Source organism: Rhipicephalus sanguineus, chromosome 4 (genome assembly GCF_013339695.2).
Source record: "Rhipicephalus sanguineus isolate Rsan-2018 chromosome 4, BIME_Rsan_1.4, whole genome shotgun sequence".
NCBI classification, from domain to species: Eukaryota; Metazoa; Arthropoda; class Arachnida; order Ixodida; family Ixodidae; genus Rhipicephalus; species Rhipicephalus sanguineus.
This window is the reverse complement of record NC_051179.1, coordinates 38,465,011-38,537,099: the sequence shown is the minus strand read 5'-3', so window position 1 is coordinate 38,537,099 and position 72,089 is coordinate 38,465,011. Positions and strand designations below refer to the sequence as shown.

The following is a 72,089-nucleotide window of genomic DNA, read 5'->3' as shown; positions in this document are numbered from 1 at the left end:
CAGACTCACTCAGACTCGCTCAGACTCGCTCAGACTCGAATCAAGCCGCGAGTCTGAGTCTGAGTGAGTCCGGGTGAGTAATAGATTGGTGAGCTTGAGTCCGAGTGAGTCCAGTTGAGACAGATTATGGTGAGTCTGATTCCGAGTGAGTCCGGTTGAGGAAAATTTTAGTGAGTCTGAGTAAGCCCATAAGCACAATATATATTTTTGAGCGAGTCTGAGTAAGCTCCACACTTTTGCCGACCATAGGTCCTTTCCACTGAACTTCAGCATTACAATCAGCCTTACGCTAGCTCACGCTTATACTCCTGTCTATTCATACATACTTCAACGCGCTAGTATTCATACGCCAGCTCAATATTTATGGATCAGAACCATCAGTTAAGGAGGGGGAGTGGGGGAGGTGTCTTGATCTCCCCCCTATGACTCTTTCATGGGAAGTTATTGATAAAAATATCTCGTGCGAGTAATCTCTTTCAATAAAAGTGTCCCTACTGGATTGCAGCCACTGATAAATCGTGTTTGAATGTAAGATATCAAAAGCCGCCAAGTAGAGCAGTGATTATACGAGATATTGGTGCACCACGGACCATGGTGCACCAATATCTCGCATAATCGACAATGCTTTGTCGACCATGGAGAGTATGGACACCATGAGTTAAGTTTGGGTCGATGGAGGTGATCCCGATGGTTCGGATGATCGTGGCGACACGTTGAAGGACTGGACAGGCCCGGTTGTTCAGATACTGGCAAACTTGAGTTTATTTACACATTTTTACACTGTATGACAAAACAAAGGCCGGGGCGGCCACTGAACAGCTCTCGCGACAACAACTGGGCTGGGCCCGCAACAAGCGTTCAAGCCCTTAAGAGAATATCTCTAAGTCCTTCGTCCCTGGATCAGAGTCGGCGCCAAGCACGACCTCTGTCCCCTCCGCAATCTCTCCGTCGAGCACCAAGCTCTCCCCCTCCTCTCCTATTTCTTCCTTTAAAGGGCCAGTAAACAACCCCGATGTCAAAAAATTGTAATGAAAAGAAATATGCGCACTTTTGCTACGTGAACATGCTGCCGCAAGAATTTTGCGAGTACGTGCTATAATAAGAAAGTTACAGGGGTTAGAACATCCGTTTTAGCTGGTTTCAAATTTTCGCGCGGCCTCACCACCCTTCTCCGCCACATGGAGGAAAAGGGGTAGCCCGTCGTCGTGACTCCGCCCACTTCGGCAACGTGACACGACGTCAACAATTGACGTCATGGGCGAGCTCGATCAGTCGCAATGCACTTCCGCTTGCTGCGGCTCCTTGTTGTTTATTGTTTATATTGTCGCACGTGCTCCGTAACTTGACGGGCAGTTTTCGGCTCTTCACTATTTTTAAACCTTTGTGACAGTTCACAATGCAGAAGGAATGCGTGCTTGCTTTCCGAGGCATCGAAGGGGCGCGAGAGAAAATCCTGGAAAACCCCGCTTGCCGCGCCAGCAAGCGCGACCCGTCCAAGCTACCGGAGATTACCCTCTCCCCGCTCGATTTGCAGCCGGCAACTGAACAACGCTTCAGCGTCTCTTCCTCTACATAACCACAAACAACAACATGTCGAAGGCGAAGTGCGTGCAGGTGCTATGCAGTGCGAGGAATATACGCGCGACAACTGCGTGGCCGAAACCGCATCACCGCAGGGCCAAAAAACAAGGCGCAGTTTCGTAGCGGTGGGTGGGAACAGGAACTGACGTTAACTTGACAATTCTTTGTTGAGACCTGGCTTAGACCAATCGACGAGCTCAGTGCTACGTCAACTCGGCGATCGCCGAGTTGACGTCACTGCGCGTACGAGGAGGATTGGTCAGGCGTAGGAAAGAAGCGCGGGAATTGTTTTTCGAAATGAAGGGTCTGCGCGGCGCGCAGCGCTGTAATATTCGGAAAACGTGATCGCCGCGGTCTACTGTACGGATTAGCGAGCTTGTTTGGCGGGTGTAAAAAAAAAGTCGCAGCCTGTTTACGGGCCCTTTAAATCCCCCCTGTCTCGTCTGAGACCGCCTTACGGGACCAACCCTTTTTTGATACTCCACCAATGAAGCAGAGAACTTTGTTTCTCTCAGAGACGTGTCTCCGCTTCCGCGTTCCTACGCTTTGCTGCCCTCACTATGCGGCAAGCCAACTAAAACGCCATCAATCACATACACTGTCAACGTACACTGAAATGCACCACACCAAGGTGCCCAGTTTACTATGCCGTCTCGAACCTTGTCTGCGACAAGATGCCGCCGCCTGTTGCAATTACTGCAAAACCACATCGGTGCTCCTTCAGTGAGGACCGTCGCGACGGCGACACATTGTTTACGTTGTCAGTCTCCGTGAGATCGCTTCCGCCGTACGGGTGACTCCGCCGCGAAAGGAGCGGTCGACAAAAGGTCGCGGGGTTCGGCTACAAACGCGCGGGTAGAGGCGAACGGCCTAATAGGCCTCCCAAGCTCGGCCAGGGGGCGCTGCGGCGCACGCGTTTCGCCGCCTTTCTAGCGAAAACCGGTCGCTCCCCTCTCCGCGCCTGCCTTTTGACTGCGCTGTCTCCGCACGTTCAGGCACCCTGCACGCGCTGTTCTCTGCTCGCCGTGCACGTGCAGCTTCACGTGTCGCTTGCTCTGAAGGTTTAGAAAGATCCCAGAGATGGAAAAAAACGTTTTAACGGCGGGAATCTTACCAGAGGAGGACGGTTGATCGACCACCTTTACGGGACCGAGCAGGTCGTCAAGGGCGATGCTGTTTGTGCGAGCGCTACGTGCGTGCAGATGCTGAACGGGCACATTTCTTTGACATGAGTAGGGAGGTGACTGCGCGAGTTCTGTAATTATGTTACCGGTAAAACGCACATTCGTTGCGGCAGTCGTGTATACTCGGAGCTGTCAGCAACCAACCAGCACGCTTTCGAGTGCGTTTTCTATTGATAACTTTTCAATTGCTTAGATGCCAAGTTTGTCGTGCGGCTTTAAATTTATTATGAGCTCAGTGTGAAGAGCATAAATTTACATCTGCCCTGTTGAGTCACTGGCTGCATCGCAATGCGCAGTGTTCAGTTTCGTGGGAGTTTCACTTTTGCCGAGGTTTGCATCGAATGATAACAACATCGGATCGCAAGTTTAATGTCGCGTTGGATTTTTTTAGAGCTCCCTTTGACAGCATAATGATATACGCAAACAAAAAATAAATAAATATTTCATGCCCACTTCGACGATGCATGTTTCTTGCAGAGGCGTGTTTCATTTCGAATAATATCGACGCCTCATCACGCACCGTGTTCGCTTATTCGAATGTCGCTTTGGTTGTTTCGACAGCTCGCTTGGTCAGCATCATATTATACAGGGGCGTAGCCAGGGGGGGGGGGGGGTCAAACCCTCCCCGAAAATTTTCAATTTTGCTTGCGTATATGTACACGCACACATACAAACGCACGAACAAACATACATAAAGTATGGTTGGACCCCCCCCCCCGAAAAAATTTCTGGCTACGCCCCTGATACTATACAATACCCACTGGGATCGCGCATGTGTGTGATTATGCCGAGATTTGTGCCCAATAATAAGCGCATCTGAATTCGCGAAGCCATCGAAAATTTAATTGCCACCTTGGTTCTTTTTTCAGCTCGTTTCCAAAGCGGCATGCAAGGCTTTTTATTACGTGCCGAACGCATGACATTAATACGAGGCACGCCGCGGTGGATTAATTCGGATTAATTTCGGCCACCTGGGTTTCTTTAACGTGTACGTAAATCTAAGTACGCCGGTGTTAGTGCATTTCGCTCCCATCGAAATGCAGCTGCTGTATGCGTGAATCGAACCCATGACCACGATTTTAGCAGCGCAACACTTCAGCCTTCTAAGCAATCACGGCGTGTCGCATGCAATAAGGTCCGCATGCAAGGCCAATATAAACGCTCAGTGCAAACATACAGCTTAATTCTGTTTACAGGGAACCGCGACGGGAAATGTACCGCAATCAGCTGAATTAAACACTTAGTACTCACGGTACGTTATTTAAACTGTGGTGTAATAAGCCCAAATGCTCCGCTGCTGTAACATTACAAATGGTTGACTCGGAAAGCCAGCGCGCAATCTCGAAACGTACAGCGGCTGTCTATTTGTTGTAACTTCGGTTCACAAACGCACTTCCCTTTCAAATGAGCACGATCATCGCGTTTCTCCCCGTTAATAGTTCGTAATACTGTGTACGACAAAAACTGCTTCAAGGTGACAAGACCGCGAAAGCATCGCGGCGAACTGCCATAATCCACTCTTGACGCCTCTGCTCCTCGGACTGCTTGCATTGGAAACGGTAGAACATGACAGGAAGTTTTCGGCTCTTCGACATTTTTAAACTTTTGTGACAGTTCACAATGCAGCAGGACTGCGTGCCTGCTTTCGAGTACGACGAAGAAACGGCACCCATAGCGTGAAAAATGCGAGATAAAAGCCCCGGGGAGCACGTTCTCCGCGCGCGCGATGGGAAAACCAAGCAAGAGCGACCCGTCCCAGCTACCGGAGTTTTCCCCTCTCTCCGCTGGGGCGGCGGACGGCGCTGCGCAAACTTGAGCGTTGGAGGCCTATGGCCCTTCCGAGCGCCCCTTTTCCGTCTCGCGCCGTCTGCGATTAGTCACCGTTGATCCGTACTGGGGAAATCGTCCCCCGAACATAACTCCATGGTCGACAAAGCTTATTTATGCTACAGGACTCATGAGTCGATTCCCTCAGACTCATTCAGGCTCAGATTGAACCGTGAGACTGAGTGAGTAACATATTGGAGAGCTTGAGTCCGAGTGAGCGCGGTTGGGAAAAAAAAATCACAGCATATCCACGCGGTGAATGATGATGAGTGGGGCGAAGCTACGGAAGGAATCATCTGTAAACCGTGAAACTCTTCCGTGAAATGCGCCCAGTACATAATATAAAGAGTGTGAAACATCGTGTATATATTAAACATCAAACTTTTATTGTACTGTTGGTTTACGTGGTCCCTTCATTATCACTTGTGATCGGTGAAATGCAAGGAAGAAGTCCGCTCCCGAGCGAAAGAGCGCCAAGAGCGACCGCATTCCCCGCTCGCCCTGTGCGAATTAAAGGCAAGGCTAGAGGGAAGACAGGACGCGCGTTCCACGACGCGAGGTCGGTAGCATGCCCAACGAAAGCCAACGGAACGCGATCGTGCAAGTGCTCCGGCTTCGCATCGCCTCATGGTTCCATTTAGCGTCCCAAAACCAAATATATTGCTCAAGGTGTGGCTTGCGTTTTCGTAGAAATAATTTCTTTATCATGTACATTAAGACGAAAAGTTGAAAGCTCACTAGAGTGTATCGCCCGCAAAGTATGTCTTTTAGTGTGATTTAACTCTCGTACGGCAGGGTCCTCGCGCCGTTGCCGGTCCACCTCGCCCGTTGACGATCGGGCGAGGTGGCTACATACAACAACTACTACTACACTTTAAGAAAAACATCTGGCGTTCTTTCGTTCTGCTTTTACAAAACATCTGGCGTCTTTCGTTGGTTTATTTCATCAATCAACGGCGTTTTGAACAAAATTTTTATTGTTTAATCACGCACAGGAGAAATCTCACCAGGCACTACCTTGGAGGTAAACAATGGCTGCTAATGGGAATGAGAGACAGAAGAAGTCGGCTTTTAGCTAACACTTAACTTCTACTTCTACTAACGCTTCCTACTGGAACATGCCAATGGCTGCTAATGGGGAATGAGAGACAGAAGAATTCGGCTTTTAGATGCGAAGTATCTTAAGGCGGAGCTCAATCCGGTGGTGGTGGTGGTGGTGGTGGTGGTGGTGTGCGGCGTGACCACCATTACTGCGCATGCGCATACCCTCTCCACACACCTCTCCACTCACCCTCTCCCATTCCCCTTTCCAGTTTCCCTTTCCACTTTCCCTCTCCACATTCCCTCTCCCCTCCCCCTTTCCACTCTTCCACTGAAACGCGGGCTAGACATGCCGAAATTCTCTCCTGCGCAACGCCGCGATGAGCTAGAGCGCATGCGCGTCCCCTCCCCTTCTCCCTCCTCTCCTACGCTGCCCTCTTCTCGCCCGCCTGTCGACCGCGTTCCCCGCTCGCCCTGTGAGAATTAACGGCCGGGCTAGATGGAAGATACGACGCGCGTAGCGTCCCTCTTCGCGTTCCACGACGCGAGGTCGGTAGCATGCCCAACGAACGCCAACGAAACGCGATCGTGCAAGTGCTCCGGCTTCGCATCGCCTCATGGTCCCCTTTAGCGGGACATGGCGTAATTTTTAGTTAACGCGCACGCTGCGAATTTTTTATTGTTCAACAACGCACAGGAGAAATCTCCCACCGGCACCACCTTGGAGGTCAAAGCGTAAGACTTGTTACGCACTACTACGACGACTACGAGGGACGAACGGGTGCCGCTTTAAGGAGCTTCGCCCCTAAAAAATTGCACCATTTCCCGCTAAAGGGGACCATGAGGCGATGCGAAGCTGGAGCACTTGCACGATCGCGTTCTGCTTGCGTCCTTTGGGCATGCTGCCGACCTCCCGTCGTGGAACGCGAAGAGGAACGCTACGCGCGTCTTGTCTTCCCTCTAGCCTGGCCGTTAATTCTCACAGGGCGAGCGGGGAACGCAGTCGGCAGGCGTGCGAGAGGGGAGCAGCGTAGGAGAGGGGGGCAGCGTAGGAGAGGAGAGAGATGGGGAGGGGACGCACATGCGCTGGTGCTCATCGCGGCGTTGCGCAGGAGAGAATTTCGGCATGTCTAGCCCGCGTTTCAGAGGACGAGTGGAAAGGGGGAGGGCAGAGGGGGAAGGGGAGAGAGGAAGTGGAGAGGATGAGGAGAGAGAGGGAGTGGAGAGGGTATGCGCATGCGCAGTAAGGGTGGTCACGCCGCACACCACCACCACCACCGGATTGAACTCCGCCATAAGATACTTCGCATCTAAAAGTTTAGTCAGTCTGAGACCCAGTGAGTACGGCTGAGGAAACTTTTTGTGAGTCCGAGTCTTAGTAATCACTAAGGGAAAAACATAATTCATGAGGGAGTCTGAGGGAGCTCCACATTTTTTGCCCACCTCATCTCCTATACTCGCCGACAACTTTTCTTGGCATTGAAGCGAAGGCTACAGAGCCGCAATGCACATATCCTACCGCTAATGAATGTAGTCCCACAATTGCGTCCGTATTTTCTGCGCGAGATATATAAAATGCTCCTTCATTTTCTACATGTAGCTTTTTGTGACGGAACACAGCACACACAAGCGAGATATCTGCATTTCTTTTACTTTACACGTTGTCACTTCGCGTTTTTGCGTGCGTGAAAAAGTCGCGCCTTTTACCCGTACCTTAGACGCTAAGCAGCGTTTGCGTCGAAGTGCAACGCTAGCCATCACACTCCACGGCGTTACGAGACGCGCGCCAAACCGGACTACTTCGCGTAGCAGTACATGCGCAGACGCTCCGCCCCCGTAGCTTTCCCTTCAGTGCCAAGAAAAGTTGTCGGCGAGTATAGAAGTCGTCGATTGCTGTCGGAGACAATTTCATCATAACCGCGAAAAAGTCTAACACACACAACAACCCCTTATGATTCACTAGTTGCTGCCTCTCTCCTTCGCGCAACTATGGGCGCGAAATCGCAAACCGTGCTTCGATCTCCACTGCTAAAAACAACGTCATCAAGAGCAAGGTTCATTTAATAAAGAATGTGGTTCATGATAGGGACTTATTCTTTAATGTACCTGCTTGGTCACAGAACGTATCGCAGGCGATTTTGCCACATGCGTGTCATTCTCTTTTATGCGCGTCGACACCTGGCAGCTTCGTAATGAACTGTAGCGTTGGAGTTTGTTGTGCTCCTTGGTTGTGCTCTTGAACAGGCGGCAGTAAGCAACTATAGGCTATCTTAATGCGTACGCGCGTCAACAATAGGCAACCGTAGCACGCGCGTCAAGCGCCGCCACTGTAGTGTACTTATTCTGGTACGCTATTATAGTCGCGACGCTTCACGTGAAAAACAAAGAAACCAAGACAACGAAGCGCTAAGAGATATACAACAAAAAAAAAACCCGCATTTCCCCGAAGGGGAGTATGAGGAAGTGCGAAGCACGGGGTGATGCTATGAGGGGGCGCGCGTGACTAAACTGCAGAGCCGAGCGAAGGAGACGGCAGCGAGAGAGCACGCGCCAGCCGACCCACGGAGGTCTGGCCGTTTTTAAGTGCAAAGCACTTTTACTGATGATGATGATCTGTCTTCCGAACTCGTTCCAAAGAACCCGCAACGCGTTCAACTTGTTGGCGGCGTTGCGCACGCCCGAGATGGGGCTCAGGTTGTTGTCGAACCACAGTCGATCGCACACCGCTCAGCTATATCCGAAGCTGCGGTCCAGCAAGTCTCGCTTGAAGCGCGCGTCCGGCCGATCGAATTCGAGGGCCCGCGCTCGCTCACGCATCGCGCGTCCCCGCGCCAGATCGGCTTCGGGGTGCTCGGCTCGCTTCGCACGCTTTCGTTCGGCGTCTCGCCGCCGGCCTTCATCACCACAGGCAATGCGCGGGGCGCGCGCAGCCACGGAGCGGAGGGCGGAGCGCGCGCAGTCACGTGGGGCGTGACGTCGCTGCGCCGTTGCTACAGACGCTCCTCTCCGCTCCTCGCGCCGTTGCTATGGGACGGCGGATTCAGGGTCGCTTATAAAGTGCATTCGCACTTAAAAGAGCTTCTCACCGGCGAGGTGCAGCGCCTAGCACAATGTCTTTGTGTTAAAGTCCTCACCTTGTGATCTCGTCTTGTTAAAGCTAGACTTGCGCATACACTGAGACCAACGATCCCGTGTTTCTGCACGAAGCCACGACATGAGCACGAGATGTGAGATACTTTAACAAACGAACTGTGCGACGGTGGCTGTCTGTCCATCCACTTTAACGGATATTACTGCACATGTATATTAGACCTGAGCCTGCATTTGTTAGATGGCAGTAATCATTACCGTGGCAGTGGATGCGGAAAAATGTTTCCTAATCCACGGTTTTCAACTACTCCCCACGTGAAGCCGCCGCGCCCAACGTTATGTTCGTGTCGGTTTATCGCTGCTGACGCAATTGATTCGAGTTTATTGCCGGGTCGCACAATAGATGGCTTGCACTGACGTCACTGAAACAGCCACATTGAGGCACCAACATGGTGGGATGCGAACTTCGTGATGTCACGTTAATGTTATCGGTACATCGCATGCTTGTTTCCGCGTTACTCATGCACAGAGGCCCAATAGCGTTCCAGCAACGTCGTTATCACGCTGAAGCAGGTTAATCGCCGCGTGGTTATACTGCCTTGACGTCATCTCAGCCACCATGTTGGAGCCATGTTGTGCGTCCATGACGTCACGTGCAAGCTATCCATAAGTTACGCGATTGCAACCGACGCAGACATAAATGCACAACACGAGAAGCTGCGTTACACCACAGGGTTAAACGATAAGCGGTCTCGGCTGCACAAATACGTTGCTACGCGCTCGCAAATGGCAGATAGAGAGGACGGATAAGAATTCTCGGTGTCGACACCATTCATTTGCTAAAGACTTGAGTTCTCGGCTTACGCACCTCGTAAGATGTGCAGGAACAGTAAGTAAATAAAAAAAGAACACCAGTAGGCACCTTGTCATTGCGACACTCTGATATTCAGACTCCATGAGTAAACACACTTCTGTTCTACAAGGGTGATGACAACGACAGCTGAGAAAAAAACGTTATTTTGTTTTTGCGTCAACGACGTAGGTGTGCTTCCTTCACGCCTTAACGGGTAAGACTCTTGACGCAACATGTCAGTAAACTTTAAGCCAGTGGTTCTCAGCCATGGATGTTTCCGGGACCTCTTGTGGACCGGTGGAAGTAATGAGGGACCCCTTGCAGTGAAAAGAAAAAGGGGGACGGGGAGGTTATAAATCAACACAGCATGCAGCGTGAAATAGGTGCCTTATATTTCTCCCTGGCTAAGAATGGTCAAATTAAAGTGCCACGCCAATCAGATGTCAACAGATTGTAAATAAGTTGTGCGGTCTGCAGCCACATACAACCTGTCTCTAGATATATTTGCTCTTAAAACTTGCAAGCCTAAAAAAGTATGCTGGAGTGCACATGTCGTAGAAAACTGCAACAAAAGCTTTACATCCATCTCATGGAGAAGGGAACCCAAGTCAGCTCCACCGTTATGCGCGCTGAAGCATACCAAAAAGCAGAAGGGGCCGTTTTCACCGGCACGGGATATAGTGTGCCTCCAAAACATGCGTTTTTTCCCCGAGGATGGGTTTTGGGGACCCCCAAAAACGGCTTCGCTGACCCCAGGGGGTCTGCGGATCCCCATTTAAGAACCGCTGTTTTAAGTATATCGCGTAGATTGCATTACAGAAACGCGGGTCCTTTTTTCTTCGTGTGTGGCAGGATAACGTCGATGCAACGCGTAGTTCTTTCTTTCATGCACAAGAAAAGGCGTTTGTATAACATTCTACTTCTCGGGCAAAGTACGGACCGTGACAAAATAAGCAGAGGAGAAAGGGGGGTGGGGATGGTAGAGGTGGGCAGAGAGCAGACAGACGGGTGCCAACTACCAACTGTTTATTAAGGGTAAAACGCAGAACACGAGGACGACTTTTAAGCCCGCGCAGTAGAGTGAACGCGTGACGTGAACATATCTATCACAAAGGCTGTTTTTAAAGAAAAGCGCATTTCTAAGGCATACAACGGGATTGATGTGTAGTAATAGCTGCAATGAGAGTCATAGGTCGGCAAAAAATGTGGAGCCCACTCAGACTCACTCATGAAATATAGTTTGTTCTTAGAGCTCAGTCGAACTCAGATTGACCAAAACTTCCTCAATTGGACTCACTCGGACGCAAACTCAGTGAAATTTTGCTCAGCCGGACTCACTCGGACTCAATCTCACGAAACTACTACTCACTCGGACTCACTCAGACTCACGGCGCTATCTGAGTCTGAGTGAGTCTGAGTGAGTCGAAACATGAGTCCGTTAGCGCATAATTGGTTTTCTCGACCATGGTGTCATTGCGCTTGAACACCAATATCGTGCATATAGTTGGTGCTCTACTTGGCGCCTTTTGATCTCGTAGCTTCAAATATGAGTTATGAGTGGTTGCAATCCATTAAGGACATTTTTATTGAAAGAGCTGACTCACACCAGATATTTTTATCGAGTACTTCCTGCGAAGGAGTTTACAGGGAGGAGGTCAACCTGCCCCCCCCCCCCCTTCTCCTTAACTCACACATCTGATTAATAAATATTGAGCTGGCGAATGAACGATAATGCTTTGAATTGTATATGTGAGTCGACGGGAGTATAAACGTGAGCCGACATAAGGCTGATAGTAACGCTGAAGTTCTGTAGATAAAAGCATAGGTCGGCAAGAAAGTGTGCAGCTCACTCAGACTCACTCAAGAAATATATTTTAAGCTTAGGGCTCACTCAAACTCAGACTCATCAAAATTTTCCTCAACCGGACTCACTCGGACTCAAACTCACTAAGGTTTTTCTCAACCGGACTCACTCGGACTCAAGCTCACCAAATATTACTCACCCGAACTCACTCAGACTCAGACTCACAGCTCGACGTGAGTCTGAGTGAGCATGAGTGAGTCGACTCATGAGTGAGTTTGCCGACCTATGTTGAGAGTACGCACCTGGGTGTCCGTGCCTGCACAGTTTCTTTTTTTTTCTTGGTGTTTAATTTACGAATTGTCACATATTTCCGGTAGTTTTAATAGTTCTAGGTATTGGTGTTTTTTTATTAACTGCACAGAGAGGAAAAAATAAGTTATATGCAGCACGTTATCTGAAATCTCAATATACAGTTGGGAACTTTTAACTGCCCATTCCGGGAAGTTTGTGAGGAAGATGAACGATCTGAGAATTGGGTACGCGAAAAAGAAATAGAAAAAAAAATCACAGCATATCCACGGAGTGAATGATGATGAGTGGGCGAAGCTGCGGTGGTTCATCGGTAAACCGTGAATATTCCGTGAATTCTGCCCAGTACATCATCACCGACGTCAGATCGGGCGCGTTTATACTAAAGGTTCGATGAGTTATGACGACTTGCAGCTCACTTTAATTTTACATGTACGCTGTGAATTTTTATTGTTTAGAAAACCATTGCTTTAGAAAACATCTGGCGTCTTTCGTTAAGCAGCTGGCGTCTTTTCGTTTTGCTTTAGAAACATCTGGCGTTCTTTCGTTTTGCTTTTAGAAAACATCTGGCGTCTTTCGTCGGTTTATTTCATCAATCAACGGCGTTTTGAACAAAATTTGTGTCGTTTAATCACGCACAGGAGAAATCTCCCCAGGCACTACCTTGGAGGTAAACAATGGCTGCTAATGGGAATGAGAGACAGAAGAAGTCGGCTTTTAGCTAACGCTTACACTTCTACTTCTACTAACATTTCCTACTGGAACATGCCAACGGCTGCTAATGGGGAATGAGAGACAGAAGAATTCGGCTTTTAGTTAACGCGCACGCTGCGAATTTTTTATTGTTCAACAACGCACAGGAAAAATCTCTCACCGGCACCACCTTGGAGGTCAAGATCTGGTACTAGCGTTACGACTGGTTGCGCACTACTGCTACTACGAGGGACGAACGGGTGCCGCTTTAAAGGGCCCCTCACCAGGTTTGACAATTTTGAGCTAACGAGCGCAATGCATACGCTGGGCGTTCACGATCACGTCTGCCAAAATTTGCAACGCTGCGCGCCGCGGAAATGGGTCAAATTTCAAGGTGAACGCTGCTTGCCCTTCCTCTCGCGGGCGCGCGGTTTAGAGAATGAGGGGATGACGTACATGAGAAAATGGCCCTACGCAGATGGTAGTGCTGTGACGTCGCTCCTCTACGTAGACGACTGTGCTCTGACGTCGCCAACAGTAGCACGTGACGCTGCGATAATTATTTGACACGACATGTGTAGTTTGTGTAATTTGTTGCTTGAATAGATTAATAAAACTTGAGAGAAATAATGAGACACACAAAGGGAATGTGTGCGTCTTTTTCATTTTTTTTTCGTGAATTGCAGCGACATGCGGGGCTAATGTGCCTCCCTTTCCCATGCGTTCGTGTCCCCGCGGTTAGCGCATCGAGCAGACGCCAGCCCTGGAAACGAAAGTAATGTTCTAGCGCGTTCGAACATTCATTATGCTCGTTCATTCTACCGCGTCCAAGGAAACGTTAATGCGGCACTGGCTCATGATACCGCCACTCTCGTGCCCGTACAAATGTCTCAACTTTCATGCCCGTCCCGCAGAGACAGGCAGTACACCACAGAGAACGCCGACAAAACGCCCACGGCCGCTACATAAAAAAAAGGTAGCGGCCGTGCAACGCCGCTCGCGTGCTCCGGCTGGCTCGGGCACGTCATGCGCACGTGACCATGCATGCGCATGACGTGTTCATGCGTATGTGTCAAGTGAAGAGGGCAGGGAAGGGATTTGGCTTGCGAAGGCTACACGGGGCGAGTGGCAAGGGTTTGAAACTCGCCTCCTCGCATCATGGTTTCGCGCCGCTACAAATTATTGTTTTTCTCAGCTCGTAATGAATCGATTTGAAAAATTCTTGCGGCATACAGCACTTCATTCGGCACACAACAACTTCCAGCGTCTAACTAAAATTTGCTATGTGGCCTGGTGAGGGGCCCTTTAAGGAGCTTCGCCCCTAAAAGAGCTCGCAACGTCGAGCGGTCGCCGATGACCTCATGACTAAGGCATGCTGCGAGGGCGTCCACCGATACCATATATGGAGATAAAGCGCTGCATGAGCGGAGTTCTTCCTGCGGCGGCTGTTGTGAAACGCGTCCATGCGCTCCCTTCCGCGGTCTCCCGGTTAGCGAGGCAGTCGCACTTCATCTTATCGCAAAATCAAAGCAGCTGGACAGCTGCGCTCAGAATTCGCATTAGGCAGTATCGTAATCGTAGGTGAATTTTTAGATGCGAAGTATCTTAAGGCCGAGCTCAATCCGGTGATGGTGGAGTGCGGCGTGACCACCCTTACTGCGCATGCGCATACCCTCTCCACACACCTCCTCTCCAATTTCTATCCCCCTTCCCCTCTCCACATTCCCTCTCCCCTCCCCCTTTCCACTCTTCCTCTGAAACGCGGGCTAGACATGCCGAAATTCTCTCCTGCGCAACGCCGCGATGAGCTCGAGCGCATGCGCGTCCCCTCCCCTTCTCTCTCCTCTCCTACGCTGCCCCCCTCTCGCCCGCCTGTCGACCGCGTTCCCCGCTCGCCCTGTGAGAATTAACGGCCAGGCTAGATGGAAGATACGACGCGCGTAGCGTCCCTCTTCGCGTTCCACGACGCGAGGTCGGTAGCATGCCCAACGAACGCCAACGGAACGCGATCGTGCAAGTGCTCCGGCTTCGCATCGCCTCATGGTCCCCTTTAGCGGGAGATGGTGCAATTTTTTAGGGGCGAAGCTCCTTAAGGCGGCACCCGTTCGTCCCTCGTAGTCGTCGTCGTCGTAGTGGTAGTAGTAGTAGTAGTAGTCGTAGTCCGTAACAAGTCTTACGCTTTGACCTCCAAGGTGGTGCCGGTGGGAGATTTTTCCTGTGCGTTGTTGAACAATAAAAAATTCGCAGCGTGCGCGTTAACTAAAAGCCGAATTCTTCTGTCTCTCATTCCCCATTAGCAGCCATTGGCATGTTCCAGTAGGAAACGTTAGTAGAAGTAGAAGTGTAAGTGTTAGCTAAAAGCCGACTTCTTCTGTCTCTCATTCCCATTAGCAGCCATTGTTTACCTCCAAGGTAGTGCCTGGTGAGATTTCTCCTGTGCGTGATTAAACAATAAAAATTTTGTTCAAAACGCCGTTGATTGATGAAATAAACCAACGAAAGACGCCTGATGTTTTGTAAAAGCAAAACGAAAGAACGCCAGGTGTTTCTAAAGCAAAACGAAAAGACGCCAGCTGCTTAACGAAAGACGCCAGATTTTTCTAAAGCAATGGTTTTCTAAACAATGAAAATTCACAGCGTACATGTAAAATTAAAGTGAGCTGCAAGTCGTCATAACTCATCGAACCTTTAGTATAAACGCGCCCGATCTCACGTCGGTGATGATGTACTGGGCAGAATTCACGGAAGATTCACGGTTTACCGATGAACGTCCGCAGCTTCACCCACTCATCATCATTCATTCCGTGGATATGCTGTGATTTTTTTCTATGTTTGTGATTCGAATAGCCTCTAATACCGTGGCGACTAGAAAAAAATAACGGAGAATTTGGAGAAGGACAAGCAAGGGAAGACCTCCCCTTGATTGTCCCCCTCCTAATTATTAAGGCTAAAGCCTTAGATGCCTCATCAAGCGCGAAAATTGACCGTCGGCGTCATCGCGGCGTGAGTACGAATGAGGCAAAAAATCATAATCACGTGATAACATCACCATATGACGTCAGCATGACGTCACAGACCGTCAAAATTTGTGACGTCACATGATGACATCATTCCGTGACATCGTCACTGGGTCGAAGCCGGGCCGATCACGGAGGCAATGCCGCTAGGCAATTAGGTGCAGAAAGCTTCCGGAGGGGGTGGGGGGGAGAATTAATACACCGAATGAGAAGAAAAGAAACATGGCTTTCGCCTTCGAGTTGTCTTAGGCGGATGCATAAGGGACCCTGTGAGTTATTTCTGTTTTTCGCGCCAAGTAACCGTAGTACTCCGCCCTGAGAAACGCCTCGGCTGGTATAGCGTCGTGTGGTTGGGCTGTCGAATGTTTAACTTAACGTTTTTTGTCAGTAGCATAAACACGAACAGTGTCCCGTGATAAAAGAGGAGCAGCTGGCGCCACACATACGTGCTTCAACCTCTTCTTAAATACACTTGAAAAAAAAAACACAAAGAAAAATCTGGTTACAAAATAGATTATGCTCAACTTGCGAAGTACCTCTCGATCTCGGGAAAATACTTGGACCTATGCCTTCTCCTTCTCGGCAAAGGGAAATTTTAAAATTTCTGTTCATGTTCCTCGAGGACGTCATCTAAATTGATCGACTGTAGAGTGGCTTTTTGTCTTCATTACGCGTCCCCTATACAGAGTGGCGTGTAGGCGCCTTATATACGCCGGCAGAATTCTCTGTTCTTCAAAAAGCGCCTTAATTCTCTCTGTCTCTCAAGGAGGTTAGCGACGACAAACGACGTTCTGTTTGTCATGTTATACAATCTCTGAATAACGCTGACACGTGTGCTTTGGACGCCGCTGTTACTTTGTATCTTCTCTTCCGTTCCGTTATACAATGAACGCTATGCCGAGAATTTTAAGCAGATAATGCTCAACAAAGGGCTCGCTATGCGGAAATGCTAAGCCTGCAGTGGTAGCCAACCGAAGCGCTAAATAGACAGGAGCTCGCACACGCGCGTAAGCGATCACATCAGGGCGACGCACGACGCGATGCCGGAAGTGCTCCATGTAAGCAAGACACGTGTGCATAAGTTAACACGTTTCTGTATTCCCCGCAGGCGTTGACTATGCGTCTCGCTCGGAACCTCATTTACGGAGCATTTTTCTTTTTCATCTTCCCTCTAAAACCGGGGTGGATTCCTTCAGGACCTAAAGTTATCCATCCATCCATCCATCCATCCATCCATCCATCCATCCATCCATCCATCCATCCATCCATCCGTCCATCCGTCCGTCCGTCCGTCCGTCCGTCCGTCTATCTATCTATCTATCTATCTATCTATCTATCTATCTATCTATCTATCTATCTATCTATCTATCTATCTATCTATCTATCTATCTATCTATCTATCTATCTATCTATCTATCTATCTATCTATCTATCTATCTATCTATCTATCTATCTATCTATCTATCTATCTATCTATCTATCTATCTATCTATCTATCTATCTATCTATCTTCCTTGCGTAAAAACTTTTGGACAAGGGAAGAAATGTGCGTTTCGCATTCATTTTATCCCTCGTTCAAGAGGTTTTGCGTTAAAGGCCAACTCCGGCGATTTTTCGGCCATGGCAAAGTAATGGTGCTTTTATGTTCCTGAGACGCTCCTGTTACGGGCCCGATAGCAAAAATACTCGGCAAATTGGAGAATGATTTTAAATAAGCAAAAAAGCGCAACACCGAAACCGAAACCCAACCGAGTGTACTGTCTGCGTATGACGTAGACGTTGTTACGAACGAACCGGAAGTCGTGCAAGGCATGCCGGTCACGCCGGCGCGGAGTATGAAAACTGTGACAGCCGGGACGACCAGCGAAGCGCCGGCCAAACCAACGCTGTCTGTCGCCTTGTGCACAGCAGACGCTCGCTGTAGCGGCCTAAGCGCCGAAGTTAGCGGTGCCCTCGGCTGCGTCACTTCCGCCGCCTTGCCAACACTGACCTCACAGACGCAATGTTGCCAATAATTGTGGGAAGCCAGGAGGGCGTTTGCAGACAATCTTTAAAATTCATTTGCAAACAATCTGCGCATGTCTCAAGCCTGTAATTTGGCATAAATGACGGAAACGTGCAAAGGAACGTACCCAGCGAATTTCACTGAGATCCATCGACCTCGAAAAATCGCCGGAGTTGGCCTTTAAGGCGACATCATGAATTCTCACCGCCGTTTGCTGGCGAGGGCTGTTTTCCCTGCCTGTTTTTCCTATACCTTTCTCTCTCTCTTGTTGTAACGCTTAAGAATTCGCGATAGCTAATTGTTGCGTTATGTAAAAGTGCGTAATTTCTGAAGAAAATTTTGTAAATGTCTGGAGCCCAAAAAGACGATACGCAAGTTATAGACTAGTCAACATCCACTGGAAGTGCCAGCGTCTTGAAAGAAGCGTTCAAGTGACTTCAGTGCTTTGTCATGTAACGACTTTTGATGGCCATGGATCTTATATATTGCCTAGTGACAAGAATAGTCAGAAATAAATTGTACGGTGCATATGTTGGGGATGGCTGTTCTTGTTTAATGTTCTTGGGACAGTCCAAGAAATAGGTTATACACATCCTCCTCGTAGTGGTCGCTAGAAGAGAATAAAGGTACCGCCAACAAGTTCGGTGGGATTACCGGGATTAGTCTCCACATCGTGGCTTAGATCGCAAGAAGAAAGCACGCTAGAACGCAGTACAGATCATAAAATGGTTTCCCCGCAATGGCAATTAGTGCCATGGCTAGGGTCATTTCATTTGTGAGGCGATTAGAGTTTATCCTTTAGAGCAAGAGTTCTTAACCGTTACAAATTGTTCCAGTTGCGCAGAATTAAAAATGGCAAGAATTTATTTGCCTGTAAAAACTACAGGAAGTGGTCTTTTTTTCACTGCCATCTCTTCGGTGTTCAGGAAAGTTCGACTGTTAAGAAAACAAGATTATCGCAATCCACCTTTCGACTAAAGACACCTGAAGCATAAAAAGGATTGAGTAAAAAACAACTTTGCACAGGACGTACAGGAGAGGAAGACAGAAGCAAATTGGCTCATGGTAAGGGAGGAAGAAAGCTTAAAGGGGCCCGGCACCACTTTTTCAGCATGGTCAGAAAACGCTGCCGATCGGTAGTCGAGACTCCCGAAAACACGCGAGGCAAATATTAGTGAGTAATAGCTAAGCGGCTCAGCGGACCAGCGGGCCCAGCGGAAGAGCGGAGAGATCAGCGGAGCGCGAGAAGAAAGGAAGAGTAATAGCTAAGCGGCCTAGCGTCGCCCCGCTCGTTGAACGTAGAACGCACCTTGCGTTCCGCTGTGGAGTCAGTTGAGCGTAGCGTGAAGGTGCGTCCACTTGGTTTCGCCGTCGTTTTGCAGCCAAGCTGACCGCGTCTCGACAAGACGCGCTTGCGAAAAACGCGAAATGTATGCAGTTCTCTACACGTCTGTGAACACGCGATCAAATGTAATCTGTACGGAAAAGATGTCAAAGTAGCACCTTTACTTTCTCAAGTTTCTTGTGTCTTCTTGTCTCCAATTTCGAAATAAAAGATCAACACGAGCTTTCGATGATTTGAATCCACTTTAGGTCATCTCCAAATGCCCTCGTCTTCAGAGGTCTTCTTATGTTGAAAATCAGCGCCGGGACTTTTTCGCCTGGAGCAGAGCGAGCGCTATGTTGGCGGGTATCGCCGACAACATGCCGCTGCCGCTTGTGTTGGGTGTAGGCCTCTTGTCTCGCGAAAACGCTGGTCCGCGCTCCGCTGAGCACGCTCCGCTGAGCAGAGGATACCAGCGGCTGAGAGGTCCGCTCCGTAAAAACGCTGATGGCCCCAGCGTGCCGCGCATGCGCAGTTGGCATCTCCGCTCGTCCGCTGGGCCCGCTGGCCCGCTGAGGCGCTTAGCTATTACTCTCTATTGTAGCGCAGCACGAGGCCTGGAATTTACAATAAATTCTCAGCCAGCCAAAAATCACTTCCTCTTCTCTCGACAAATGACGCTATTTACTCAAAATATCTGCGTCGTTGACTCAAGTTCCCCGCCATTGGCTGATTTGAGCATGGCGGGCTCGGTAGTTACTGCGGCCGCCGCGGGAGCCCGCAACGTGCCCGTGCGCGTTAGAGTCACTAGAAAAATTTTCCAGTGACTTTAGCGCGCGTGATTGTACTGAGAGTAAGCCGCGCGTTCGAAGAAAAAAGACAAGTGCTCAAGGGCAAGACGAGCGCGTGACGTACCTCCTTCCCCCGGCCATCTCTCCCTGCTTGGCTTCCAGTGCTTTCGTCGGGACGAGAGAAGAGAGAAAGCAATGACCGCGTGCGACAAATCTTTTTAACTCCGCTCCTACTCGAATGATTCTAATTTTTTTTTGCGGCGGTCGATTCGCGAGGCAAAAGCTTCTTTAGTGAGACCATTCCATGGCTACTTGGAAAAGGGTTGCAGGGCCCCTTTAAGAACATATAGCGAATATAGCTAAAAGAGCACTCACACTCTTTGGAGGGGTTTTAGCATCGTAACTGGTGGCGGGTCATTCCGGTGGCAAGGTTTTTTTCTTTTTTTTTTGGCAACCAATCGACTTGTTGCGGCTATCGGTTTATCGGTGTCATGTCCAAGTACCGACAACACTTAAGGTGAGATGCAAGATTGGTGGAAGGAAGGAAGGAAACAGGAAACAGAAAAAGGAGAAGGCAGGGAGGTTAACCAGAAACACTTCCGGTTGGCTACCCTACACTGGGGGATCGGGGAAGGGGAATAGAAAGACGAGAAATAGAGAGGAGGGAAGAGAAAAAAGAGAGAGAAAGAGAGAGAGAAAAGATATGCAGTGCATTCACTAGAGCGTGCGGGATTGCACCACAAGTCAGAGGCGTTCGCATAAGCCCGTCGTTCTCAAAAAACACAAGAGTGCTTTCACTGCTTTGTGGGCCGTCGAGAGACGTGGACGGTGCTTTAGTAGCACCTGTACGGAAATTGGCCGATCCTCCAGTCGCCGCAGTGCGTTGGACAGTACTTGTCTCTCCGAGGCAAAACTAGGGCAGTGGCACAGCAAGTGTTCGATGTCTTCTTCGGTGCGGCAAACATCGCATGCCGCGCTGTCAGTCCTTCCGATTAACGTTGTATATGCCTTCGTAAGAGCAACTCCCAACCAAAGGCGATAGAGAAGCGAAGCTTCGCGTCGATGAAGGCCGGATGGAGGTTGGAGTTGCAGGTGGAAGGAAACGTAATGTACTTGTGGTAAGCCGAACGGTGCCTTCGACGAAAATCACTTCTAGTTCGTCTCGCGCTCGCGAGAAAAACGCGCTCACCTAGGGATCCAAGACAAGAATGCACAAAGTACCGCACATAAGTTTCCCTTGACTATGTTTTGCGGAAAGAAGCGCTCTGGAGCTATTCTTTATTTCGACCGTGCGTCCCCCCCCCCCCCTTCGCTTTCACTACTCAACGTGCATCGCACCTGTAACTGATTGCAGCTCGGCCCAACGGTTCACATACGTACCGCACTGCGGCAATCACATCACTACAATAACGGGCCATATGGCGCCATAACCTCAGCGTGTCATTATCTCAGTTATTCCCATTCGCTCAAGGTGTAACGAAGGTTAAAGCCACGACCAAACAAAGGGTGAACGAATAAGACGGCTTTTCTAAATTACCGTTTTTTAAGGTAAGTTAGCGCTTTTATACAGCGCCGGTTACTCCTTTTCACAGATAACAAATTCGTGAAAATCACAACAATGAAAAAAAAATGCATAAAGAAGCTTCTAGCAAGAGTTCATGCAAGTCCGTCCACGTAAAGACACGAAAAACAACATAAAATGCAGTCCAGTCATCAAACATTATAGTTCACATAAGATGCAGTCACAATAAGTGCAGCACGCAGCGCACTGCAATTCGAGTCAGCTCAGCTAATCCGCAAAAGAGGTCAGAGGAAACAACAACCTTTATAGATTCACATGTTCCTGACTCTCCTCGCTGCACATTTATGCCAGTAAATCGCGAACCATTATCTGGATGTCCACTCTGGAAAAACACACGTCGTCGATTGCAACGGTCATTTAATAAAGAATGCGGCTCCTTTTGTGGGGCATATGGTGTGGTGCACCAGCTCGGTCAAAGAACGTATAGAGAGCGATTACATCGCATGCGTGTGCATTCTCTTCAAGGAGCTTTAATAGATAAACCGGACGCAAGATATTTATTGGGGCCGCAAGATTCACGCGGAGACGGATTACCAGCGAACATGTATTCGCGTTTGTGCTTCATATTCCGCTTCATAGATCAGGTGCAAAGCCATGTAAGCTAGCGAGACTTCTCGCAGCAAATGCGTTCGCACCAAGAAACAGTTCAATAACTTCATCACCCATAATGTGGTTTTCTTTTTCGTTTTTACACTGAGTAATAAATGAAGATGCTTTGTGCCTTAGAAATAAACAAACTCCGTCATTTATACCGTAGTCAATAGGTTGTTCTGGATCGCTTACCGTTTCTTTGTTTTCGTATCGTGGCCTCCGAGATTAGTTTCGGTAACGTGCAGCCGGAGCCGATCGCGGAGGCCACGTTTACACGACAAAATTCAAGCGTGAGACGCGCGGACTTCTACATTTTGCTCACCGAACTTCTCGCATGTAGCTTCCACAGAGTTGTACCTGATGTATGAAACGGAGTATAGACCAGAACACAGCGAATTCCATGCGCATCGCCATATTTGCATCGCGCGTCGTGCCATCTATCGCACACGCGACGAAACAACACGCGCGGGCTGCCACGCCAGCAGACGCTACACAGAGCAAACGTGAAACTCCCGAAACTCAGCCCTGTCGGAGAGCGTGTTTCGCGTCTTTTCTAGCCTGGACATTTTCGCTGATTTTATTGGAACATCAAGAACATCTTGCTCATGCAAGTCCACAATGTATACAGTACGTGCTGAGTGGGCTGCGGAAGCAAACTCGTCAGGTACGTACGCTGTTACATTTGTAAAAAAAAAGCGTTCTCGCTGTAGTACGCGTGAATCGTAATTGTAATGCAGCTCGCGAAAGAGTGAAACGATGTTTTATTGCCCCACATTACAAGTTGTGCACCAAGTTTTGTGAAAGCTCATCATTTCAGCATGCATCGCGTAATAGAGTACGCTTTACGGGTAGTTTCGCGGAACGTAATTTTTGTTTCACGAGCGCTCTTACAATAATGCGTCTTGCTCACGAAAGCTTGCTATCAGAGAGTATAACCTGCAGTATCGTTCAGCGATCTCTTTTGGAAGCTACCTGCGCGATTTTATTCTTGTACTGATGGTGATTTACAAGCGAAACTGTGCTACTCTTAGTTAAGCCGGTTAGCTACGCCTGCGACGTAAAGGACACTGGCGTGAGTACTGTTTACTTACTTGCCAATATATGTATTATGTGCAGCTGGATGCTTCGTGTCCAAATAAATTTGGGGACATCAAACAGTGAAATGAAAGCACGAAATTCTGGCCAGCTGTTGACGAACACCGTACCATTTACTACCTTTTAAAGGCGAAAACTTGTAACCTTGAAGGCGTGGATGCCATCAAAACAACTAAAGCTTAACACTACGTTGAAATTGGCAAAACATGCTGATTGCTTGTGCTTGAAAGCACTACCTTGCACTAGATTTTCGTCAAAGGAAACGCTCAAAGGTATGAAGTGCACCCCCACACAAAGCTCGCGCCTGCATTCAACCCAGCTGCGTGTCACGCAAATTAGGTTCGCAAAATGAAATAGGTGCAGAATACACGCAGTTAGTGTACTTACTCGCGCATTTTCACTCGGCTCCTAGTTTTTTTGCTTGAATCACAGTTATCCACTCGCGGCGAAGCTGAAAACACCGCACCAGCACTATTTCCGTGGCGCGTCGTAATCGTCGCAGACAACGCTATTATCCTCCTGTTGCGCTGCTTGTTTTAACATCCAAAGACGACGAAGTAATGCCTTGACGAGCTCTTATACGCTGAAGCGGCGTGAACGGGTACATTTTTGCACTTTAAAGCCTCAGAACTGCAGCTTGCCCTGTTTACTTGGTGCAGCCCGCGCGCGCCTTGGCATGCCAGTCAGCCCGGCGTATGGGTGCGAGAGTATCCACTCGGCTCGCCAGCAGCCTGGGTGCGAGACAGGCGTGCTCTGGTGTATAGATGCATGTCCGCTCATTTCCCCACCGTGAGCGACTGCAGACGGTGACATCCTTCCTTGGACTCGTGGTCTTTCGACGCATTCTCCTCTTTTGCACGGTCCCGTTTTCTTTATGTGTATTTGTGCTGCTTTCGACGCCTCTCCATTTTTTAACAGCGAAGCTGTTCTTAGTTGACTATTCTCCAGCGCCGTAGTAACGCTTAGCGCTGGAGGCAGGCAGTGGCATAGGCAGAAATTTTTTAGACGCGAAAGCATCTTATGCTTGGGACAGTGTCTGTTCTGCGGCGTCTGCACCCATACTGCGCATGCGCCAACTCTCCCCACTTTCCTCGCGTGAGCGCGAGTAGGTGGGGTGGAGCATAGAGTTTCCTAAAATTAACTAGAGGGGGCTCTGGCGCTGCGATCGTTCATGGGAATGATGGGTAGTACACGGATTTGCCTAGTCTTCGTACTTGCGGGCTTCGAACGCACTTGTGGATTTGTTTATTGCTGTGTTTTCGTTTTCTTCTGATGAAAGAATGGATCGTTGTGAACTTCGTGACCAGATTTAAATTGGTGAGCCTAAAAAGGATAAAGTGGTGAAGTGGAACTGTTGACCTTTGCTGAACTTCGTCTTGCTACAAAGCGAATGCAGGCGACGCGTAGCCAAACGGAGCCGAAAGAACGAAGTTTAGACAAATCTGTTTACTACCCATCATTCCCATGCTGGCGGAAGCGCCATGCGTTGCAGCTCCCATAGACACTAGCGCCAGAGTTCCCTCTAGTAAGTATTGCAGGAAACTCTATGGGGTGGAGGAGGTGGCGTGAGCGCTGCCTCCGCTTCGTTCCTCCTCTCCCGTTTCTCTCTCTCGGCCATAGCTGTGCGTTCGTATATAAAGGCCGAACCATATAGAGCGTTTTTGCCGGCGTTTTCCCGGCGTTTCGTACGCCGGCGTCCCTCGACGTCGACGCTACCGGTGACGGTGGCCGAAACGTCCACCTCTGGACGGTCCAGACATCACAGGCGGCAGCGTCGACGCCGGAAGCAGTTCGATGGACGCAGAACCAATCAGCGTGCGGCTGGCAGCGACTTCCGCTACGTAACGGCGTCGTCGCTGCTGCCAAAATGGCTGCCGCCCGCCTCGGATGTAATAAGTCGTCGCCGTGCACTGTGTGGCCCTTATGTTCTCAACTGATGCTTGTATTTGACTTAGCTTGTTCCCTAGAAGCTTCGACAGCAAAGCGATCGTGATATCTTTGAAGTCTTTCCGAGTGCCGTACTCAAGTTCATCGGTAGGCTTAGCAGGAATGAGTGTATTGGCCGAATACGTGGCCTCAAAGATGTACGGCAGCTTCAAGCTCAGAGGCCATATATTACAAGTTTATACTTCTTCTTAATGCCAATAGCTGGCGCTACAAGTCAAATAAAAAAAAATAGACTTTTCGGTGGCGTTGTGTCACTGTGACTCGTTTTCGGCACCACAGGGCTGCTAATGAGACATAAAAGCTATAATCAGGAATATATCTTGTTGGTCCATTGACGGAAACTGTACACTGCTTTACGAGGTGTCAGGTTCATTCCCTCTGGTCACACTGTGTGACGCTGAGCTAACGCTCTTCATATGGTTTGCCGCCCTCTCTGACGGCGTTGATGCGACGACGCCGAGGGACGCAACGCCAGGAAACGCCGGCAAAAACGCTCTATATGGTTCGGGCTTAATGCGGCGCGCGCTCGCTCCCGTTGCACTCTCCTTCGCAACGGCGCTACGGACGCTCGCGAAGCTGAACGTAAACGGCAACGCCGGCAAGCGTTGCGCTCAAGGAGGTTTTAAACTCCTTGGTTGCACTCTCCTTCGCAACGGTGCTATGGACGCTCGCGAAGCCGAACGTAAACGTCAGCGTCGGCAAGCGGTAATTCAAACGCCTCGACAACCCCCGTCTTATATGTCACATAAGAGAAACGGAAACTCGATGCGCAACCCCCGCGATGCTTTCGCATCCCACCATGGTTGCCCGTAGGGGGAGATGATGTGTAATTTTTTTCGGGTGGGGGGGGGGGGCACCCCCTTGATCTGACGTGGGGTCCGGACAGGTAAGTGTAGTCGAGTGTCATTTCGTGCTCTGTAACACATGGGAGAAGAAAATTTTGGGGAGGGGGGGCACGGGCCCGGTGTGCCCACCCCCATGGCTACGCCACTGGAGGCGGGTATGTCATGTGCAGCAGCAGCGCTTGCAACGCTGCATGCGTTCCAGCGCAGCCTTGATAGACACACGCGTTTCGGGCGAGTGGTGGGTGGAATGGGCCACGGCCGCACTGGAACGCTACCGTAGCGTTCTCCGCTGTCTCCTGAGAGTAGGCCCTTGGAGGAAATACAAAATAGAAAATCGGGTGCCGCTTCATTGTGGTGTTCGCTCTCCCAGGATCGCCAAGACTACTCGCACTCCCGAGGAAGATCAAACAATGTAGTACACCGATCAAGAAGATCATAAGATGCAATAAAATCACTACTAGTCCCAAAGCTTAATATAGAGTGTCAAATAAAGAGCAATGAAACAGCACAGATATACTTAGAAAAAGCTTGCAGAACATAGAAATAAATGAAAAAAAAAATCACAGCATATCCACGGAGTGAATGATGATGAGTGGGCGAAGCTGCGGAGGTTCATCGGCAAACCGTGAATCTTCCGTGAATTCTGCCCAGTACATCATCACCGACGTGAGATCGGGCGCGTTTATACTAAAGGTTCGATGAGTTATGACGACTTGCAGCTCACTTTAATTTTACATGTACGCTGTGAATTTTCATTGTTTAGAAAACCATTGCTTTAGAAAACATCTGGCGTCTTTCGTTAAGCAGCTGGCGTCTTTTCGTTTTGCTTTAGAAACATCTGGCGTTCTTTCGTTTTGCTTTTAGAAAACATCTGGCGTCTTTCGTTGGTTTATTTCGTCAATCAACGGCGTTTTGAACAAAATTTTTTATTGTTTAATCACGCACAGGAGAAATCTCACCAGGCACTACCTTGGAGGTAAACAATGGCTGCTAATGGGAATGAGACACAGAAGAAGTCGGCTTTTAGCTAACACTTACACTTCTACTTCTACTAACGTTTCCTACTGGAACATGCCAATGGCTGCTAATGGGGAATGAGAGACAGAAGAATTCGGTTTTTAGTTAACGCGCACGCTGTGAATTTTTTATTGTTCAACAACGCACAGGAAAAATATCCCACCGACACCACCTTGGAGGTCAGGATCTGGTACTAGCGTTACGACTGGTTACGCACTACTACGAGGGACGAACGGGTGCCGCCTTAAGGAGCTTCGCCCCTAAAAAAAGAATAGAAAGGCCTGACGAAAGGGAGCATCAGTTTCGATGTTTCGACGGATTTCACAAAATAGAGCTGGCTGCATATTTTTTTTTGTAGCGTTCTTCTGCAGCATAAACAAGCTGCGCCGTCTCGGCGTCTCACCTTCTACGGTTTCTCGCAGTGTTCTACGTCATACTACACCAGCGCCACCACACAACACCAGGGCAAGCGCCGCCGCGTGAGCGCACTACACCAGCTGCGCCGTCTTCATTTTTTGTCTATATTTTTTCGGCTACATACGGTGTCAACATACAGACGCGAGCCGGCAAACCGCATTTCGTCATTTCGCGAACGACACAAAATGTCGAAATACCTCGTCAAGATGCCTGTGTCTCAGCTTCTGTGCCTCGTTTTCCCTTTCCGTGTCCATGAGAAATTGGCGCTGTTTTTGATCGATGAAGACGAACAACATGGACAAGGGGCTAGATGGTGTTGTACGTAAAAAAGAAATTCAGAAATTACATTATAAGAAGTTCTTATACGGGCATAAAAACGCGTGAGGGAGGGCCGCTTTTCACACGTTGGCGCTTTACGTTCATTCAAACGACAGTTTTGCCTATACAATTAGGTCTATGCATTTTAATGCTTATTGCCTCTTTCTTCAACGTTTTTACCAGTCGTAGCCACACGCTACCACCCATATTCATATTTGTCTTTTTTTCTAGCTCTTATTTCTCAGAGAATGTGCCGTTTTCTGCCAACGACACAATCATAAAACTCCCAGGGTTCTTTATGCATTTGTCTAAGACGACTCGACTTCCGCTTCTTCTTCTTCTCAGTCGATGTATCGGTCCTCCCCTGAGTCCTTCCGAAAGCTTTCTACACCTAACATGGTTTTGTACTGCCTCCAGGATCGGAGGCATTGGAAGCTTTCTGCGCCTCACCTGATTTTGCACTGCCAGCGTGACCGGCGCACAATTGACCGAGAGATGATGTGATGTGATGACGTCATCATTACACGTCACGTTATGTAGCGTCATGCTGGTACAAATTTTTGTGATCTGTGACGTCATGATGACGTCATGCGATGACATCATTGCCTGTCGCCGATGCTGAAGCCGAAGGTCAGATTTCGTGTTTGATGAAACATCTAAGGCTTCCGCCCTAAAATAGAAACGAAAGCAGTTGTGCGCTCAAGCATAGCTAGTTCGGACCGGCACGCTCCGTCGACGAGCATCGGTTGGGTTTAGGCAAAGAAAGTGCTGATTTAGATCATTCAGATGATGCCTTTCACGCGGCACTTCAGAACAATGTTACACTTAGCCTCACTGTCATTATCATGACAAGTGAATCACACTGTCTCCTTCAGGGAAGAATAGCGTTAATCCGTGATTGCATAGTAAGCTTGTCAACTACCTGTCTAGCGGCTCTTTTACGAGCTTTTTTTTATGGAAATAGAAAATAAATGAAGGAGTTGTTGTCACCATTGCTTGGTGACGGCTGCCCCTTTCCACATAGTTTGTTGTTTAGACCGGAACCAGTTAGAATGAGTCCCACACTACCAGCAATAGTGCTCCATATGCTTGAGAGACTGGAAAATCCAAGCCTATTTAATCCGTGGAATACTTTATGGAACACAGGCAACCCTTGTACTATCCACGTTAAGCATGCAACTGATGCTTCCGTACTTTTTAGTTATCTTTTTTTTATCCCCCCATTTTTTGCTTTCCTTCGCAGGATAACGAACCACATGTTGCGCTCTGATGAAGATACCTGCATTTTCCTTATGCTGACCTGTATTTTTTTTTAAGTTTCACTCTTAGCCGAATCACAGGATAAACACACAACTCCGTTTCACATTTTCTTCAGATTTCATTCACGCAGCTGTCAACGGCGCATTCTCTGTCTCTCTCTCTCTCTTTATTATTTTTTTTTTTTTTGCAGGGGAAGGAGTGACGTCCTCGCAGATAGCTGAGATGGCCCTTTTGTTCTTTATAAATTGCGACAGTATGAAAGCGTTTGCTGCTATCCTCAAATTGTTGATAAACATGAAAAAAAAAGAACGGCAACCCAGATAAATGATTAACGTACTTCACAACTGCTTCGGAATGAAAGAAAACAGCGTTGCATATGAACAGCTTCACAAAATGTCGTCGATATGCATAGAAGTGGTATAAAAAGCAATGTAAAGTTGGCACAATAAATTTCGCAAGTATAATTGGCCTCTACATTCATGCTTATTTAAAATACAGCCTACTGTAATGCGCATAAAGTGCAACTAGTGTGGAAAATTGCTCGCGATTATAAGTGATTTCGAATGAATTCCGTTAATATAATTACTCTTGAAACACAAGTTGAGGTAACAGAAACAAATCCTGAAAATTCTGCTGATAGAATTAGAAACCTTCGCGCATTCCTGAAAAAAGAAAAACGTAATTGAACAACTGCGACGAGTCTCAGGAAAAAAAAAAGCGGAAGTGCGCATTGCAAGATAACGCCCTTTCGCTTCCGATATCGAAGCAGTGAATACTCTCTACAAAAAAGCACGGCTTATTGCTTACGGTACGACGGTATGACTTATTTTGAAAAAGCAGCCTACAAGGGAGCGTTGTGTAGCGGAAGTTCAGCCTTGAAGGAAGATTAAATTCTGTCAAGGCTGACTTTGTTCGCACGCGCTCGAAACCACTGCCTTCCGCTCTGTCGCGTATCAGGGATAAATAACATGCGGTGCTTTTGTGGTCATGAATATTTTAAACAATGTAGACGACGTCGTGTTTCGGCGAAGAAGCAAGAGTACATTATCCGCACGTGCGCGTCCCCGGCGGATAGTTATGCAACAATAATTGGGAATCTGCATAACCGCCAATGAGCGCGAGCCGCCGGACACACAAGTGTCGAAGTCGTGACGTCAAGCCACGTGATCCGCCGCGGAGAGGCGTCCCAGCTGCGCACGCTCAGAGCTTCGCCGCTGTGGTACCACGTGACCAGACGCAGGCTTAAGGGCCGCTTCGCCGGCGTTTGGTCGCTCACGTCTCGCCATGGATGGCGCGCCGGCTGGGCTGTCTGTACGTGCGCTTCAGCGCAAGCAACAGGCTGAATCCAGTCATGCAGTCGATATAGCTACACGGAGGGCTGCGACATCTCACCCTAAGGCAAATTTGCCCTCTGAAATGCCGGAACAAAGACAGGCCAGATTATCTTACAAATGAAAATAGGGGCACGGTTAATATAATAATATCTGGGGTTTAACGTCCCAAAACCACGATATAATTATGAGAGACGCCGTAGTGGAGGGCTCCGGAAATTTCGACCACCTGGGGTTCTTTAACGTGCACCTAAATCCAAGTACACGGGCCTCAAACATTTTCGCCTCCATCGAAAATGCAGCCGCCGCGGCCGGGATTCGATCCCGCGACCTTCGGGTCAGCAGTCGAGCGCCATAACCACTAGACCACCGTGCCGGGGCTGGGGCACGGTTACTATCCTTCTCCATTTCTCCGAATGATTGAGTCACCCTCCAGTTTTAATGAGATTGCAATCTTTCGTATGTTTTGCTTTCAGCATTCAGTGCGCAGGTGCCCACTCAGTGCGCATGAAAGCTAGATGAGACGCGCGCTGAATAAAAATGCCAGACGGAAACATTTTGCGTGCGTATAATTTGTCAGAGTGCACGTGTTCTCGCACATACATAGACAACCTGCGTCAGTTCCCCATGAACATTTTTTTTTTGTCTTATGAGTCACTTTTTCTTTCTAGCCAAATATTACGGTGATTTGTCGCTCGCGTTCAGCCGCTTCGTTTCCGCCACGTGCCGACACTTTCGAAGAATATATTCCATCGAGCGCACGTGACTTTCCAAGAGAACGAGTGAAGCCATTTCAGGCGAAGGTATACGTGTATTTGTGCGCCGTGAGCATATCCCGCTGGATATTGAATTTGTCATTTACAACACCAGCAGGGAACGTTTACATGATATGTCGATGTATCACAAAAAAAAAAAAAAAACGCGCGGAAGGTGACATTAAACTTCGTTGCGTTTTTCACACATGTATGACACACACAACCCTTTTCTATTCTCTTTCTTTTCTTTTTCCGCTTGCTGAACTCTTACCGCGATCATCTTGATGTGAACATTGATTTTTTTTTAGGGTCTATGCTTAATTTTTCCTGATCTCTCCTCAACGTATCCCACCCTTGTCTCTTTTATCTTCTTCTTTCTTTGGCTACGGTGTATAGCTCCGCTTTCCAGTCACTGTAGAAGTAGCTACACGCTTGGCACACGTACTGATAGACATCAAACAAACTGAAGCAGGGGTCGGTGTGGGCCGTGCAGACTCACGTCGCACACATGTATATTTAGCTGCCATTATTACTCATCTATAGCGAAAAAAAAGGGGGAATATGGTTACAAATAGGGTCGGACATTCCAAAATTATAGATATAAGTATAGCCACAACACTAGCGTGAGAATCGAAAGGTTACTAAAAAGCACTGTCAAACGCCTATGGCAACTAACAAAGCAAGTCCAGCACCCACAACTACGTGCACACATAAAAGAAGAACGTTAGGCTCCAAGAATAAGTTCTACTACGTTCGGTTTTATGAATAGCCACCGCGAGTTCTCAAGGAACGATGTGCAGTTCTGTGCTACCGCTGACTTCAGTCTACAGCGTTACCAGTTTATAAGTTCTCTGCGGTGAATTCCCTTACTTGCACGACAACAAATAATGTAAAATTTTTTTTCGTTTTGACTTTTTTACCGACTCGCTCCGATTGGGTAAGCTGCGGCGCGGAAATTTACGCATATTCGGGACGGCCCAGTGGCAGACAATTTAAGTTATGGGTGCACTCTATGTTGAGTAGTGACACGTACTTCTTTTTCTGCTTTTACTTTATAGGCCTCCTGACTCGCTGTACTCCTACAAAAAAAGAGAAGAATTAGAAGAAAATTCTAGGTCTCATTAGTGGTCTTCCGCACGCAGAGCAATGTAAAGGAGAGCGAGCATAAAGCTGAAAAGGGTGCCTTCCTGAAACAACACTCAAAACGAAAGCGGTAAGGGCAGTGGCAGGATGCATCGGCTCTGGCGCGGCGGGCTGCGCTGCCGGCCATCGTGTGCTGCCTGATGTTCGAAGCATGCGATCATGTTATAAAACAGCTCGTGATAAGGACAAGTTGTTACCAACCAATAGGGACTCGTACATGCACTTTACCCTCTATATAGGAAAGAAAAAGGTTAAATGTGGCCTTCCTTTCTCTCACATCCGCAGATATATATCGGCGCTAAACATAGAAAATAGCTAAACATAGAAAATAGCTAAACATAGACACACAGCGGTTCGCTTCGTTTACTGTTTCAATAATATCTGAAGTTGAACGTCCCAAAACCACGATATGATTATGAGAGACGCCGTAGTGGAGTGCTCCGGAAATTTCGACCACCTGGGTTTCTTTAACGTGCATCTAAATCTAAGTACACGGGCCTCTAGCATTTTGTCTCCATCGAAACAAGGTCACCAACAGCCGGGATTCGATCCCGCGACCTTCGTGTCAGCAGTCGAGCGCCATAACCACTAGACCACCGTTGCGAGGCGTTTACTCTTTCACTAAGAGTTGTAACTCTAACTCTGTGGTCAGTATAGCTCTTACCAAGGTAAGGAAGCGATATCCTAGAGCGATAGCCCGGCGCATTTAAATCGTGCGAAATTTTCATGCCTGGCCAGTGAGCGACTAGTGAGATCATAAAAGTCAATGAAGCGCGAATCGCGGTAACCTATGAGAGTTCATAGGCATTGGGCGAAGCGTCTACTGCACGTGGTATGGTTAAAGTTTATCTAACAGCTTTATGAAAATGGCGATAAAGTAGGTCGACAGATGAAAGGTGATGGAAGTACGATTGGAATTTGTGGGAGGGGGGCAGCGCCGTATGTTGTCGAGAGATGTTGCAGAGCCCCTTTCAACCTATTCTGCGTCAATCGCTCATCAGCGTCATGGCTTTCGGTGGAGACTGAAAAAAAAACTATTACGTACTGTCCGCTTCTGTTGTGGCTTCGCGTGCCTCGATAGGCGTTGTGTAACCGCTCATCCAGCCAGCCATTCAAAGGAGCCTCCACTCCGGAAGTCAACGCAGCATCGATACTGCGCAGCCGATTATTAAACGCGGTGCATCATCCCTCGTGTCACTGAGGGCTGTCGTCGTCAACCGATGATCTGCAGCCCGAACAATAACCTGTTTACACGAGCCTTAGTTGGCTGTACTCTTTGGGGCTGCGCAGACGTGCAATAAACTACGGACACTCATGTGACCGCTGCTTTATTAGCCAAGAAAGAGCACCTTTCATCTATTTTGTATTGCTCTTACTGCGAGAGGAATTATATGAACACTCTCGGCGAGTTTTTGCCGTCGCCGTCATGTTGCGTATAAAATCCAAATCGATCACGTCGCCCCGCGCATCGTATATTCTACGCGCTATTAAAAGCGCGCGAGCGCGGGGTGACGAACGTGGCTGAAGCAAAGATGAAACGAGCCGGCCGTCTCCGTCGCACGAATGGCGCATGCGATAAGCTCACGTCGCTTGCGAGGCCTGCCAATAATGGCTGCTCAAGCAAACAGGAAATGGCCCGCCCATCTTTCGTGGGTCGAAGGAGCATGAAGGGGTGCCTTATGGGCGGCGTCGCTCGAGCAGCAACTGCGAACTTTGATCATGAGGGCGCGGTATACATTCTTAAACACGTCCTGGTTGAATGCTGGCTATATCCAGGAAACTAGACGAAGAATGTCCGGTTTCCTGGCTATATCTAGCACTTTAAACGGGACCTTATTACTAAGATTGTAGAGCTTGCGCGCGCGCTATCTCCACAGCCATCAGTAGGTGGCTCATATACGCGCTGTGCTTTCACCACTTCGCATTGCGACGACAGACAGCACGAAAACCGCTTAGCTCCCTGGAGCGGCCGTATTCGCTTAAACCAGCGGTTTGTAGAGTTACGCGAGATCACATTCAAAAGAGCTAGCTGCTAGCCTTACTTCGTATAACACTCCAATGTGTTGCTGTCGCATTCACTGCTTCGTCCTTATGGCGAAACTGATTTTTTATCGTTTTTCTCCTGTAAAAAAAAAACCCGTCGTAGTACATCCGGACCATAGGAAAGCTAGGTGCGTAAGCAGTACTAACATTATTATAAAGATTAGCATTTTTACGATAATCCATGCACCTTTCGGTCTCTGTCCAACAGGTCCGTAGCTACCGTTCAAGTATAGTCACGAATTAAAACTATATAAAGTTTGTCATCTATACTTCCTCACAACTGTCCATGTTCGTCAGAATTACGGCCCACTACTTCATATGCCACTTTGCGAATGCAAAATATTCGCTACTTGCATTTTTCCCTGAGACTTTGCGTTCTTCAGTAACAACAATGTCTTACATAACTGTGCGCACCCACTTCGCTATTTTCGCATTTCAGAGCCGAGTTACATTTTATGCAGGCTTCGCGAAGCAGCTTTCCCACTCTTGATGCCGGCTTTTCGTGGAATATCTGCAGGGTTTTCCGACGAATTGTTTCGCAAGGAAAAAAATCTAACTTTTCAACCTTCAATGCGATGTATTCCGCATAGTTCGAAATGCTCCTGGGTCGTAGGTATGTACTTCAAGCACCTTGCGAAAGCGAAAAGAAAGGCAGAAACAACGGAAGGCAATGTCGTAAATCTCTAACCTCGCGTGAACTCCAAAAGCTGCACTGCAAGGAGAGCCAACATCCACCGAAGTAAATAGCCTATAGATCCACCTCGACGTGTGAAGCGACTTATACGATACTGCAGGAAAATGAAATATAGGAAGAACTTACGGTTCGATTCGTAGACTTTACGTAGGCCGAACTGTCAAGTATTTCTTGCTCGTGATAAACATTCCTTGCACGTAATTTTTTCTTGGCTACACAACCATTTTGTCGCATATCCATTATGTAAGTTCGCGTATCTCTGAAACATCATTTGCACACGATTCATCTGCGTCACTGTCCATGAAACAGTGCACCTATGTGGCCCAGGCGTCTTTGTGCACCAGAGGTAGCGCATCGGGCACGCGTATGCCGGGCAGGCCATGTCCCTGGTATACAAGTGTAGATATTTTTCTCCATTTCCTAATCGACTGTGGCGCAATAAAGATTTTTAAACATTCCAGGTACTCAAGGCATGGAAGGCAAGGCCGGTAGATATTCGGACAAAGAGGGTAGCCTGGTCCACATTACTGCACACTACGGCCTCCTTACTTTAGTTCTTTTTCTTAGGCTTTGTATACTACATGTTTAGTCATTTTTTTACTGTGGTCGATGCTTTCCAGGGACACTTAAGCGCGAAAGCATGAAGTACACGGGAGTGCCTGTGCAATACGCATTTGCATATAGCCCAATCTCGCCAGCAGCGTTTGCGTGCCGCTCGAGATGCGCCGGAAATGAGGTTGAATGTTGAGGAGGGATGGCGAAGTGTGCACCGAGCCGCATACGCATCGATGCGTTCCGGGCAATTCTCGAACAATCTCCACGGATGGGCGCGCGCATCTCCGCTGACGCAGAGAGCCTTCACCTAATGCTCGACTGGCGTCTATATGAGTGCACGTGCGCTTTACGCGAGACGGGTAGGTGCCGGTAACAGACTACTTTTTTTATTTCTACACTGCAAAAAATCTGGCCCCTAAACACGGACAAAGCTGAAGGTATAGCGGTGCCGAGCACTTTTCCGCGATCCGAATTAAACGATTTCTCTAAAAAGGAGTCTTCTTACGAAGTGCTTTCGTCACCACAGATAAAACAAAGCACTCCGTCACTTTGTTTGAATGAGAGCACTGTTCCGTGACCAGAATAAAACAATTTCCTTCAAAGAAGGTCTTCTTACGTGCCTCCTACGTTAAGATACTAAAGAATGGTCTGCCCATACTGTCCAATATAATACGGCACATTTGCCTTAATGCAAAATAACTGTTTTGTACCACAACTGCACCATAAAATCCCATAGAAGCTTTGCCACCTATGCAGGTGGCAGTCTCGGTATACGCTAGCAACAAGTGAGCGGAGGTCGACCAGTCCACTAGCCACATACGTCCACGTACACGTTCGGTATGGGTCTGTGGTTGTTGTTTCAAGCAGATGCTTCATGACGCATGAACCATAATTCCAATAGTTTTCCTCCACCTTCGTTCCTGAGCCAGCATCGTCGCATTGTTAAGGTCGAAGCTATAACCTGTCGTCTTGCAGTATTCAACAAGCTGTCTTAAAATGCGCTCCATGGGTGGCTTTAGCAACATTCCCACTTTGTGTTCTTTGAACGTCTTTGGCATTTTCCTGCCCAATTCGCCGATGTAAGTGGTGTCATGAACCCCACAACGTACTCTGTAGAATACCCTGCTCTAATCATCCGCAGGTGTGCGGTCTTTGGGCTTTGTGAACACATGTCCTAAGGACAAGGTATACACTAACACCGCCAAAGATTAGAGCGGGATCATCTACGAAGTACAAAGTGGGGATTGCGACACAACTTGCATAGGCGAAGTGGGTTGAAGAAGGTAATCGAAGGTTAAAGAACACAAAGAGGATGTTGCGAAAACCACCCATGCAACATGTTCTAAGACGGAGCTTGTTGAACGCTGCTGAATGACAAGGCATAACTTTGACCTAATCAATTCGACGATGCTACCTCGTGTACAAAGGTCGGAGGAAAAGAAAAATCTTGGAATCATGGTTCATTCATCACGGCGCATTGGCTTGCAACAACAACAGCAGCCCTCTACGAGATGTTTACAAGGAAATGTGCGACTAATGGACTGGTCAAACTCCGCTTATATTTGGCAGCGTATACTGAGAATGTCGCCTGCATAGGTGGCAAAACTTTCATGTCATTTTGTTAATAATTGTTGTGTTAAGTCAAAGTAAACATTTTACAATCAAGCTACACATCCCGAGCTGGTAGATGTGGGGGTAGCATGCCATGTGTAGATGCACTGTACTGTGTGAACTTCATGCCAAATAAACAGTGAAGTACACTACTACATGCTTCTTTAAATGCCACTTTGGCAGATGTATTCAGGAACATATTTGTCAAAAGTGTTGCAAGCCTGCTTATGAAATTGTGTGCACGGCCCATGGACAGCTCCACTTCGCTCCTTTCTGTACGTCTGAAAAGGAAGTGAAAGGAAACACCTAGAGCAACAGCAATGTTCAGAATTTATACACATTTAAACATTGCCATGGTGCATGTGCACATGGCCTCCCTTAGCATCACTGTTTCAGAAATCAAAAAAGCAGAAACGGTATTTTGCAGATATTTCTGGACTCGTTCTAATTATATGAAGAACAAGCAGCATGATTTCACGAAGACTTATTGCTATAGTACACAAGAATGCAGGGTTAAACACACTACGTTCTAACTGCAAGAGTATTTGTTTACGTGCATTACCAATTCTATTCAATTATTGTCATGATGTTGAAGCAAAAGTCTTAACAGTTACAATTTTCGTACTTAATGCTGCCGAGAAAGCCGAGAGTTATGTGGGTGAAGAAATGAAGAATTGCGCATGTATAAAATGGAATCGGCTCGCACAAGACGAGGCAAATTGTAGACCACTGCGAAGGGCTACTGCTGCAGTGCACATATAATAAGGCTGAAGATGACAAAGATTAAAGCGTAAACGTAAAGGATGAGAATTAAATTGAGAAGCAAGGCTTGCTGTCAATAGCTCTTGAATTCTATCAGAAAACAACATGACAGTTGTATATCCTGTACATCTTAACGCGACAAAAGTTGAGCTGAAGATGGCGGCTTGAATAAATGTCAAACCATTGAACAAAGCGTGTTGTTGGAGCCAATGTTTCAACAAATTGATGTGTCTAAGTTGTTGCAGCAACCTTGATGCAATTCGTTGCCCCTCTAAAGAGGAGTCCTCTTGTTGAATCACTAGCTCCAACAACATTCGTTGTTCAACAATTATTTCATGAGCTGCACATCTCGTTACATTCATTACAAACCTCTACTGTACCAAATGCTACTATGGCAATGATAGTGGGTGCAATACTTAAGCTGCAGTGTCATAAGCAGGTGACCGGCTATTCAACTCTTTAAATATACCAGATCCATAAAGACTGCAAACCATGAGGCAAGCACAACACAAAGAACAAGCGTAAGGAAATTGAAAGAGGTTAACTTTAATAAATGAGGTATGGAATTAGTCATCCCCATTTTAAGTATAAAAGGTGGTTTTTTAACGAACTCCTTTGCTGTTGAAAAAGATCATGCTGCTAAAAAGATCATACCTGTGGTCAAGTGCTAATTTCCAGGACGAAATTTCGTGATGCTGAGAGCATGCATTAAACTTTATGCACGATAAGCGTTAGGTGCAATGTCAGAGAGGCGGAGATGATTTAATGGCTAGCAAATACTAAAAATGAAAAGCTCTGAGTAACTATCGCAAGAATAAGGACGAAGTAAGGAGGGAAGCATATGATAAGCTAGTGCAATGTCTGAAGCGAGTTAATCTTGTCTTAGAATATGCAGTCATAAAGTGAGATCCAGTAAGTAGGCGTCACATGCACTGATTGTGAGAGAGATATGGAAATGACGGACCACCTTTTAAATAAATGTAAAATGTCCACCCATGTACGTGTTGGGAACTAGCTCTCATGAAGCCCTAGGCTTAGAGAAAGCTTGATAAAGATGAACACATCCACAAGAGAAATCAGTAAAAGACAGATGGAGGATTGGTAGTGGAAAAGCAGCGAGAACAGCCAAAAACAAACCTGCAGGGTCTTTTGTACAATGCCGAAAAATAAGCTACCTATTATAAGTTTTTTTTAAGGAAAGAAATTTAATTCAGGTAGGAAAGGCATTAAGCCAATTCAAAAATTGAGCTTGGCCACTTGCATGTCAATGCTTCGCTTTAAAGGGAACACACATAGCATCCATCCATCTACAGATGTGAAACTGCGTCATGCAAGATAACTTATACAAAGTTATTGCTTTGAGCAATTAGAGCAAAATATTTCAGGATAGCACCTAACTGGGCTGGTTAGTACATGATTACAACGGGAACAAACAGCGCTGGGCACGGGACGGAAAAAAAAGGTAGACGAAGGCGACAGCACCCTCGTCTATTGTTCTTTCTTCGTCCCGTGTCCAGCGCTGTTTGTTCCCGTTTTAATGCAGAATATTTCTTTCTTTAATCTGAAGGTGGCAGTGTTTCATGGCTAAAATAGTTTACTAATTTGCATTTCAAGTTACATTTTTTCAGCCATAAGGAAACACTGCAAAATGCTGAAGTTCTAATGTTAACATTTATCAGAAGAAAGACTAATTCTTTCGTATGGAATACCGAAGGTTGATTTCCAAAGTTCATTGCCTTTGTATTTTGTGCTGTTCCCTTATCATTTTCCTTAAGACGGTTGTATAGATGTTCTTGGTTTATCTTGTGTTTTGTATATGCTATGCTCCTGTTTTTGCTTAGCAAGATCATTTTATGTGTAACTTATCACTGTAGCCCACTTTGCAATACTGCTTACTGGTGTCAGCAGTATTGTCAAGTAATAAATAAATAAGTAAATAGATATCCACTTTGTCATAAAACTACTATAAAAACAAAATAATCAGAAACGTTCCACCCAAACTGTTACAGTCGGAAAAAATAGCTTTTGACCCATATTGCAGCTTAGCTTTTGCTATGTAGCATTCCAAACAGAATGTCGCCAAGACATTATTGTGTGGTATACTTTGCTGGCAATTTATATTCCATTTAAAAAAAAAATATATACTGCTTGGTTGTAAGCAAGGAAAAATTTACTGAAGTGAATAATCCCTAGCCTGCACAGAGTCTCGTTCTTTGACCTTCGCTGCACAGCACATTGGCACAGGATTCACGCGGGTGCCCCTGTGCTCATATAGTGCAAGTCTAAATGTTGCAGATTTAAGCAATACTTCTGTCTGAAATACCATGCAAGAACAATGATGTGCTGTGCAGTGAAGGCAAAGCTCCAAGAAACTTCCCACAGCCTTGTTATTTTTCATTTGAAAAAATTATTTTTCGCTTGAAGATAATATTACACCTTAAAAACTTTGTCTAAATTATCGCACGAGGAAAGCACACTATGATGTGTAGGCAACATTTTAGCTGGGATTGCTACACAGTGAAAGAGAGCCCGCAATATGGGTTCAAACACTACTTCTTCCAAGTGCCAATTTGAAGACATTTTTGCTTCTTTTTGCCAGCAGCATTTTCAACCCTTGGTATATGCACTGAACGCATACTGTGAAAATATTTCACATGAAACATTCAGTCTTTTTTACAATATACTTAAAAATGGTGCATTTTGCAATGTTCACTCACGACTGCAAATAGCATAAATTGAAATCAAAATAAATTCGACTATCATAGTCATGAAAGATTGGTGACTATGTTAAAGAAACAAATGCTTTGTAGTAATAGCTCGACGCAATAACCATGTGTCAATTAATTTGCCTGACACAGCTTCATTTCTGCATGCGAAGTTTGAAAGGTCTTTGCTGCATCATGCAATTCTTTCCCCAAAAATAACGCTTGAATGACTACTTCCCACAATGAAACATAACAGCACCAGTTTTACAAAATATTGGAAATGGTCAAAAAACGACCTGGCACACTGGCGTGAAATGACCCAAATAGGTACTAAAATAAAACAGTGTGCACTGTCAGACACTAAAATGAAGCACTAATCTGCTTGTATTGCTAAATTACTTCAAAACCCTGCTCTGAATAACTGCCCACAAGAAGTTGATTGCGAAAAATTTACTTTAACCTCTGACCTATTTTTATTTATCTCTAGTATAATGACTCCTAACCTTCGGCACACACACAAAGGCACAAAGCATTTCATATGGTTCAATGCCTTCGAACAGTACGGAAGGTCATATGTTAAGAAATAGCGTAAAATCTGGACTAATTTTAACCAGCTATGTTTTTACAACATGCAAACATCGAGAAATACACAATAATTTAGTAACTCGCCCCCTCTAAAAGTGTTGCTGTCACAGCTCCAAATTCCATTCACGAGCTATACTGGCTAAAATATTAAAACACAGCTGAATTTCCATCACAATGGTGGATGCACACAAGTCTACAATAATTTAGTAACTCATCCCCTATAAAAGTGTTGCTGTCACAGCTCCAAATTCCATTCACGAGCTATACTGGCTAAATATTAAAACACAGCTACATTTCCATCTCATGGTGGATGCACACAAGTCTACACGAACAGGCATGCACTTTAGATTGACTTCACAAGCCAGATATCCGGTAATCCTGCCGTTGGAGAACGTTACCAAGTGTATGAGCTGGACTACTACATAAGCTAAAATGGATGCTTGTGTCTATTGGTATGACAGAGCGTAAACAAAGCAGTGCAGAAGACTGAGCACACGAGCACAGCACTGTTTGTGTCTTCCTTTTTCTTGTGCTCCGTCTATTGCGTTTTTTACACTAATGCATTAATTGTGGAAACAACTAGCTGCCGCAATTTGGTCATCTAGGTCGAACTTTTTGGGCCTTGTACCAGACTAAAGGGCTCTGTTGTGAAAGCAACAGGGTGTAACAATATTGCACTACAAGTCAGGGAATACAAAGCATCGATAAGAATGTTCAACCAAAATAAAAGGCTTCAGCAAAATGTTTAAGACACATACTCACAGGTTAATGCTCATTCACAGCTTCTACGGCAGCCCCATGATTTCTGTGCGTCCATCTGTGCGTGCCTTCCTTCCGCCTTTGGGCAAGTTCGTGTAGAATGTCTGCCAGGAAAACAAGAACATCAGAAACAAGTCGACTTTTTTTTAGCATGCCTCACATAACCCAAATGAACTTTTCTCTCCCCATGAGATAGCTGTTTAGAAAGCATCCAAACAGCCTCTGCTTTGTCTATGTATAGTTCATAACCAATAGGTAGCATCCAACACGACACCTGGTCATTGTCAAAGCATACGAGACAAGAAACTGAGACAAGTATAAGCAAAGAGCAAACGGCTATATTTCGCCATTATATTGTTTCCTAATCCAGCCCGATGCATTCATCGCTTAAATTTAATTTACACTGCTATATTGGTGTTCGCCCTAAACTTACTTTCCAAATAACTCACTAGATAACCTATTTCTCTTACGCACTATATGAATACATGTTAAAAGATGGGGCATGCAAACATGGACACAAGAGAGTCAAGACACCTAAAACGCTGAGATCACTAACTGGAGGCTCATCACCTAATCTACCTTTACATTGTTGAGAGCGTAAATGCACGCCAAAATTCGATGAATGCAGTTTTGTACAAGCACATGAATGAAGAAATGCGTCCAATCGTCGAGGCCTGGCATATCGATAATGGCAGTGCACAAGAGAGCCAACCGTCGATTAACTAGCATAAAGAAGAAATCAAATACTTGAGCAGTTATCTCTCACGTAGACTATCGCGCGTGCCAGATTGATAGGTATCGCCTCTTGCCTGGGCATGCACAGATAAGTTTTTGTGTCTACTTTATTTTGTGCCACTGTCCACCTTTCCAGTTGGCGTTAGTGGTTGTCTTGGTTTCTCTCTTGTGTCCATGTTTGCATGCCCTGCCTTTTTAACCTGAATACCTACCAACCAGCTCAGCTGTCTGTTATACTAAATATGTATACAATCTAGAATTACCACTCTGTCCACTTGCTGATGTAATAATAACAATGGGGTTCTGTATGTAAACGTGAAATTAAAAGCACAGGAACCTCTAGGATTTGCACCTCCACCGAAAGTGCAACCACTCCATCAAGGATCGAACCCGCACAGTTCAGATCAGCAGCTGACCATTATAACCACTGTATTGCAGCGGGGGATGTTCACTTGGTAATGTAGGTTAATGTTAAGGATTATGGAAAGAGCTGTAGGTTGAAGAAAGACATGCAATTAAGCAAGGAGCTGCAGACATTATGCAGTTTAGATATTTCTGTAATCCAAAGGGCTGGTGCTCAGGGCATGCACCTAAGGAACTCCTGTTCAGCGTCTCTTTTCGAACCAAAGCTTAGCAGAATTGATGTTCCTGTCTAGATATGCCCCTGAAAACCACAGTTAAATAGCTGCAAAGTAAACACTAGAAGACAAAAAAATCCATCACTTGTATGATATTAAACACATCAAGATGCAAATACACCAAACACCCTGGACTGTGAAACGCATTGATTGAAAAGATATCAGTTAAACAAAGCAGCATAGCAATGAACTTCCATGTAGCTGCCATACGGCAAAAAGCAGGTGGCTCTGGTGCCATGAAAAATCTATAATAACACTTGTTGAATATAGCAGGATGTTTTGTATGATAAATGTATAAATTACCACTCACAGAAGCTGACATGCTATTTTAAAAATCAGCATTGCAAAAAATAAAGCAAGAAAACCACGTGACGTGTGAATTTACCATTCATAATTTAAGGCTAAAGGGCCCCTAAACAACCCCGGAGTCTAAAATTGTGACAACTGCACGCTTGTACAACATGAACATGTTGTCACATGATTTTTTTTATAAGTGGTGTAATAATGAAGCCACAGGGGATAGAACAAACAATCCAGCTGGTTTCAGTTTCTCGCTCAGCCTGACCATCCTGAAGAGGGGCTTCCTCGGTGTGCCACTGTGCCAGAGCGGTGCGGTGAGGAAGCACAGTAAAAGCACTGGCGAGATAAACCAATTCGCAACTCTTGTGACAACCATAGATACCGCATCATCACAAAGCCAAAATGCCGTTTCGTATTGCAGAGGACTATTCAACAGTCAGCGTTACTTAATGTTGCTCATAAGCAACATTACACCACTTCGCTAGCAAGAGGACTGGTCAAGCGCTGAAGAGGAGGTGCGGTTATTGTTTTTAGAAGTGGAGTGTCTGACATTCGGACAATGTGATTCCTGCGGCCCTCTGTACGAATTAGCGAGCTTGTTTGGGACGTGTAAAAAAAGAAGTCTGAGCTTGCTGACTGGCCCTTTAAGAGAATGTAAATATACACTAGAAGGAAGTACACTTGTAGACATATTACTATAAGCTATAAAAAACAGGCAATTAACATGCTCAATCCATGCAACATAGGGATGTCTCACACCTTTGCAAGAACTTTACTATGGTGGCTGCATGTTTGTGTAGGCCAGAAGCAGCAGGCACGTGGCTTCCATGAATTTGACCCGTTCGTTAAAGGGAAACTGCTGCTCACATCCTTGTAGCACTGCTTTTTGAAGATGCTTCCTGCGATAACAAAATGACCACAACACAATTATGGTCTGCAAATATCCACAGATGACCTACATTGCTGCCCTTTCTTATTAAATTCAGCTCTAGACTAAACACTGCAATAGCGGCATCCTCCTACATTACAGGGCATCATACTGCTTTCCTTGGCCTGGTTTTTAGTTCAATAATTGTTTTCACCCATAACAGAATGTAGCACTAGTAAAGATTCGGTTGGGGAGGGTGCAGTCGTAAAGTGTGTATGCAAAGTAAGAATATGAAAAAAAAACAATGGCATAATTTCACATGAGATATAACAATTATCATAATTCATGTAATGTCAGACACCAAGAAGTGTTTAATTGAGCAAGTTTTGACCTTAAGCTATCACAAAACAATGCCCTTTATGGAAAGTGGGATTTGCAGAGTGAACTCTGATGATGAAATTGGCTGCCTTTACTGGCTCTGTAGCTGCAAGTGCATTGCTAAAGCCGCTTGAATGCACTTAACAAGCCTGTGTAATGATATTGACAAATGTACAGAGAAGACAAACTCATTCGTTCTCACTTAGCTGCCATCACAGCAATACGTTGCTTCGTGTCAGGTTTCCTGGTATGCAGAATGCACGAACTTGGTGGCCGTGCCATACCACAATAAACATGATCGACATCTGCTCCAACTGCGTAAGTAGCTGGAAAGTGCTAAATTACACAATCAGCTGTACCATGCACACATAATGTAAATTCTAGCAGTGGCAACATTTCGCACCTCATAATAGCCTATGGGCATTGTACTCGTTGATGCTGCCAGCTGCATTCCCTGTTTTCATTTCTAGCATGCATAGCACATGCACACAAAGCACCCAATAACTTTGGGAAGCAGAGTAGATCGTCCGAGGTAATCAATAAAATTGATTGATAGGAATTCCACACATCACTCAAGCCTGTTGTTTAGCATAAGTGATGAGAATGTGCAGCCAAATGTACACAGCAAATTCAGTATTGGCCTTGAAGAATTGCAAGATAGGTTGAAGCTTTCCAGAAACAAATCGTATACAGTAAAGTCTGTCCCAGATACTGAAATCATGAAGTTATAAATTTTAAAGTGGGCCGCTATATTCTTCAAGCACCATGCATTGCATTTATGAAAACGCTAACATCCCTGTACAACAATGCGTGCTGCAAGAAGTCATAAACCTTAATATTTTTGGCACAATGCCATTTCCCAGTACCACGTTTTACAGAAAGGCAACATTTTCCTTCGCAAAACTAAGCCATGTTCCCAGGCAAAATGCACTGTCCATGGTGACAAACATGAAGTACGCTCTTCTATACAGCTTAGCTGGTTTACTGGAACTAAAAGCTACGGTAACGCTGTCTTAATTGAACTGGCTAGCAAGAGCCTTCTCGCTGCTGTTTATGTGAAGTAATTTCACCTTGGTGGAACGTCACAAGAGTAAGTGGCACATAATAATGAGTGCGAAAACACAGTAACAGGTTGTGCAACGGCTACCAGGTATGCCCATTCGTGGAAACTGTGGGCTCTTCCCCTAAATGAACCAGTTGGAAATAACCCTTTTGCATGAATAAACTTAAGTTGGTTGCTGGCATACATAACATTGTTACTCTGCATTTCCATCTCATTTATCTAGCGCTCATTGTTTCCCTTCGACATGACTAGCTCAAAACAAGATTCTTCTTCATTAAATGGAACTTTGTACATTACCTTTACGTTGGCTACAGATGCTTCTGCCTGAATAAGCACCTCCTATAGCATACTTGCCGCAGCCACCTTCTGGACTGCATGGTCAGCACTCCACTGTTTGTCGAGGCACTGCTGTCTGCTACCTGCAGTACGTTGCAAAAAACTTCAGCATTCAAAAAAAAAAAGGTTAAGAAAAGCCGAACCAGGTGTGCCAGCAGCACCTTGCCCTTTGAGGAGGGAGGAAGAGCTCTGATAAATGGCTAATTCAAGACAAGCGTCGTTCTTCACAAGCTATTATTATGCGATGAGAGGTGGGACTTCAATACACGGACGCACATATAGTGCTAAAAGCAATTGAAAATTCAGCTGAAAGTACGGCTTGTCAAATTAGGTGAACGTGCATAAAGGATAAAAATGGGGCAAACCAATTGAACAAAATACAATGTCATGCTACAGAAATTGCATTTTTAGCAAATCTATGTTATCTATTGCTTGAAAGATGATAAGCAATGTCCAAGAATGCTAACCTAACGCTTTTGAGGGTCACGTTTCATAATGACAAATAAAATGCACGCCTAAAGAAAACATCCCTAAATACACTATATTTCTCCCACTGTACCGATTCACGATTCACACGGTGGCTGATGATTATTCCTTCAGAGCTCGTGCGAACGAAATGAATGTTGAAGGCTTCGGTTTCACGGCGTTACTCCAAGTAATTTGTCGAGAGACATGAATAAAACGCATGACAATGGTGAGCCTGACAAAAATGTTGTCTCCTTCAGCAAATATTAGCGTAGAGCAGTGCGTGCAAGCGAGCTAATTACCAAAACTTTGTAACACTACCGACTACGTTCTTGACAAATGTCATGCGCGAGCGCAATCCTCACAACTACAACCGCATACACTACCAACACGTTATGCGATTTTCTTCGGCGACAAGGCGTACTACAATAACAATAACTCATAATGTACGAAGCGTAACGTTCACTTACCTCTGGCAATGAAAAATACGCTGGCAGCGTACACTGCTAGATGACCGCCGGTTTCCAATGGTGCGCCAAGCGAGGAATCGCCGAGCTACCGGCCGTCCCCGAGCGTCAAAGCATTTTCCAGGGCGACAGAACGCGTCGTCGACAAAGGATTGCGGCGCTGCTACTCACTGACGTGCGGAAACATTTGAAGGTGTTCTTCAAAACTATGAATCGCGTCCGTCGGTCACACCGAACAAAGCAGTCGCAGAGATTCAAGTCGCACGGTCGGCATCTGGTGACTATTTGCCTGGCACCGCGTATACTTGCGCTTACGTCAGTAACCACAACATACAATGCGAGGCACCGCGTTAAAAGTCCACCGCACAAACAGAACTCGGCACGACGATCACACGAACGCAGAACTATACGGGCTAGGAAGGTCTCCTTAGTGTCGTGAGCGCGCCTGCCAGGTGGAAAGATTGCGCGATCCAGCGTGCAGACGGCGCTGCCGCTCGCTGGCGTGCTTTCGCGCGTGTGAGCCTGCGCTCTGTGGAGTTTCCCGTTGAAGCCAAGCTTTTTGTTGCGGTATAAGCTCGTCGTGTAGCCACACATGGCGCTGATAAATTGTAAAACGAAGAAAAGAAAACTCTGGAGACTATGCGGGCAGATTAGCTTCTTCTGAACGGCACATGCTGGCGTAGAGAACAAACATGTAGGAAATTCGGGGTTTCCGTTCTAGTTGATTAACATTCTTTTCACGCAGTAATGTTTGAGTACAATTATTGAAATATTCATTGACAATTATAGCGGTTACATCAAGAACAAAAATAAATGAACAGACGCAAAGACAGATATTTTCGCGCAGAATGTGAACAGTGAAAGGAAAAGATAGGTGCATATAAAAAAGAAAAATAATTAATTAAAAGTAAGAATCAGCGAACAGTCAAATGAAATTATGTACACATGAGGGACCTCCCTTGATGTTTTACGCCCACTCTTGCAGGCATACTGGATCCGTAGAAGCTCTGAATGAGAATCGATGCCTTTTCATTGCACGAGTTCTTTTGCATAACGTCATGGAACAGGTTGTCTTTTTCTTTTTAGGCATGTTGCGTTGGAGAGGCTAGAAAGATTTGCAGTCGCACGCGAGCATGCACGAACCTCTCAAGACGCAGCTCGGAATGAAATTGCAACAACCACGAAAATTCCAGGGTCGGATCTAAGAGGAACAGGGTACCGGTGCCCTTACCCCCTCCCCCCTTTAATTTTCGACGACCGTAGCGGCAGCCGCTACGGGTCGCTGCGAGCGCCTGCACCCCTAAAGCTTTACTGCACCCTAGAGTTACTGTAAATGTTACTTTTATGTGGCGGAGTTGCTCATCTGTTTTCAAAACGCCGCTAGCAATCGTGCACTGCAGAGAAGCTGATGCGCAGGCCGCCGCCGCTGCAGCGAACCGGTTTGTACTCCCGTGCCACAGTCCCGAAAGGAGGCTTTCATAAAGGGACGCTTTTCACCATACGAAGCAGCGCCGCATGTTCCTTGTGTCCTTGTCTATTAGGCACCGTGGAACGCCGCACAGAAGCCTTCGCGGTAGGGATGTCCGAAAAGCAAATTATTTTAGGTTCGAAGCGAACAGTGATTACCTCGAATAATTTTGAATCGAATAGTTCGAATAGTATGCATCACACATTATATAAAAAAATTAGCATAAATATTGTCGAGGCCCAACTAACCTGCACAGCGTTTTTTTTTTTAATTGGAACGAGGCATGTGCGACTGTCATTCTTTTTGCTGCAAGTAAACGCTACTAAACTAAGCGCTACGGCTACTAACGCTACGTTTAGTGGCGTTTTAGTAGCATCAAATAGTAGCAGAATTCAATTTCAGTAGATGCAAGTTATAACCGATCAAATACGTCACACTATAAGTGACTATACATATAACATATTATAACATATAAGCCCGTATAACAAGCTTTAACTTAAAAAATGATCAGGGGCGTAGCCAAGAAGAGGGTTGGGGGTTTCAACCCCCCCCCCCTCGAAATTTTTCAATTTTGCTTGCGCATATATTCACGCACACATACAAACACACGCACGAGCATACATAAAGTATGGTTGACCCCCCCCCCCTCCCCCCCGATAAAGATTTCTGGTTACGGCCCTGAAAATGATTAATCTATGTCGGAGTAAATGTTAATCTAACCTGAAGTGGGGCTTCGCGGCATTGCGCAATTTTGTTGGTTAGGTGCTTTCACGGCATTGCATTTTCAGGCTGCAGTGAAACCACCTCACAGGTGGGTTACATGCCATCCAATATACGCCTATTCGTTCATTATGAATACTTTGAAATTTCGGAACCTTAAATTCGTGTCGAAGCGAATTCGATACTCTAATATTCCTTCGAACATTCCTAGTGCGCGATATTCGCACATGCCTACTTCGCGGCAACCAGACGCAGACAGTCTGCCAGTATGTCAGGACGGCAGCAAATATTGTCTACCCTCGTTGCTCGCGAGGGTAACATGCACAAAGCAAACAAATTTAACCACTCTCGGTTGACCTGAAAAAAAGGTTAAAGGGGTGGTGCCATCAAATTTCGAGGCTATAACAAGCCTGTTGTGGGTTTCCTTTCTATGCAAGGACATTCCACACGAAGGGTCGGACACAGCAAACGTTTAGAATATATTTTAATTCACTTCCAAAGTGTACCTAAATGCTCACTCTCCCGATCGAACCCATCGCTAGCGCGCCAACACTGACGTAGATCTGTAGGATGGGCAACGAAAGTGTAGTGACGTCACACCAAATCTGCTGTAGTAACGTGAGTGACCTCGGACCTCCGCCACTTCCGCAACGTACGTACCGGCTGTAGTGAACTAGAATATATTCTAGTTCACTATAGTACCGGCAACGCATCGGTTGCTACATCACTCGCCGAGTTTCGATCGCTTCCTGGCCATGTGCGTCACAGCCTTGCGTGGTCATGTGACCACGCCTCCTACACTTCTACGTCACTGCCCAACCTCGGCGCCCAGAAACCGAAACCGAAAGTTGTCCAAATAAAAAGGCGATATTAATTATTTAGCGAGAATACATGAATCTTGGTGCGTGCATCATGCTTCCTGGAGCTATAGGAAACGCTTACAGCAAGAACGCGCAAGCCACAAATTTGGTGGCACCACCCCTTTAAAGATTTAACCGCTCACATAGAGAACAGGTGGTAGTTGCACGCTCCCCAGGCCTTCTGTAAACGCATCGTGTCTGAAGAAAAAAAGATCACAGTTTCACCGCAAGCGCGAAGCAATGAATGCAAAGGCAACAAATTGTAATGGTATACGAAGGAAGGCTGGCAGCTAACTGTTTTGGATCCGATCTCGCGTAACTATACAAAACGTTGGTGTAAGAGAATACGGCCGCTCCAGGGAGAGATGCGCTTTTCGCAGTCTCTTCGCGTTGAGATCGCGCGTAAAGAGTATACGAGCCGTTTGCTGATGCCTGCGAGATAGCGAGCGCGCAAGCGATCGTGAACGCGCTTTTAGGATCAAAGTTCGCAGTTGCTGCTCAAGCACCCCCCCCCCTCGCATCCCTCCATGCTCATTCAAGACGGGCGGGGGCGTTTCGTTTCTGCTTGAGCAGCATCGACGGCAGGTCTAACACGCGGGGGGATGTTATCGCATGCGCCCTCCGAGTGACGCAGATAGGTCAGCTTGTTTGATCTCTGCATCAGCCGCTATCGTCGCCGCTGCTCGCGAGCTTTTACTCACGGGTAGAACCTACGATGCGCGGTGGATGTTATCAATTGGACTTTATACTGAACATGACGGCGACGACAAAACCCGTCGAGAGTGCGATATAATTGCTATCGCAAGAAAAGTAGCCACGTGACGGTCTTTGGTTGGAAAATACCTTAACAGCGCATGTCAACTTTAAGAATTTTCGACTTTAGGACTTTTAGGACTTTTCTTTTCTTTAGGACTCTAGAACACTCTCTTCCTAAATGAAAATAAAGCAATAAATGTCCGTTGGCAGTTACGAATATGTACCCCTATTTCCATATAATGAGAGCCATCTGTAAGTTCTACGGAGATCTTGTTCGTGGATCTGAAGGAATCTAAAGGACAGTTTTTGCAGTGTATGTGTTTACCCCTTTGGATGCGCGCATATACGACTGGCTTACATGCAGATGAGTTCTGTGCATTATGCATATTGTCGTGAGAAGCGGCCATCTTGAGAACTACGCCAGAGGTGGGTCGTTAACTGACGCACTCGGTGTGCAGCCTTTCGAAAAGATTACGGTAAACGTGTAGCTTGCGTTAAACACGGTGTCGATCACAGGTGAGTGCCTTGCACTTAATGCTCAACTCATTATGCTATGTCATAAGGGCCACTCGCAGTCAGCTGCGTATCATCCGGATACTAAAGATAGGGCGTATTATTTAAGGCGGTGAATTTGGGAACTAAGGACACCTTGACATGATATCGGATTGTAAGTAAGAAATAAAACGTGGGTTAAGGGTACCTGAAATTGACATGGCAGAAGCATCTGCTGCCACTTACATCCACTAAAGTACACGCATTAAAACCCAAGCTAATTACTTGGCTAAAGAGATGCTGACTAAATGGTTCATTCCCTTCCGTCTGGGGAGACACTTCTGGTAACAGTCATGACCGCGCATGAACGCAGTCACTGAGAGCCTAATGCTCTCCCATAGTAGAGTACATAGTACTCAATATCGTCGACCATCTTTAGCAGGGAAGCTGTTAAAGCGGACAGCAAGACGTCCGTTAACAAAAAAAACCCCTGCTGCATCGTTGTCATAACAACCCACAGCTGGGCACCATCTGTTCCAAAAATAGCCAAGCCGCCGCCGCCGTCGCCAAAGCAACACAGTGTCTTACAATGTGGCTCAGGGACAGCGATTTCAACTCATTCAGAGTGGCATTGCTTTGCACGTATTCCGGATCCACCCGTCGCCATCTGTTGGCTGCCGCTCTTCGGCTAAGCACGCTTGATCCAATCGCCGCCGGCGTTGTGATTCCCGTTCTTCAACACGATGAGCTGGGGACCACCAGCTTCTCTGTTCCAAGCTTTGCGCAACTTAGTGCAAACTTTCCGCAATTTTTCTAAACACACGCGTTATTTTTCGACCCCACCTTTATCAACAGATGGTTGATGCTCGCTATACCTGAGAGCGTCAACATGATATTCCAGACTCTTCTCGTTGGGCTTCATTGGCAAGAATGTGCCCCCATGTGACTGGACAAACTAGTTCAGGCGGAACCAGCTCGTCGGGAATGGGCGCGTGGTGCTTCGGCAATTAGAGCAGTGCTTCACGTTGCGTGAAGGTTCACTGTACAGTTGAGTCTCCCACGATTTCAGTCAACGGATGTTTGAAAGCGTCAACGGCCTTCGAGCAATGCGCCGTAGAAGTACGCAACGTAATCGCTGATGCGTACGTATACGAGCTGCTGTCCTCCGTTAGGATGCTACCTTCGAAAGTCGAATCATCTGATTCTTTATGCTCTTGTATCCTTGCTAGAATACCTCAGATATTTTGTATTCTATCTAACGAGGATTTTGGTGCATACTTTCACTCTGCTTCACTGTGGCTTAAGAACTCAAGATGCGGCCGTTCACCATAGTGGCTCTGTTCATGACGAAGGAACTGCTATAATATAATGTAACATGTAGTGCGATCGAAGTTTACTCCTGAAGCAAACGTTACGATATTACATGCACGCGTGAATGAAAAAGCAACGCATGTTGATCACAAGATTTTGTTGGAGCAGGGCTAAGTGTGGCCCAAGATCACCATGTCAATGTTTTCGATGAGTGCCTCTGACCATGGATTGCGATGCATTCGTGAGGGGCGGGTGTAGACGGCTTAACATTAATCACTATACAAGCCAGCCCCCGTAGCCAGGGAAGGGGGGCAGTTCCCCCCCCTCCGAATTTTGATGACACAGGTGTTTTATCGAAAATAATTAATGAAAATAGGCGTTTTTCCCAAATAGTCAAGGTTACAGCAAGTGCCCCCCCCCTCCCGCCCCCCCCTTCCCGCCCGAAAAAAATTCCTGGCTACGGGCCTGATACAAGCAACGAGTGAAATGTAGAAAAAAAGAAAAAAAGACAGAAAAAGAAAACATGACTGTAGTGCTTGCAACTAATTCACGAACCTTGCTCTATGCCGACGAACTCAACAGAACCGAGTGGCAAGGCAGCAAGGAGCACAGCAGAAATCAGCAGTAGCGCAACTACGTTCCTACGTTGTTATCGTCAATAGCAATGTGATAGAAGCAAACGAAATGACTCAAAGGCTCAGGTGAATGCGCATGCTCCGGAAGAACACATCAATCTCTGCACTAAAGAGGACAAGATGACGACCTTGATGGCTCGGTATGCACTATTGAATGCCTGGGCATTCCGTACCCTTCGTGGATCGTCTGCGAGGCCCTCGTTAACTGATCCTCTAGCGAGCTGCTGAAATGATGGGGGGAAAAAGCAACGTTTCTCTTCTTAGTCGCAGCAGGCGTGGACAACACCGTTGTTGACTTCCGTCGTTACGGATGTGCTCCTTAATCGCCGCGCCAATTATGCCGCTCAAATGTTGTGACCCCACGTACTACGTATAAATAGCCTCTTGTAAAAGAAATCTATTAGTCGTTAGCGTTTCTTGAGAGGTCGCATCACATAACTATGCTTATCAAGTTTCTAAGTTTCATGCTTTGCGGTTGCCAAGAATTCAAACTTTGTTTTAGTTCTACGGTTGCTCGTTAGCGCCCGATTTGTATCGAACCATTCACAGTGGAAAGCAAGATAACGTTACGAAAAGGTTTGAACGTTTTTTAAGAGCGGAGCTTTTCTAAGTCGAGCCTACGCCGTTTGCATGTTTGTCCGGTGCCACGCAAGGGCAGGTTCCCCACCTCACCGCTAGGGGCTGTCACGATGATGACGTCTCAAATGATGATGCTAAATGATGATGAGGTGTTCGAAATGATAATGAAGTTGTTCGAAATGATAATTACGATTACGCTAAATGATTATGTGATGATGGTCGAAATGAATGATGATGCTAAATGATGACGATGATGATGCGCGTGATCTCGCTAGCCAATCACACACACTCGCACGCTTACAGCTTCGCTGTTCGACGCTTATCACGGCGTGGAACTGGCTGAAGTTTTTCCTCCCGGTTCTTCTAGCAAGTTATTGCAAATAAATTTCATATCTGCACGTATTCTGAATGTTAGAATAGATAAAACTTGCTTTTTTTAAATGGCGCAACCCGTCGGACTTGCCGTACATATTACAAACTATTAGCTGATTTACTAACACGTCGTTTTGGAAAGTTACGCACTATTGTGAGCGCATCAAAACTTACATATCTAAGTAGTTGTCACAGCGCAATGAAAACTACAGCATGTTCCACCCTGCCATTGAGAATAACGTTGAAAGTTAGACGCAGAACGATGACACTCAACGACATTGCGAGCTACCGCCACCTTGTAAGCCGCTGAGAACACTGCATATAATCCACAAATATATTTCACGCTTATGCACGTATGTCTGCCCATATTTGCAAGAAAATTTACTAAATCCACTCCTATGCACATGCCTTTCTTCAATAGAAGGTAGAAACATTTCAAGTACAGCAGTAGAAGCAAGTAAAACGAATCAGTGGGATTGCTGTAATGTCCGCGATGACTCGATGACTACAGTTACCGACGATCGCTTTTTTTCTATAGCTTAATCAAGCGACGACCGATAAAATACACCACGCAGTTCTCACCGAGAATGCCCCACGTTTCTGATATTCAAGTAGGTGTAAAGTTTCACGCTAATCGTGCGAAGAGGGACGAGAGACGTTTGGCTATGCTACCCTCTACAGATTGCTATAATATACTATACTGACTGTACTATACAGCACTGTACTATACACTGTAAAGCAGCACCCTACGGCAAACCACTGGATCGTTAAGGAATTCTACGAATAAGAAATACGAAACGTTGTTTGGATTGGTCTTACGATTCAAGCGGTCGTAATGAATCCCTTCGGCAGCTATCTGCTTGAAGTCTACATTTGCCCACTTGCATTTGCTTGAATGGAGCCATCTGTCGACAGCATGGCAAGGGTACAGAGAAAGAGAAAGAAAGAGAGCTGCTACCTCTGATCCGCCAACGTGTGTGCACATCAACCAAGAATATCCACGAACACAGATATAAAAGGGCACACTAACCTGTTCTTGTATCATAGCATTTTGTTCTCTTCGAGCGCCGCTTGCAGCAACGTAAGGAGTTCACAGGTCCGGCGGGGCTACAGTGTTCAGGGGGTTGTTAATCACTTCCAGCGCAACGCTCGTATCAACAAACGACAAACTGTGACAAATTACGTGAACGTGCGCGAAGCTCTTTATCTCCTGATGAATTTGTCTGGGCACGCAACCCTGCAACAGCTGGCGTCGGCTGCGCAAACTACACGCTCCACAGGCACGATCCGTGCCAACTTCTTCTTCGACGTGGCAACATTCTCGCTAACAAAATGAGCTTCCATACAAAAGCCCTTAATTCAGCGAGGTCTACCATACACGTGCTTATTATTAACACAACCGAGGTGAAATGAAAGAGTGATGCTCATGTAGAGTTCTAACGAAGAAACGCAACTAGCGCGAAACCACAGCTCTTGGTCGCATCGATGTGCAAGTCATCTGCGAGTGACACGTGCGGAAAGAAAAGGGACATCGACCCATCCGTTGAACCAATCATTCGCAGTGTTTAGCTGGTTGTTTTTCTGCAAGCAGCGGTTTAATTTGTATTGTACGCGCTGCTTTCCACTACGAAAAAAAAAGAGTTGCAGTTTCGCGAAGCACTGAAGGCGATAGCAACAAAGTGGAATGTTATGCGAAGTAAGGAAAACAGCTAAATCCTTTAGTATACGACCTTGCGTAACTCTATGAAACGCTGGCATAAATGAATACGGCAGCTCCAGGGGACGAAGTGGTTTTCGTGCTGTCTGTCGCTTCAACGCGAGGTGGTGAGAGCACATCACCCACAAGGGTATGAGCATTCTACTGATTTCAGTCACGATAGCGCGAGCGCCTTTTCGATTACAGTTTCCAGTTGCTGCCCGAGCGACGCAGCGCTCCCCCCCCCTACCTCGGCGCCCTTTCATGGTCCTTCACTCGGCGGAGCCGGTCGGCGCGTTTCATCTCTGCTTGAGCCGCGCCCGTCTGCAGCCTTCGCAAGCTTTCTCTCCACATAGAACATACGACATGCGAGGCGATGTTATCGATTTGAACTTTAGATGAAACATGACGGCGACGGCAACGTTCACGGCAAAAATGCTTCTCGAGGGTCCATGTATATTTGCTATCGCAATAAACAGCTCATCGTGCGATGACTCAAGGAAAAAAAAAAAACTCCACGTGCAAGAATTGTGTGAAGCAAGGAGGCGACCGTAAGGACGAGATAAAAACTTAGGTGGCGTAGCACGCCGATAAAAGCTGTGTCTTAAGTTTCGTTGGGAAATGTATTGCCTTTTCAGTCCTTCAATGCAGCCGAGCAGTTCGAGAGAACTGCTTTGATTTCCGTTTTCACTTTCTCTCTCAGTTGTTAGTGCCTGAGGGCGCAAAGTGTCTTCAGAAGGAACTACGATGAAACGTCCGGCATCACTTCTTTTTTTAAAGACGATAGTCTTTCTTGGGGAACTTAAACGCAGAAATTTTGGTCTGTCTGTCTTTCTGTTTGTCTGTCATCCGATTCAGCCACCCGGCCAATGTTTAACCACTCTCTGAACGCCCAGCCATCTTGAACTGGTACGGCCGTTCATACTTGTGACCATTGTCGGTCAAAAAGCAAATATTACGCATATCTGAGGCGCAACATTAATACGTAAGTATTAGGTGGTGTGTTCCTTTACTAGAAAATACATAGATAAGTAGTTCGTACTTATCATAGATAAAATACATAGATAAGTAAATGCGACGCTATGAGCCAGATGCGCCGGTTCAACGTACAGGAGAAGGACTCGTGTAGTACGGCCGGCACAAGCACGCAGATACGCGGCCAATTTTTTTTTGGAAGGATAAAGTTGTTGAGGGGCGTAAATGAAGGGCTTGAAGCTGTCATTTTCATGAAGTACCAACTTGATTTACGGTAATTGATCATTAAGAAAGTTGGTGCTGGAGGCATATTCATAGCAGTGAAACACTTTTGACAGCTTAGTTTTCGTCGTGCGACGAAACAAATGAAAAAGGAAAGAGAAAGCCATCAAAGTGTAACTACTTTGAGACGGCACATTTTAGATACATGTGTCTCGAAAAAGGAAAAGCTGTAAAAGGTATACAATAAAACAACTCTGCGATAGAAAGGTTCTGGAAAGAGCCAGACATGTGTCACGGCGCGGAAAGACACTCGTCATTTATGCCATCGGAAAGTCGCGGGTTTTGTCCATCGAGGCTCGAAGCAGGAAATCAAGGAAAAAGAAAGGGGGTAATGATGAATGAAGCCAATCTCATGCGGCCCTTCCGGAACTGTTGCTTTCTGGTTTTACTGGCGACCGGAACAGTTTTCATTTATTCAAACCCACTACAGTTATATGAACGTTCTCGACACTGTGGTCGTAACGGATACCAGGGGCGTAGCCAGAAATTTTTTTCGGGGGGGGTTCAACCAACTTTATGTATGTTCGTGCGTGCGTTTGTATGTGCGCGTGTATATATACGCCAGCAAAACTGAAAAATTTCGGGGGGGGGGGTTTGAACCCCCCAACCCCCCCCCCCTGGCTACGCCCCTGACGGATACCAAAATTGGAAAGTTTCCATAAAGGGCTCCTCTGCTTATTCGTATTATTTTAAAGATGTCTTCATTTTTCCTGAACATCCACGAACCCACGTGGTATTCGTCTCTGCCACTTCTTAGACAGCATAAGGTCAGTTCTTGCTTGTGTGTATCTTTATCGAATTACCGGAAACCAGGCGAGGCAATACATTTCATATAAAATTGTATTCAGAATTTACTACAGACAATGTACTTCATCTTTTGCAATACTCCTCGCAGTACTGCATCAATGAAAGCTGGCTACCAATGATAGGTTGTCTGTAGAATACATATGTGTCTCTGCAACATCAACCTAGCGTGGTCAAATCTAATGACAACGGTACAGCTCTTGTTTGTTTCGGAAATGGCCATCGGAAAGAAGATGCAGATGAGAATGTGCGTCGTGGTACATACACGTAATATGAAAGGTTGATTTCATTGCCTCCATAAGCAATTAAGTCAGGCAATCAAATGTGCCTAGACCTACATAAGCATCAAAATGATATGGGACTGAGCTTGTTGGTATGGCTTCATGACTGCAAAAAAGCGCGATAAACGAGGACACACAAAGGACAGCGCTTGGTCCTGTTTATTTCTGTGTCATCGTTTTCCGCGCTGTTTTGCAGTTTTTGCAGTCATGAAACCTACATAAGCAACCGCACTACCTTTTAATATATAGAAGACAATTTTTTCATTTATTTATTCTGAAAACCATGGAGCTCAGAAAAATTTGATAAAACGGTTGCGCTCAGCTGTGATCCCGGAAGTTACTTCAGTTGTATCGCAGTATACCGAATCCCTGTCAGTATTGCTTCACGCTCTTTTATGACTGAATCTTCATCTTTCTCAACGGCACTTAAGATATATGTTTCTTTCTCCCTTTTTTCATTGTAACAATGTTTGAAATGCGGTCTTGACGTCGTAGCACTTCGCAACTTTGCTATTTTCGCATGCCCTAATGGCGGATGTCTGGGCGTGGTAGCTTAAACGATCTCCTACTGCGAAAAACTCGGCCTGTAGGCTAGTAAAAGCGTCCGGCCTAGAATGTCTTTAAGGCAAGTAATAAACGACAAGAAGCCCGAATCCGGATGGTTACAACTTTCAACCACGATCCTTCTCGCAGGCTATATATAGCTTTGCTTTTGGAAAATAAGCCTTGCCTTTTTATTTTGCGTCCTTTCGGAAGACGTTATGTATTACCTATCTGGAAATACGTTGAGTCTTCGTTGAGCACTTCCTAAAGGAAGAAATCCTCGCGTTCTAGGATAGCGGTTCATCGACCTTAATATGTCAAGGCAATTTCCTCTTGCTTTCTTAGTGTCTTATGCCGAAGAAACATTTACGAGAAGTAACTGTCTCTACATTTACAACATCTGAGCATGGAAGTTACAGGGCACCGTCACAACACCGGAAACAGCGGACAACCATGGCGGAAGTTAAAGAGAGTGGGGTTCCGGATTCAGCTGTTGCACTCTTTATGAGTGCAACGCTGAGAAATGTTGCGCAAAAATTTCTTCTTTGCTCGTTGGCTTTACGACAAAGTGCTTGAATACAGTATAACGGTAGTTAGAAACGTTGGGTTTAGGACGCGCACATTGCATACAGGTAACTGTACCAGTATGCAGTTAATGTTGCACGATGCCCTTCCTGTAGAGCCTAGACAAGTCTACACGAGGTTTATTGCGCTATACTGAATTCGGGTGATCCAGTTCATTTTTTTTTGTTACCGGACGAACGATGACATTAGAAGTTTCCACAGAAATCATTTAGAAAATGAAAATATGGTGCCGAGTTGCCGTCACATTACCCTGTTCCCGACTCTGGGTTTTGTTCTTGGAAGCAGTCGCTTCTCTTCAGCACTGGAGCGGAAAGCTACGAAGGCGAACTCGCGGGAACTATATAACTCGTCTGCACCTCAGGTAAACATACGGGCCAGCAAATGCAATCGGCCAAAGATACGTCATTATTCTGGACCGGAGAATTGAAGGAAGTCCAGATGACATAATTGCGTTTTAAACAAAACAACAACAACAAACAACAACAACAACAACACAACAACACACAACAACACAACAACAACAACAACAACAACAACAACAACAACAACAACAATAACGACAACGACAACAACAACAACAACAACAATACGACAGCAGTGCAGTAGGAGCATCATCATTACCATCATAATCACTTTTTGTATGTTATAGGCTCCATTTCTCCATGTTAGGTTTAATAGAATTTCGTGTATTAGCGGTTCTTCCTGATCACGCTGGCAAGGCATAAAGAACCGCACGTCTTAATGACGTTACTACGTATTGTATGTGTCATCCGCTGAAATTGAGAGCTGCTGACGTGATAGTGTATTATTCGCCGTTTGACAGTGTATTTTGCGATGTCCCGGAGCGCTTTAAACCTCCATGTGACAGCTACTGTGTATGTTGTGTATGCCCAACATTTCTTGACACCGTGCGTCACTTTCACAACACTGTTTGGAGCGCTATTTTGAACCGTGCATGTTTTGTGTTCCATCTAGTCAATAGCTAAGCAGTCTATCGGTGAGCCCAAATGGGCTCGGGCCATCTCCGACAGGTGGTATTGCTGGCACTTTACTGGTGCTTGGAGAGGTGCCGCTGATTTCTATGGATTCGGTTCAAAGGCTTTCTGAGCGTCAGGCGTCATCTTATCAAGCAGCAATAGTCGCACTATCGCGGTTGCCAGAGGTGCTCACGTAGACACGACCAACCATAATGTGCCCCATTTCAGCGTTCAGGCACGTCCTAAGCAACAACTACGCGTTTTCCTGCCTTTGTTGACACTTATTCGTCGTTACTCGATAAGTGGGGGGAAACCAGCGCTGAAAGCAAAAATACGTTGCTAGCCAATGGGCTTAGGGCTTTGAACTCTTTGAAGTGCTTCAATGGTTGGGTAATGTGATACAGATTATGTGCTGTTGTTGAACATTTTTGCTCACGTCAACATTGGGGTTTCTAGATTAGGAAACTGCGAAGAATAGGAAGAAAGTGGAGTAAACGGGAACACAAGGGGGTCAAAAACACAACAACATACAAACAAAATGAGTGATTTCGCCTGACACGCTCAGAACTTTGAGGCGCGGCGCCTGGCGTTACAGGCTTATCGAAGTCTGCAAAACTCGCAATGGCGCAGCGATTCTATAGAATCTGGGTCAAGCTGAAAACTTTCGCAGAAACGCACCAGAAAGCTCTTCTCTTCCAGATCCAAAGAAGCGTAGTGTATTCAACGCACGTCAAGATTTATAAGTACGACAAGGTTATTAATGCCACCGAATGACGTAGCAACGAAGCATCCAGGGGACATAACATCGGCGATGACGCAACGTCTTCGAGAATTGGGTGAAAACGTTATCGAGGTCACCGTCCTTCCGTTGAGGAATATCTCTTCTTTTCATTTTCTTTTTCTTTTGCAGCGTACGTGGCCCCTCAGAGGCTCGGAACGCTGCATCTGCTGCCTACGCTTTCACTGTCTTTAAATGTTGGCTTGTGGGTAACAAGAAATGGTCTCCTCGCATACTCTCCGTCTTTCGTGGAATAAAATTAAGCGGTACACACTGTTCACGACAGAATCCGAACATTGAGATACGAAGCATACAACAGGCTCAAGAGCTTAGTGTATTTGATTGATCTAGGAGATTCATGACCAAGCCAGCGCCGTGACGTGACGGCAGTTTCGGAGGAAATCATGTTCATCTTCATCATAAGCAAGGAAGGCGATCGTTTGGAGTTGGCGCCGAACGATTTGCTCAGCTGGGACAGGGATTTGTGAACTGGGGGTAGCTCATGCAGGAATTGCGGTAATGTAAAGCAATTTCATGATAGGTGAGTCGGCATCCCCGCGCGCTGCGAAAGGAAGATCCAACAAGCCTAATACCTCCACTGCGAGGGCTGAGCGACCGGAGCGATGGGAGGCTGCTCTGCGCAGCTCACGACTGGAGACCAACTCCGGATTGTATGCTGGGCCATAGGGGCAGCCGAAACACAAGGAGTTTCGACCACCAATGAGGGCCCTTGTCTCACTTACCTGACCCTACCAACCCTCACCTGACCCATTTCTGGCGTCAATAAAGTTGTTCTTCATCCTTCCCTAATCATAATCATTATTCTTAATGTGAGTCCCACGAGCCGTACAAAAGGCATTCGCGTCGATAAATGTTTCGAATATATAGCCCGAAACACTACCCGTATCCAGGTGTACGTCGTAAACAGGTGGCCGTATGACATCATAAAACCAATACAAACCACAATGCCTTACAGCAAGCCCCAATAAGTGTAATACGAGCCGGCGGCCATCACTGGCGTCACTTTTGCACTCGCGTCTCGTTGTCCCTGTTGATCTGGATTCCATATGCTCTTACGTTCTAATTAAGAACACTTTGGTGATAAAGAACCCGATTTTATGCATTTTTGGTAGGCATGTGAATCCTGTGCTATAAACCGTGCGAGGACAGCTATCCACGTGGAGGTCGCAGACACCACGAGACGACGTTGCCTGACCTAGAGTCAAAATCCTGGAAGCTAGGAAAGCTCCATCACGGCGTGCCTTGACAACCGAGGAACACTGGCCGCAAGCAAAAAAGGAAAAACAGACAAAGCTAAGAAAGAAGAGTAAAAGAAGCGTGCAGCAAGGTACAGGAGTATATCCAGAAGTATAGATATGGAGTATGACAGGCTGGCTCCTCCCCCCCCCCCGCTTTTTAACACGAAAGTGTTTTATGCCGGGGTCCACCAAGACTTCAGTGACGTATTTCCGTCACGGAAATGACATCGAAAAAAATACACAATCGATGGCAAGAAAAAGGAACCGGCAACGGGATCGAACCCAGACCGCTCGGTCCGCAACAACAGATGCCGTGCACGCTATCCACTGCGCCATGGTCACAGACTCTGGATGTTTTACGAAGCGCCTTTTTATATCTACCATTCTCCCGGTCGGCTGGGTGGTGGTGACTTCTGGGGGCGGTAAGGTAAAGTAATTCGTCATGCTGTGGCCCCGCGATAAGCACCTGCAACGCGTTACGGTCCCTCCATTCGGCGCGTTTACAATAGAAGTTCAATTTTGTCAATGCCTTAACACACCGCGAGGTGGCGACCTTTGCCCAAGCGTCGTAAAAGCCTCGGCGTCTCGCTCAGCATCACGCTAATACAAACCAAAAATAGCTCTGCGAGGAGCGCCTGCCTCACCTGGCTGACCGCGTTCCATGCGCACGCGCTCGCCCCGAGAAAAAATCGCGACCGGGCTATCGGGGCGGCGAGACGCGCTTTTGCGTTTCCTCTAGTCCGGCCGTGGTTTTCAATCACATTTTAACATGCCGCGGGATGGCGACCAAGTTCTGCGTCCAATATGCGACGCTTTCTGGCTATCACTATAGTCAATAAAGAAAAAAAAAGTGACCATGGCGCAGTGGATAGCGTGCACGGCTCTGTTGTTGCGGACCGAGCGGTCGGGGTTCGATGCCCGTTGCAGTTCCTTTTTCTTTGCCAACTGATTGTGTATTTTTTCGATGTCATTTCCGTGACGGAAATACGTCACTGAAGTCTTGGTGGACCCCGGCATAAAACACTTTCGTGTTAAAAGATGGCTGATCCCTCCGGTACATGGAGGAAGGAAAACTAAGGAGAGGCCCTCGCTATCCGAGCTGCAGCGCAAAAAGTGTGGCGGAAGTCACGTGGTTTTTTCGCAACGGCTGCTGGGATTCCACGGACACGCCGCCGGCTCGTGTACTCTGCTCCACCACCACAGAACCGGCCACAGAGTTGCGAATATGCATTTTTATGCGATAGTTTCGTTTCGCGGATGACGCACGGTTTTGGAAGCCTACAGTGAGCGTCGGTCTTCACGATTGCGTGTTCAGTTCATTCAGCATGCAGACGCAAGTGGTTGTTTTCGAAGCCCGCTACAGCTTCTCCGCAAAGGCTTCGCGCCGCAGCTTCCTTGTTAGCCTTTGGCACCGTGCTGTTGTCCCCCTTAGCGGTGAAATGCTACATTTACGAGAAAAAAGAAACGAAACCTCTTAATGTGGGAGACGGCGGTGACCCTTCCCGCGCACGACGGTGACAACGATTGGAAAGCATTGGCCCGGAGCGCTCAGCGAAGGTTCCAGCGTCAAGGGTAGAAAAGACGTGCCTGACCCAATATTGTTTCACTCAGTCAGGTGATTTGTAAAGCAACTTGGAGCGCTCGGATTTTTTACCTTTTGTGCGCGGTAAGTTTATGTGCGCCAAAGTTATCTTCTGTGCGGTCGTGGACGACCGACCCGTGCCACTGTAGGCTCGAGTGCCACGACGTTCGTGCAAACGTTAAGACACACACAGGCCGGGGATAATCTGGAGGCGCCGCATGCCCCTACGTAAGAAGACCAATTCAGATGTTGCTGTTAGATTACGTCGCGTAGAGTTACTGTATATGCTACTTTTAGGTAGCATATACAGTGACTGTAAAATGTCGCGTGCCCTGTACTTACCGTTTCTCCTGGAAAAAAAAAGCGATCGAGCTGTCCGCGGCGACCATCCTGCCGAATTGCACCATTGCTTTCTTGCATTCAGCTAAATAAACATGAAGCACAAAGTTGAAAATTTATTGGAAAATCTCCAGGGCGCAGTTATTGCGGTCTCTCACCGTGGCAGGGACGGCATCCTCGTGGAGGCGAACTACCAGCGGCGACGCCCGATTGAAGTGTTAAAGTGCAAAGTGTTTTGAGCACACACAAGCCGACTTCGCCGGTTCCCAGTCGCGTTGACCGGGACTTATGGCTTCGATCCATAGCCTCCGACGACGGGGATCTTTGGGAAAGCTGCTTGAAAGCATGCAACAATACATACGCGCATTCGCATACATTAATAACAATGGACAAACAGCCACGAATAAATTGAAACACCGCGCAACCACGACGTGGACAAAGAAGACGAAAAGACAAACACCAGCGCAATGATCGTGTCGTCTGCGTCGTCGTTGCGCTGTGTTTTAATAGTCAAGGAGAGTCACCAACTGGCCCAGCTTTCCATTCCTCTACAGCATGTTCTACAGCCATGAATAAAGCAGAGGAACACTACGCTCACGCATGCAGTATCGTGCATTATGTTCTGAGAGCTAGCGCATGCGTTTACTTTCGATCATGCGTCAATACAAAGCAATGCAATACGCTTAGCGTGGAAGGTGACGCCCGGTTCCTTTCTTATCGCGCGGGAGCGGCACCCGGGCACACTGCAAGAGGCATTGCCGCTCTTGTTCTTCCTTCGATACAATCATGCTTCGTTCTTCGGCTCGTCTGTCAGCTGACGGCGCCCCGACGCTCTGCAGGCGCGACGTGATAGTCTGCTAGCCGCTAACGACGCATGCGTCAGCGAGTTAGCGTGCCCAACCTTGCAAGAAGGAGCCTTCTCTACCCTTCCCTACTCCCGGCTTCAAGAAATGTGACGTAACTGCCTCTCCTTATATTATTCCTTTCTCCATGCTCCGGTATAACACGAAATAGCACGAAAGTGAAACCTGTCGTCAAAGAAGTAGTTTACTAGATGCGAAGCATCTTATGGCGGAGTTCAATCCGGTGGAGGTGGCGGTGGTGGTGGTGGTGATGTGCGGCGTGATCACGCATACTGCGCATGCGCAAACCCTCTCCACACACCTCCCCTCCAAACACCTCCTCTCCACTCTCCCTCTCCCTCCCCATCTCCTGCGCAACGCCGCGGAGCGCCAGCGCATGCGCGCCCCCTCCCCCTCTCTCCTCTCCTGCGCTCCCCCCTCGCGCGCCTGTTCGCGGCGTTCCCCGCTCGCCCTGTGAGAATTAACGGCCAGGCTAGAAGGAAGACACGACGCGCATAGCGTTCCTCTTCGCGTTCCACGACGCGAGGTCGGTAGCATGCCCAACGAAAGCCAACGGAACGCGTTCGTGCAAGTGCTCCGGCTTCGCATCGCCTCGTAGTCCCCTTTAGCGGGAGATGGTGTAATTTTTCTCGTAGTCTGCCTTCCTGGGCACCCTGGTGCTTCAAGCTGAAGACGCCGATAGTGAGCTCAGTATCCTGTTCTAAATCTTGTGTCTCCTGCGTTACCGAAAGCGAGCGAGCGCAAAGCTCTTCGAGGGCCGAGACATTCTCAGCCGCTTTTCGGAAGCTCTGCAGTAATGATAACACAGCTGTGTTGTGTAAATGCCGCTATGTCGAGATTGGTAACCTGAACCCACTGTACGGTAAGGCCTTTTATCTTGCTGGTAAACGTGAACCCAGGTACACGTCCGGTTTTTGCCTTATACGCTGGGGTAAGGTATCGGCTTTCGAGAGAGGCAGCTGTGTAGTAAGCAATAGCACAACGGCAGAGCCAAACGAGTCCGGAGCACGTACTTTCCTAACGGCGTTTTTTCCGTCATGAGGGCAGGCCGTCAAGGCGTCGCGTGTTACGAATGCATTCGCCGTTCTCGAACAATAGAGGCCCAGCGAAACGGACCGAAAACGTGAGGCGTAACCTGTTTTGCCAGGACGCGTTAATGGGGTGCAAGCTGAATGGTCGTTGAATGAGTTTGTTACGTATAGCGCAACGACCATATCGTCAACGCAAGGGCGCTGGAAATTTTTTGAACAAAGAGTCGTCAGGGACCTGCCGACCCTAAGCGTGACTGCAACAAAGGCGTTGTTCGCAGTCGTTGTAACGACAACGTTTATTCTCCGATGTTCGTCTGTCCATCTGTTTATGGATATGGATGCTATGAGCGTCCCCTTTATAACGGGGCGTGGCATGTCTGCCACCCATGCTCGAAGAAAAAGAAAAACTTCCTTGTTTCATGCTGGCCTAATACCTTATCTACATTGATTAAATCTATCTTATTATACCAAAACTTGTAATTCACGGTCTATATCTCGGCCTCTTAAGGCAGAATGACCTTATTTTCCCCATTATTTATTTTTGTACTTTATCTCTACTTTCTGCCACCAATATTCTAACCGTCTCTCACTTATTTCTATCGCGCGGCGTGTGCAGCTTTCCATTGTTGCCCTAAACCCAAGGCTTCCTGTAGACTCTTGCCCACACGTATACTTTGGTGAATATCGCCACATTCATCAGTACATGTTCCATCGTTTCCTTAGTTCCCCCAGCATGTACATTGTTCTTCTTCGTTACTGAAATCTCGCTTATTACGCGTTCAAGTGCGCGCCCCGACCTTGCTTCAAACAGTAAAGCGCTTCCCCTTGAATTATCATAAAACCTTCCCTCCTTATTTTCTTTTTATTCCCTTTCGGCAGTTACTCAGAGCCGGTTTCTTTTCCATCGCTGTCTCCAATAGTCCTCTCCGCCTCTCTGACCTTCCGCTAATGCTCCTTGTGCCATATCGCCCGCACTGCTAGCCGTTATTACTGTGAGCCTCCTAGTTCTTTTCTCCACTGCGTGTCACGCTTTTTTCTATACAAATACCTGAAACCTTCTCTGCCCATCTCTCTCCTTCATTTTCCTCCGCCTCTCTTCGAATCTCATTTTGCTCTGCGCTTCCCTCACTTCAAAGCCTGTCCATCCCATACACCTTTACAAGCCTCGTTTGTCGTCCTTCCCGTGAGCGCCCACGCGAGGCGGCCCACCGTCCTTTGATTTACATCCATTCCTGATTGTACTTCTGACTCCATGCAAACCACTGAGATCCCAAATGTAAGCCTCGGGACCATCACACCCTTCCACAGCCCTCGAAGCAAACCTCGTACCTATTGTATCCCATAAAGCTCTGTGCTTCATAATTGCAGCATTCCTCTTTCCCTTTGCTACCGATGCTTTCTCTTGTACCTCCATATATCTATCCCCCTCACTTACCCATACTCCGAGGCAGGCCCGTAGCCAGGGGGGGGGGGGCGCCCCCCCCCCGGAATTTTGGTGAAGTATATGTTTTTACCAAAAATAAATAATAAAAATAGGTGTTTGTTGCAAAAAGTCAAGGTTTTCAGCAAGTGCCCCCCCCCCCCCCCCCGAAAAAATTCCTGGCTACGGCCCTGCTCCGAGGTACTTGTACTCGCTTACCCTCGGTATTTTTTGGCCCTGTATGAAGACCGCATGGTCTTCGTGATCATTGAATACCATCAATCCACATTTTGTTGCACTAAATCCTAGTCCTAGAGCCTCACATTCCCTTCCGCATATCTGCCAGTCGCTGTATATCATCTTGACTGTCCGCAAATAAGACAATATCATCAGCATAAAATAGACCTGGAAGCTTCTGCTCAACCATCGTGCCGACCTGTTTGTGTGACAAATTAAATCCAATGTTGCTACCTTCTAGCGCTTTTTCCATCCGCTTTTTTTTCCATCCGCTTTTTCCAGTGCCGGAAACGCAGTGCAACCTGGGAGAATTAGCGATCACATTGGAGAACGTCGAAATGGTTTCACACTCCTGTGTGGGAACACGTAAAATGCATTATCAGCTGCCGCTTCGATATCCACGAGCGCCGACTCAACTCTTCCGGCTTTGCATTCGTTTAAGCTAAGTAACAGAAGAAAGATAGCGAACGTATGAATGTTCGCATGAAGAATTTTAACATGTAGCATCAACGACCTTGACGTCCTTGCAAGCGGAGTTCTGCTGTCACAGGGAAGCAGTTTCGATGCTTCCGGCAACGGTGTTAATGCTGTTCAGCATTTCCGCAGCATCCGGGAAGCGTGTAGAAGTTCCTTGAGCAAATAACTTCGCGGAGGGAACCCAATTTGCGTAGCAAGTGCGGCTGCGAGTGGAGATTAACAAAGCTTAATAAAGTGCAACCGCATTTCGTCTACGCTATAGTGTTACTGAGTAATACTGATATCATTCGAACGTTTAGAGCAACGCACATCAACGTACAGTCGACGTCAAAAGTTTGGAGACCACTAGGCGTGAGAAAACTTTGAATTCCCAGAAATTTATGGCTGTATTCGGTCGAACTGCACAGTACATGTGGTTAGTGCGTTGTAGAACAGGCCACAAGTATAAATTCAAGGCTGCCTGCCGAAGCAGCGGGAATATTCAGCTCTTTTTTGTGTCTCGTGGTCTGTAAACTTTTCACGCTGACTGTGCTTAGACAGTACTAACACAGTACTAACACTCCCCTTAAACTTCGTTTATTGACAGGTCACTTACATCTCTGGCAGCTTTAAACGTCTCCTTTCAGTAGGGTGCAGCATATTGCAGCTTCTCTGGCGTGGATCGCTGAGCGACTTCTTCCAGAAAAAAGAGAATGATTAATATCGTTTGCGTTTATTGAATTGTTGCCGGCAACATGCCAACACGCCAAGCAGTCAGTTTTTTCTGGGGGACGTTTTGCCTGACCGAACGCTTGCGTTTTCCCCTCAAGTCACTTTGGCTTCATTTAGAGCAAGTCTGGTTAGGACTTGTTATTTCTATTGAGACAGCTTGTGTTTCAAACAGGTATTATTCGTCATACCGATATGCATACGAAAAAATCCCTCCGAAAAGTGTTCTTGCTAGTGCGCGCGGTCTAAAAGTATTCGGCAACAGCTGGAACCTAATACTTCCAATGGTCTGTAATTCTCAAAGTTTTTAGTTTGTTGCAATGACGATTTTCTTCTGCTTTTAACTAGGTGGGCCCTTAACGAAGCGCACTCCAGTATGCGGTTCAAAAATATCCAAAGAATATGCCGCATCAAGTACGAATAGAGAAAACTGCCGAAATTTTCAAACTGTTCTCTTTCGTTTGCTTGGTTGTTTTCCTTTCGGCTCCTATATATTCTTTCCTTGCTGTTTGTTGGATGACATCAACTGTTCGCTGGCATTCGAAAAACGAGCTGACTCCTCGGCCAGCTTTGACCTTGATTCTGAGAGGAGACGTAAATAGCGGGAATGGTGTGCCTGCGAGGAGTTGGTGACTCCCCGCACATGATCGCCCCCACTCGAGCGCTTATACCCCGCGCCCGGCATCTCGAAGAAAACGTCATGGCTTCTCACCTGTCAGATTCGCGCGAACTACTTGGCAGAGAAATCTATATAGTTGGTAGACGCGTCAGGGAATCGTAGCTGTTCGCCTCGGCATACTCCTCGGATAGCGATCCTGTTTTCTTGTCGTTGCCGATGTTTTCTACTTGCTCTCGCTGAGTGTAGGCCTTTCGAGGTGTATAGTTTCTTTCTTCGAGTCTTTCTGTTGAATCTCTCCTGTTCGTTCCGGCTGTTAGCAGAACGGAAACGATGTTGCGCTCAGGTGGTTCCTCTTACTTCCGTAACTGCACTGCTGTCGTGTATTAACCTGACCTGATAGGTTTACCAGCGTCCGTTTTCGCTTATCACTGCTTCCGCAGAGTGTGTGGACTGTATATCTCGCTTTTCGCGTACTTTTCTTGCGTCAGCGTTCAAGCCAGCAAGCTATCAGTCTCGTATAAGCCAGTCAGGCTCGAGAACTATCTTCTCATCCTATCGATAGAGTGAGCCCTCAGGGTAGCGTTCTGGATGGAGATCAGACAGTTTGTAGCTGTTTTTTGTTGACTATAAATCCGATAAAATGACTATTTTTAACAGTAGAATTGGTGCCTAATGACAGTATTGCTACCTAGATTGAGTGCAAGAACACGACACAAAAGAAAGGATTGTCGCGCAAGACGGATAATCAAAGAAAATACAAGAGAAGGATAGGCGTGACAGGATAGAAAGGATAGACAGGACAGGATAAGACTGCGCCTTATACTGACTCGCCCAGTTGGCTATCCGCCTGGCGCTTTCAACTCCAAAAGTAAACTGGCAACCTCTCCTCAAAAGGAAGGTCTCTCAATGGCCCTCAAAATGGGGTCAGGTGGCAGGATGTGTATCTTCTTTCGAGTTGGACTTACGGCTTCCCTATAAGTGGCCCTCTGGGCTTTCCTCCCGTTTCTATGTGCGTAGCGTGTTCCGAAGTCACGTCTTAAACGACATCTATATAAAAAAAAAAAACATAGCGCTTTTTTTCTCTCCTCTTGCTAGAGCCTCGTGAAATGGTGTCAGACCTCCACGTGTGCCCAAGGGAAGCGTCTCGTAGCTTCTTCCCTGTTTTCATTTACCCGGCGGTGCTTCGCAGGGCTCGCTGCACTGGCCACAGCGACTGGGGCTTTTCCTGAATAGGTGTAGAGGGATCAGTCACGTTTTCCCCCTCCACTCCCAAAAGGAAGTGCTGAAGCTAAGATGGCGACGACGTTTCAGTGAATCCCGTGGTGGTCATTGTGAAGGAAATAAACAAGTCACCCACACTTAACACTCGAGAAACTGGGAAGGGATTACTATTTGAAGCAAGAATAGCTCCGGTGTTCGTAGCTTAAAACCACTACGTTACATACTATGGAAGCAGATGTATTGAATCGTCCGTGGCTTAAAAATAGACAACAACACCAGGTTTAAAATTACTAAGAGTGTAAAAAGAAAAGCGGTTATATTAGAAGACTTCAACGATTCCGCCCGCAGTTTGAGGACTCATGTTATTTCGAAAGCAGCAGGTCTTCATGGGGTATGTGGCACTTTTTTCATATCTGGTACTTACCCGGAAGGCCGGCTGGACGTCCATGGGCCATGGAGAAATGAAGAGCCCAGATGCTATCTATATATATATATTAATATATGGTACGAACGAGATTCAGCAACAAAAGAAAGATGTTTGTTTGCAATGGTATGAAGAATTAGAGCAGGAGTACAACTATGAAACGAATAAGTTACCAAAAAATAACAACGACGAAGATGCGACGGAATCCTCAGCCATCTAATATTCTGAATGCTTCAACGATATTCTAATATTCGCGTCAAGTCCATCTACGCAGGAAAACTGATAGTTGTCATCGTGAAGTGGTAGGCAATCACAAAACTGTATGAATATGCCCACGGACGAACACTGCCGCACTCAGTCCCAGTACAGTCGGAATCCCACTCGTCTAGAGCGCCTAGTCGGGCCGCTTCAGCGTCTGTTTTTTGCAGAAATATGCACAGATCGACGCCGTAATGATACCGAGCATGGTCATTGTCACATGCTAAGTCATTGTGCTATAACTCAAGCATGAACTAAGCTTCAACTAACGTGAGGTAGCAGCTGTGGACGACACCAGAGACCACAGCACGCGCTCGACCGCTCTAGACAGTCTTGATTCCGACTGTACCTCAATGGTGTCGTCTCTGCGTATTCCTCGGTTTCCATTACACTACCAGCCTCTCATTTGATTTTTTAAATTTTCTTTGCAGATAAGTAATGCGAATCGCCGTCACAGGTTCATCCCAAGAGGATGATCAGCTTACAGTCAGAAGAATGTAGATTCCGGGTAACATTTGTAGCCGCTTTTATCTTGGAATTGGCTTCTCTCTCTCCGGATATTTGAAACTCTTCGTTTCTATTATTATAAGGGCATCGGCTGCTATTTTTTACGTAGCCCGAAATGGGAGGCTGTATCGCGTCGTATCACGCAATGTTCTGCGGTGGCGAGTGTTGTTTCGCGAGCGAATTCAAATATCGGTGGCTAATGGCCGAGAGCCTGTCGAATGTAATAGGAAAAAAGTAGCGACTAGT

General features: G+C 46.8%; 1 long non-coding RNA gene across 1 annotated transcript; it reads right to left on the bottom strand.

Moving 5' to 3' along the window:
- Positions 1-36,880: 36,880 nt before the first annotated feature.
- LOC125758029 (uncharacterized) lies at positions 36,881-44,946 on the bottom strand. The gene is made up of 3 exons (XR_007415741.1): positions 43,967-44,946; positions 41,538-41,638; positions 36,881-37,004 (listed from the first exon to the last, which is right to left on the bottom strand). It is a non-coding gene; the product is annotated as an uncharacterized LOC125758029 (long non-coding RNA).
- Positions 44,947-72,089: the final 27,143 nt, after the last annotated feature.